At 36.0% G+C, this 72,089-nt stretch overlaps 4 protein-coding genes across 5 annotated transcripts; 2 read left to right on the forward strand and 2 right to left on the reverse strand.

Moving 5' to 3' along the window:
• Positions 1-14,823: 14,823 nt before the first annotated feature.
• On the reverse strand, positions 14,824-18,148 carry LOC144452525 (uncharacterized). The gene is made up of 3 exons (XM_078143627.1): positions 18,039-18,148; positions 16,502-17,161; positions 14,824-15,143 (listed from the first exon to the last, which is right to left on the reverse strand). The coding sequence occupies exons 1-3, from the start codon at positions 18,146-18,148 to the stop codon at positions 14,954-14,956; spliced, it is 960 nt and encodes a 319-aa protein (XP_077999753.1). The 3' UTR covers positions 14,824-14,953.
• Positions 18,149-18,596: 448 nt separating this feature from the next.
• LOC144451970 (geranylgeranyl pyrophosphate synthase-like) lies at positions 18,597-36,386 on the forward strand. 2 transcript variants are annotated; one of them, XM_078142911.1, is made up of 9 exons: positions 18,597-18,912; positions 21,434-21,502; positions 23,180-23,265; positions 26,011-26,174; positions 27,091-27,192; positions 28,432-28,492; positions 30,753-30,999; positions 31,770-31,819; positions 33,179-36,386. In XM_078142911.1, the coding sequence occupies exons 1-9, from the start codon at positions 18,856-18,858 to the stop codon at positions 33,261-33,263; spliced, it is 921 nt and encodes a 306-aa protein (XP_077999037.1). In that variant the 5' UTR covers positions 18,597-18,855; the 3' UTR covers positions 33,264-36,386. The 2 variants fall into 2 exon arrangements, with proteins under 2 accessions (XP_077999037.1, XP_077999036.1); XM_078142910.1 differs by lacking the exon at positions 18,597-18,912 and adding an exon at positions 21,109-21,276.
• Positions 36,387-37,678: 1,292 nt separating this feature from the next.
• LOC144452526 (neuroligin-4, Y-linked-like) lies at positions 37,679-43,376 on the forward strand. Its single transcript, XM_078143628.1, has 8 exons — positions 37,679-37,871; positions 38,838-39,023; positions 39,362-39,555; positions 40,335-40,485; positions 40,961-41,130; positions 41,750-41,879; positions 42,304-42,487; positions 43,199-43,376. Exons 1-8 carry the CDS (start codon positions 37,679-37,681, stop codon positions 43,374-43,376), a joined length of 1,386 nt encoding a protein of 461 aa, XP_077999754.1.
• A 1,533-nt stretch (positions 43,377-44,909) lies between these two features.
• Positions 44,910-57,606, reverse strand: LOC144452004 (caspase-6-like). The gene is made up of 6 exons (XM_078142976.1): positions 57,481-57,606; positions 55,526-55,625; positions 53,523-53,764; positions 50,513-50,688; positions 49,585-49,741; positions 44,910-48,362 (listed from the first exon to the last, which is right to left on the reverse strand). Exons 1-6 carry the CDS (start codon positions 57,518-57,520, stop codon positions 48,121-48,123), a joined length of 957 nt encoding a protein of 318 aa, XP_077999102.1. The 5' UTR covers positions 57,521-57,606; the 3' UTR covers positions 44,910-48,120.
• Between the last annotated feature and the right edge of the window lie 14,483 nt (positions 57,607-72,089).

Consider the following 72,089-nt stretch of genomic DNA (forward strand, 5'->3'; position numbering starts at 1 on the left):
GAAATTGTTCATATTTATAGTATATATGTCAGAAAATGAAATATGATATAAGTATACTATTAACTTCCTTTTTCTAGAGAAATGTATGTGGTGATCTGTTTTTCCCATCCAGTAAGGAAGTAGAGAACATAGCAGTTCCACTTAGACAGATGGTTATCCCTATCACATTTACACATATCAATGTGTATAAACAAACTCTAATTGCTGCCCTCAAAGGTAAGACATGGCTATCTCAATCACATTTACACATATCAATATGTCTGTAAACTCATTGCTGCCCTCAAAGGTGAACCTGTACCAACATAAGTATATAAAGAATCTTTCAATTATTTGACATTTTGACAACTCCTGTCAACCTGAACAGGTGAAAGTTACTCACAAGTAATTAGAACGCTTGGTCTTGTAGCAATAACCTTTCAATTTGTTGTGAATTTTGAATGATTTAGATATTTTCAAAGTGATTATACCTATATCTGATGATTCAACCAACCTAATGTTTTACCCCATAGTATCATGCTCCTTTTCGCTGAATAAAGCAGTGAACTGTCACTGAACATTACATTTTACCCCACGTTCCTTTTGGCTCCATAAAGCAGTGAACTTTCAGATGTGATATAAACTGAACTATATATACCTTCATAGATACTGACAAGTTATTTATTTTTACCAACAGAACACCTGAATATTGTACTGTTTGATGTGGCCCATAGATATCACGCAGGTCTCACCAAGGCAGATATTTCTCAGTACATGCCAAGTCACAATATCGGTAAGGATGAAATGTCCGTTAAATTTACATAATTATGTCTTCTTTATTCTGTATCCAATGCTAAATAGAAATACATGATGACAAGTCCTGTCATTCATATCTTATTAGTAGTTTTACCTCTCTCCCATCTATGTAAACATGTACAGCTATGTCTTTGACTGTAATAGCCCATAGCAAAAATACCCCATAAAGACACAAGATCAACTTGATGTTTCTCTGATATTACAAGTAACTGCAGGTGATGTAAAATGTAAAATCATGAAATAACTCTCCAGAACCCATAGTTTATGAAAATGTGACAGTCTCTATTTCCTGGAGTGGTATTCCCCTTTAACGCCAGGGTACGATGGTCCAGATTTGGTAGGAATTTATTGCCTGCATTGGAGTTTTTTTACTACTTGGCCTTTTCAAAAAACCTAAATGTACAATGCAAAAACTCTTAAATGTTATCAGATCTCATGATACACATCATTCTAGTCAAATGAGCTTTTCATCTGCTATTCAATTATGATTTCTCAATGGTAGTGTAAAGTAAAAGTAAAATCACAAAATAAAAGAAGGATGTACCCATTTTCAAGACCAATTTTAGCAAATAGTAATGCAGTTTTTAGAGTCATATTTTTTTAACGATTGTAGGTGGAGTCAGAACAAATCAATCAACAACAAACTCTAGTACACCAGCCTGTGGACATGGTACAGCATCTAAAATGGTAATGGTGAAGAAAGAAGGAGCAAACAAAGGAAGATTCTTCTATGCATGTAGTGCACCAAGAGGACAACAGTGTAAGGTATGTACTAAATATGCAGTCATTGCAATTATATCAAGGTATATTTTGTAGGTGAATGTTATATCCTCAAATATATGGTCTGTCAGTTTTGATATGTAATACAATAAGGTTATTAGTACTAGTATGTAAAGTATGCCATGACAGGGTGCCCTCACACATCGATCAAACCCTCTCACACAGAGGGAGAGAGGAGGCTGGTGAGGCACGGCACTACACAAAGTATCCTGCCTTCCGAGGCTATAGTAGAACCTGATATCACCTCTTTGTTTGTACCACCATGAGTAGCATGTCTGCATTGAATTGTGATGAGTCCAAGGACAAGACTGATGAACAAAGATTGAAGAATTTGAATAATATAAAATGAACATTTCTACTCACAAAGTCAACAAATTTCTTGGAAGCAAAATCAAATTTTCGCTGACATCTCATCAGCATCACCAGGGGTATTATATACTATAGGCTGTTGTCAGAAGCGTACCCATACCACTGACAAGGCTGACGAGATGTCAGTGAAAATTCGGGATTCACTTCCAAAAATTATTTTGACTCTTTGAGAAGTAATTTCATTTGATACTGTGAACCCACAGTCTATGAAAATTCAATCTTGAATTAGAGTAATGTATGTTTGCTTGGCAGTTCTTTCAGTGGGCAGATGAAGATAGATCTGGTAAATCTAGTGGTGGTAATACAAGGACAGCTGTACAACCAGTGTTATCAGATGCTCAAAGTATTCATAGTTACTTCAAGAGTCACAACATAGCCTTATACTGTGAATGTACCTTACTTAGGAAGACTTCAGAAAGTCAAGGTTATCAACAGAATCTACCAGTAAGTCAATGTCATTATTTGAAATTACAAGGCTTGGCATCCTTGCTACATTGTTCAGGGAAAATACTGCTATGGAATACTAAACTTAGTGACAATTTGTAGACAGACTTTACCATACAGTCTTTATATAGGGTTTCAATGCAGGGCCACCAATGACAATGTAGTTTAAAATGTAGGAAGTTTCTCCTAAATATGTTCATCAGATCGGTAAAATATAGCAATACTTAGTTCTTGTACCATATGACTAAGGGTTCTGTGGCCAAATTAAAAAAAAAATTGTGTTTCCATTAACCTGACTGACCCTTCTTTAAGCCTCTGACCTTAAACATTTAAAAAAAATATTTCAAACAAAAAAAATAATAAATTCTTTGTCTTCTTGACCTTCATGTACATCTGTTTTCTTTCCCCAGTGATGTCTGTATATATTTCATCAAACTATCACAGATGTGGTATTCTGACCAACATTTTCTTTGTTTTTGGGTTGAAGCAACATTTTTCAAAAATACAAACGATTAAAAAGATAAAATCAAATAAAATCCCGACCTCCCTATCCTATTTTCTGAAGCCATGTTATCGGAACACACAATTTTTTTTTCTGTCTAATTAATTACAAGTAATATTTCACTTGTTTAGGTCATGGTACAAGAATGAATTATTGGTATGAAGTTACTGTTTAATGACATTATGGAGTTTGTGAAGTTGAGATGATAATTACAGAACTTATAAATTTTCTATAATTATCTTTATTACTACAGACCTGGATAAAGAAGTATAGAAAGCAACAAACTGAGAATGTCAAGAAGAAATTATACCTTAAACTATCTAGGAAAGAACACTCCTCTAAGTATTCAAAAGGTAAGTTATATACATCTCTCATCTCTCCTTTAGGTGATGTATGGATGATTTCCAAAGACATTCACTTCAATCTAGTGATCCTTACAACCATGTTTTCCTTTCCAAATAATGTATGGGTGATCTTCAAAGACATTTATTTCAATCCAGTAACCCATACAACTGTGCTTTTCTCTTTCAGATGATATATGGGTGATTTCCAAAGACATTCATTTCAATCCAACACGTACATTTGTAGCCAAGAGTGTGTATCATGGACCATCATCCATGGCCCAGATAGAGATTGAACCTTTGTCTGGATACTCTCCATCTAATTGGTCAGATTCACAAAGTAAGACTTTCAGTTCTTAGTTCAATCATGGTTTACTAACGTCATTAGTTAAAGGTCTATCTATGATTAGGATTAAACCTTGAGTGAGAAAATCATTTGTTTTGCATTTTCATATTAAACTCTAGTCTAAGTGCCACTGAACATTGTTTAACTTTGGATATATGGCACTATATAAGTTTGTTAGATAGATAGATAGATAGATAGATAGATAGATAGATAGATAGTAGATAGATAGATAGATAGATAGATAGATAGATAGATAGATAGATAGATAGATAGATAGATAGATAGATAGATAGATAGATAGATAGATAGATAGATAGATAGATAGATAGAAAAAAATTGTTTCTGAAGAAAAGTTTGATTCTGTGTACTGGGTTATCTGTATGACTGCATTGATAAGAAAGTGGGATTCAAACATTTAGACTATTAAAGCAAACCATGCTATCCAAATCTCATGTAAAAGATATTTGTGATTTGTCTGTTTAAAAATGCAGTCACTGTGGAAATAAATTTTTGAGACAGCTATGTTTAGTATTACCCTGTAGAATGATCGATTGATCAGTAAGTTAAAAAAATTAAAGTTATAAAAAAGTAAGTGTATGAGTACATATTGGTGATGCCTTCAATTCATAATCATACTATAACAGTCTGAATGACTTAGAAATGACAATTAAAATCAGAAGGAAACGTTAAACTATTTGTTTCATTAACCAAAATTTCAGCAATAAACAATAGCTTTCACTTAGACATGCATACGTTTTGTCACTATCATACAATCAGTAACATTGTGATTTTTTCCTTATCGTGTCATAGAGGTTCTTATTTTTACCGATACTCCAGATTGACGACATATAAGGCCATAGTCAAGTCATTGAGAAACAGTATTATATACAACTACCCTTTCATACTGACTCTTTACATTATGATTTCAGTGTCGGTGCATGCCATACTTGTATGTAATGCTAGCAGTGAACTGTCCTGTATAAATAACATCCAGGACTATCTTAATCCAAGACTTACTCCTATTGTACAAGACTTACTACACAGGTAAATTCTAATAATGAAACATCTACACACCAATATAGAATATACTAGTCTTAATCTAGTAGTATTTGGAACTTGGTCTTAGTTGCTTATTTTAATGCCACTGGTTCCTTTAGTTTTTTATTATAAATGCTATTACTATATTCGATATAAAATAAATCGATTGTTATGATCCAATTTTTGGCTACTGTTCCAATGATCAATTATTAGAGGAATTATGATATCAAAAATATATACTACCAAACCAGAGTGACTATAGAGTTAAAATTAGGTTAATGTTTTTTTACATCTCACACAAGGTTTCTTGTGGTAAATTACATCAAACAAAATACTGATACAATGATACAGTTTATCTTACTGAACACAAATCAACATCAGTGTCAGATGAAACAAGGAACATTGAAACACAGAATTGTTTATTTGTGTTCATAGTAAAGATAAAATGTAACATTTCATTTGTGTGTGCTATCAGTGCCTGTATTTTGTTTGTGTAATTTGTATCAAAAAACATGTGAGATGTCAAAAAAATTGTGTCATCTAATTGAAACTCTGTAGTCTTTCTGGTTTGGTAGTCTATGTGAAGCCTAGCCATACTGTTAATTCTTTCTATTTAAACTTTTCGTCCATATCAGTATCTTTAATTACCATTGGAGGATTTGTTGTTCTGTAGGTACCTGTTTACAGTGTAATTTGAATCAACAGTTTATCAAGTTTGCATTAAAGTCCAATAGTAATAATAAATACATTTACATTTCATCCCGAAAACATCATAATGTAGTTGTTTTTGACTTGATGTTACAGTCCAGAAGATGGTCTACCAGCTAATGTCAGCAGTACGCAGGCTAACTTTAGAAGCCCTATGTCTATTCAGAATAATTCCAGACATATCCAGTTACCATGGCAGCTGGTTGTAAGTATTCAAGATATGTATGGCACATGTGGTTATGGCAAGTGATAGCAAACCATACTGAACTGTGACCTATTTAGTTTTGAGTGTAGAAATTATAATTTACATACCCTTATTAAGGAGTAAAATGTAGGTGAGAAAAACAGTTGTTGCGCAGAGTTATAGAAAAATGTTGGTCCATAGGAAAGGGCTGATCTCATCTAATGTAAGAGTGGTCCTTAGGTAAAGACTGATACAATCTTATTCTTAGATACTAGTATAACACTAATGTGAGAAAATCGAACCCAAATATATCAAGCTTTATGTGGGATGGGTTGTTTGTATCTGCTTCACATAATGTATAAACTTGTTGTAAATAAGAGAGTTCTTCCTTAGAATTTCATTCAAAATTTTGGTCACACCTTGTGGCGGAATAGTTGATATAAATGTATTTCACAAGTCATATATTTATGATTTCAGAGTAATCTAGCAGAAGATTTGAACAACAAACATAAACTGAATGTAGACCAAGCATCAGCTCTCAGAAAAGTTGCCAAGATGGTTGGTGGACATGAGGAGAAGATTGCGTCAGTTACATTGATACATGGTGGGTGAACTAGATAGCAATATTTAAAGCTGCACTGGCTGCATCTGGAACATTTTTTTTGAATGTTTAGTTTAGGTACAAAAAATTTACTCATAATATCATACATTCTGAAAAGTATTCCATCAACTCTTGGTAAACATATTTTACATCTGTAGACACAATAAATCAAATCAAATTGTGTTGTGTTGGTGAAAGGTATCATTAGTTGTTTTTACAAGTTCAAAAGGTATGATGACACTTTTTTAGTAACACATTGATTATTGAAATTATGTAGTTATTTTTTGACAAGATTATTGAAATCGTGTAATTAGGTATTTTTTGACAAGATTATTGAAATTATGTAGTTAATTCCTGACAAGATTATTGAAATCATGTAAATGGGTATTTTTTGACAAGATTATTGAACATGTGTAATTAGTTAATAGTAGTAAGTATTTTTAATACATATTCTTTGTTTCTATTTATTCATGTGTAGGTGTATTTGGTGCTGGAAAAAGTTTCCTACTAGAAGTAACCGTAATATTTCTGGTACAACTGTTCAATATGATCACCGAGGACACTGTGGCCAAGTCTAACAAATGGAAAATCTTGATTTCTTCCACCACAAATGTTGCAGTGGATAGGATTTTATTAGGGTAAGTTCTTGTCCAAGGTTTTCTGTGCAATTAATTAATTAATACTGTACCTGTAAATGAGAATTGTCATGAAAGCTTACTGAAATATGTTGGCAAAGTAGGTTATAATGATACCTACTGAATACTCAATTGTGCTCAAGCTCTACATGACAGTAGAATTGCACTAACTCAACTTGACTCATGAAGTGACTCCAGAAAGTATCAGTAATTGTCTTCTTAACTACCAAATGAATTCTCTGTATGCCTAGCTATATATGACGGGGAGGGGGAATTGATACAATGTAACTGAGCATACAGGTTTCTAATGCCATCACTATAAAGCGATCTAAAGCATGCATTAACATAATAAGATCAATCAGTGTTTTACTGCAAACTAATTTTTGTATTAACCTTAGTGAAAATACTCAGCTGTGTATCATATAAATTTCTTGTCTTCCCTAGTCTACTGGATCTTGGTTTTGAAGACTTTGTCAGAGTGGGTAGTATGAAGAAAATAGCAAAACCAGTGTTACCATACAGGTATGTAGTATTCACTTTACTCTTAGTCCTAGCTCAAATGAAAGATTTTCAAGTTTTTGAAAACATTAACAAGATTAGCACCATTATCATCCTGTTTTACTAGTTTGTCAACTTATAACTCATTTTAATGCATTAGTATGTTTCAATTTTATAATAGATTATTGCTATTCTTATTTTTTTATTTAATTTTGTTTAAACATTTTTTTTATATTTCTATTTTTTTTCTCTTAAACTTTAAATTTCTTTCATTTTACTTATTTCGTGTGTGTTTTGTAACCTTTAATAATTCCTCTTGGAATTATTATGTGTTCAAATAAATTACTATAGTGACATCTTGTTGATGTAAATTGAACTTCAATCAATTTACAGTGAAACTAATACTTTTATTGGTTCGTTTATTTTGTTTTTTCTAAAAAGTGTTCATGCTACTGGTTCTGACAATCAGGAGCTCAGAGAGTTACAGGAGATGCTAAAAGGTGATCTCACTCCCTCTGAAAAGCAACATGTGAGAAAGACAATAGAGAAACAAAGACTAGGGAAGAATAAGGCCAAGCTATCAAGTGTCCAAGTTGTTGGTGTTACATGTGCTGCATGTGATTTCCCGTGTATGCAGAAACTCAAATTTCCAGTAAGTAAATAAAGCATAGTTATATGAGGATCAACCCCATATAATATACCATATATATGTGTGTGTGTGTGTGTGTGTGTGTGTGTGTGTGTGTGTGTGTGTGTATGTGTGTGTGTGTATGATGTGTGTGTATGTGTGTGTATGTGTGTGTATACTGTATAGAGATTTGCTCTATTTACTCTATTTTTAAATGCTTGTAATTTGTTCATGTGTGTATAATTGTTAGCTTGTCTTTTGAGTTCTGTTACTGTTTTTGTGTGTATTTTTATCCTTTTTTTATCTGTCAGTTTTAGCTTTGGGATGTTTTGAGCATTGTTGCATTCTTTTTCGTTCCCGAAATATAGTTTAAAAAAATACATATATATATATACCTGATGAACATATCAGGTTTATAATATATTGTTTATTGATCATACCCTCATTTGCTTATCATTTGCATGCAGGCATGCATAATGTTTTCAGTATTATTGCAGTGCAAATACCACTAGTATGGGTGCACACTGGTACAAGTAATCTCTGGTACACATATATTATAATTAATAATGATGTTTCCACATAAAATTACAAATCTTGAATCACATGAGTGTACTTGATGTATATTTCAATATTTTCATGTTCTTTAACAGGTTGTTTTATTGGATGAATGTAGTCAGATGACAGAGCCGACATCCCTCTTACCCATAGCAAGATTTGAATGTGAGAAGTTAGTGTTAGTTGGTGATCCAAAACAGTTGAATCCAACAATACAAGGATCTGAACCTCAGCATCAAACTGGATTGGAACAGACTTTATTTGATAGACTTATTCAAATGGTTAGTATGCAAACACTGCTGAGACGATTGGTTCAAGTGGTGTAGTAAAGCTCCTTACTTTCAGTATTTCCCATAATTCCCCAATTTTCATCACTGTATTTTAGAGAGGTTGTGTGAAACAGGATTGGTGAAAATGATTTTTCTGGGTCCCTAAGCATAGAGAAATACAGCCTTGCCTTTGTTCACCTTTGAAGTGGCCATATGGATGAAGATTGGGTATTTATTTTGGATTTTTACTGATAAAGCAATTTTATTTATGGTTTCCTACTTGAAAAATTAATGTGAAACAACATTGACAAAGTCTGTGTTTGTAAATCAAAAAGTTAATAAATGTGTGAAGTCTTTGTTATTGTACGTACAATAACAAACTTTTTACACATATTTTCGCTTTTTGCAATGTATTGCGTTACAAACACAGACTTAGTCAATGTTGGTTCACATTGATTTTTCAAGTAGGAAGCCATGATAAAAATATTGTATGAATTAAAAATCCTCAATAAATACCCAATCCTCATCCGGCTACTTTAAGTGATTATGAGCAAGCAACTGTTTACATAAGTTAACACAGATATTTTCTCTGTTGATATGTGGATGTATATATCCTTTCTGTCACAGTCTGTGTTATGGACATATCTTTTATATACATGCAGGGTCACCAACCAACATTGTTGAGAACTCAATACAGATGTCATCCCAATATCAGTAGTATAGCTAACAATCTGTTTTATGGAAACCAACTAATGAATGGTGTCTCAGTTCATGAGAGAGAACCACTTGCTGTAAGTAGTGTCATTTCTATTCAATGTTTTTGTATGACTTTAATACCATAAAATGCATAACAATGGTACCATTTTGTGATTTTGGATGCTGCTTTTGGTAGCAAAACTTTACTGAATTGATCGACGGTTATCTTTTAGCTCCTCAGTAAAAAAGACATCAACTATAGAACTTGTATGTGATTTCAATAAATGCTGTACTTGCTTTAAAGGTTTTGAAAGTTTTAAATAAACATTTTATTGTCAATCACCGACACTTTGTTTAAAAGAATGACATAAAGGTTTTAATATGCCACAAGAGGGCACTGTTCACTACAAACATCTAGGTGGTTACAGCTGACCATGGACTGTTAACAATCATCATTTTTTGTAAACAGAATGGATTCCCTACATTGTGTTTCTACACTGTGTCAAATGGTAAAGAAGTATGTGGAAATGATGGTAGTTACTACAATGACCAGGAAGCTGAATTTGTTGTATTCCTGATAGAGACTTTAGTGTTCAACGGTGTACAACCACACAGAATTGGTGTGATAACACTCTACAAGGCACAACTGTCAAGAATCAGTCTACATTTACAAGCCAGCAAGTAAGTGAAACCTCAGTACCCCTAACATGTAAAATAGTAAAACACAATGAATCTATAATAACTATTTGATAATTCATAACCATTTTGAACCATGTCGCCATATCTCACATGCTTTATAATCTCATTGGGTGGAAAGTCACCTTGATATATCCCTACATGATCAGCACTGATAGACTGGGTAACAAAGTGCACCCTAAAGCCAAATTGTGCCATTAGAAAAGCCCTCTATGTTACTTCATATTGTGACATTAGACAAGACCACTTAAGTTACTAATATCTATTCATCCACAGTGAAACACATGATTTCTGACCCATAACAATGGCTATTATTTTTATCTTCCTAATTGTTTTCCTATACCAGTGTTTGTTATTTGAATGTATATTCCTTCATTTCAGTGTTTGTAGTAACAGTGAACTGAGATCTATACAGATATCAACAGTTGATGCCTTCCAGGGTGGTGAGAAAGGAATTATTATATTATCCTGTGTTAGAACAGATTACATGGGATTTATTGACTGTGACAAGTGAGTCTAAATATTTATAATAACAATACATATCAGTAGTTGTTGTAGGAATCTTTTTATAACTGGTATTTGCTATAAATAAAAGAGTACAACATGAAAATGCTACAATACTCAATTATTTTTGTCTTCACTTCCAGTCCCAAAATGGCTTACAAATAGAGCTCCTTGTGGTCAAACCATGAAATCTTTTGACTCTCTCATAACCAGAATATGGTGTAATGTTAAAAATGCAAAGAAAATGTCATTTCTTTGTCAGTCTATAGATTTACTAAATACTTTAAAAATCATTTTATCCTGTGTAGGAGAACTAATGTAGCTCTGACAAGATCCAAGAATCATTTGTTTATAGTTGGTAACATGAAGATGTTGTACCAGAACAGTCTATGGGGTAAAGTCATCAGTCATTGCCAAGGTAATACCTTCTCACAAATTTACTTTGTTGATAATGTATCGAAATATGGCATGTTTCTGTGTAAAGATTTATGTACAGTTTAGCCAGGGGTACTGTTCAAATGCTGTTATCTTACTGAATAAGAGGTCCAAAATAGCTGAATATTATAATTTGAAATTTGGCAATCTTTTCATTGTCCTGGCAAAAATTGATAACATTCTAAGCCAGTTTAAAAGTTCAGCATAATGTAATTTTCAGAAGTTCACCAAGTACCTTAAAGGCCAGGGTTTCAATCCCAGGTTCTCACATTATCAGTGGAGTCGTACGTACTCAGTTGTTCTATAGCTCTACCAGACAATGTGGTTTTTCAGTAGCAAGTGTTTGCACAAGTGGACCAATGACTGGATCATGTAGGCTGTACCTTGATTAAACTAAAAGCAGTGTTATCTACAGTTATAATTCTCAGTACCTGAAACAGAATATTACCACCAAGGCACATCATAAAAATAATGAACCATCAATGTCTTGGTCGACACCATAACTTCCATTCCATACGCTTCACATGCATTACTATAGGGATGTGTGAGAATAAGTCAACTTTTTTGTTCTATTTTGACCCTCTAGCATGAGGTAAAATACTGCAGGTACCGAGAATTAGAAAAAGTTAACTTTGGGCAAGGATTTGAAATAGTTGTTTGTGTGTATATTTTATAGTCTTCTTGTCTTTATACAGGATGTATTTTTTGGTGTTGTTTTGCTATTATTTGGGGCAAAATAAAGATCCAAATTAAAAAATCAATAATCTGTGAAGCCCTCATGCAACACTTCTTTCAGTGACAGTAAATTTATTTATTTCCATTCTTTAGAATATCATGATGGTATCCAGTCATCACAAGCTTTCATCAAGCAATGGAGGGATAAAGTCAACACTGAAAGTCAGGGCCTTACTTGTAAACAAAGTCAACCTAAAGGAAGAAGACCAACAAAGCAACACACAGTAGAACGTGATGATGATAGTCCACCGATGTCCTTAGAAGATAGTGACATGGAAGGTAAGATCACTTTCAAATTGTGTTTTGAGTTATGTACACATCACATACTCTTCCATAGTCTAGTGTGTATTTCCACTAGCCTTGACCAACTGATAACAAAGTAACAGCTGATATGAGCAGGGGTTTATGATGACATTATCACAACACTACCTACCAGAAGAACAAGTACATGGACAGTGTGTGTGTGGTAAAGCTTGATGATCAATGTTTATACATAACTCATAGTCACAAATTTAACTTCATTTTGCTCTAACAAACACAAATAGCTGACCAAAGTTGTCACCAGGTATCCATCATGGTTTTCATACAAACACTGACAACACCATGGTGGATACTTGGCTAAAGCTTTGGTGAGCTATACTCTACAAGTATTTCTCGGTACAAAATGTAGTTAAATTTATTAATATACCTGGTTGGCGGAATGTTTACACAGACGAGCTTCATCACTGTCATAAGTAGAAGCTTTAGTTGTGCTATCTGTATGTAGTTCATTATCTTCTGTTTTAACTTTCTATTTACCTAACATGTGCCAAGTGGACTACTTACTCCTGTTTTCTTTCAGATTTTGAGACAGATAACAACCAGAGTGTACATACAGCTGCTGTGACTGCACAAGATGAGGTGCAAGGTGATGACAGACATATAGACACCAATTCTTCACTGAATGGTAGGACCTCTACACTTTTGAAGAACTCACAAACTATATGTGATGTCTCGTCTTATTCTGGGAATTCTCCTCGCAATGTATCCACATCAAATCTGGCTAACCTTTCTGAGATGGCAACAAGTCAGATGGCTGGTGCATCATGTATACCAATGGATCACTGTGACAGACACCAACAAAGAGATGACCACACAGGTGAATTAACACACAAGTCTGTTCTTCCAAGCATGACAACTCCTCCTACACAAAACATGGATGCAAAGAATGTACAGGGCAGTCCATCCTACTCACCTTTAGATGACACAGGGTCAGTGGTCAGTGAAGATGACCTGCCAGACTTTGACATTAATGGTTCACAAATCTAATGAATTTATTTTTTGTACTCTGAATGAAAAATTGTTTTCGAGTTAGAGTGCCATCACTGCCCAGAATTATGATTTCTTTTGTTTTCATCTGATCACACTCGGTTCATTTCATGTATAGTGACAATAATTATAACACACAAGATTTATAACAGTTACCATTTTATTGAACATACTTTGTAAATTATTCCATACAATAATCTTGTTAATATACCCTGTCATTTGATAGATCTGTCTTGTTTATAATAATTGTACATATTGCATTTCAAAATGTAAAACATTAAATTATTTGCATTAAAAATTCAATCATTGATAAAATCACATTTACTGTTACTGGTACAATTCTTTGTTGGATATGATGGGAAGAACTACCAGATACTGTATTTTAGTCCTTAAACCAGAAGTAACGATATCCTACACATTAGTTTTGGGGGCTTGTTGAATTATATATTTTAATTTGAAATCGAAAGTAACCATCATTTTGTAGTTAAGCATTACAAGAGGGTGCCCCAGATTCGGCAGAGCAAGAGTCAATTTTCAGTGAATAAAATAAGTGTGAAGTACCCTGTGAATTCTTACAAAGACCATTACAGTAGTGGTCAAGGCCTGGTTTGAGTTGAATACTGGTAGTCGCTAAGAAAATATTACAGTGAGAACAACACGGAAATGAGTGCTAACTTTATGCTAAATACTAAACCTCACGTCTGACTGAACAATGGCTTGTGAACAGCACTTCTAGTGGCCAAACCACAACACTTTTTACATTTCCTTAACTGGTTTCCTGTAACCTGAATATGGTGTATAAACCACCATATATCGTTGCACATTCATAACACCCCTTGCCCCCAAATGGTATACCCTGTCAAAGCTGCCATGTTGGATATAAAATTTCCTTTTGTATGTCAAAAATACAATTTCATCCCAACAAACAATTGTGTATCTTAGATCTGGAGAAAACAGAAGGAGAAAACTCCAGCACATCACAATTTGCTTCACAACATTTGTCATGGTACATGAATCGGACACACTGTGATTAATTGGATCCAGCAAAATATTATATTGTAATATTGTGCACATTTCACAGACCACAGGGTCTATTCAATAATTAAATAATGTAATATATAGGAATAATAAATTCAGAAATTTGTTGAATGGTCGCCATTGAGCTGCACCCTAGTTTTAAACCAAGAGGAGCCCGGTCCTGCCCAGAGAAAACCAGCATTGTTCGACAGGGTCAAACTGAGCATGACACCCTTCTTACATACCGACCTGGTTAAATCAAACGCAGCTGACGCTTGGCACGTTCAAACCCAGACTACAGAGGTAAGAGGCATACATACGAGCAGCTAATTACTCGGCCACCGACAACCCAAATACTGTATTATGTATGTTTCACTTTGATTACTGGGGCTCAGTAAACACTGCATTGTGTATTCACGATATCAGACAAAACACATTGACATTTCACCTGGAGTCAATTTTATACATTATTGTCTGTCTTCAAAATGCCCTTCCCAAATTTGAGACATGAATAAAATACCAACTTATTTTTTTGAGAGTGATCATTTAATGTAAGCTTCAAATTCTGAATCAGAGATGTGTTACATATCTAAACTCCAAACCATGCCATGAATAATATAATATGTGTTTTATTATCATATATATATTTACTGGTACATATGATAATATAATGATTTTGTGTGCAAGGAAAATTTGACAAAAAGTAATATTGTGTAGAGGACTCCCAACATGAGATTGGTGTGCTATCAGACATCTTTATTGTGCATAGACACTTGTAGATATGTGTAGCTTAACAAGAATTAGGTGTTTCGCTTTGTCTTCTAACTGGTGGTTGAAATTGATTGCAACACCTTGCTGCCAGATTGTGCCTCTTAAATCTGATGATATACAGCTGGATATGGTGCCAGAACTGGATGTTGTGCTTCATGTAGTCTCCTTGGTGGTTGTTTGACATCAATTTCAATGCCCTTTACTCGTAACCTGGCAAGACTAGCTTCACTGACATCACGACAATCTTCTACTCCTAGTCTACGAAGTTTTGGACAACAATCACCAAGTAATCTGTACGTATACAAGATATATGCTATTATTACATATATACCAGAGGTTACTGAATAGTGATCAGTGTGTGTATATACTTGTGGTATTTTCATTGCAATGCAATACCGAAAACATTATTGCATACCTGCATGCAAATGATATGCAAATTAGGGCATGATTGTTGGTTCTCCATGAAAGAGTGTGATTGCACAGTGGCAATTTTATGGAAATTTGTTGTTTTGGATAAACATATGTAATAATAGCAGAACTCCACGACAGCTTAGGTACTCAGGGGTTTTGCACGAGCGCTTGCAGTGTTTCCTGCTGCACTTTCACCCAGGTACAGCTGCAGAAAACACTACCAGTAATCATACAAATACCCCAAGTATGCCACACTTGCACTTGCACGTCATGAGGTTCTGCTACATTATCATTTTCCCAGTATTTCTTGCAATGTAATCAAGTAGTGGCACAATCAACCTCATTCAGTGTTCATTTAATACCATTTTGACTACAGGGTGATTTACATTTTGTATATCAGCAAGGCATCACTATTGATCACCCACTTGTGTAATCTACCACATACTACAATAATATTTTGCTTTAGTCTGTGTCTATCTTTGCTGATAGCTTGCTTTCCATGGTAGTAATAGATACATATCTAACTATTCATAGTTGGCCTGCAGATCTTATTGTAGTCTGTAAGGTACACCAAGATGGGACGCCCTCACACATTGGTCAAGGGAGAGGGGAGGGTGGAATGACACGACCTATCTTACAGTCTAATCTTATTGTAATGGGACTATTTACTCAGTTGGTAATAAACTGTAAATTTGTGTGACATTAAAGGGGGACTGAACACTCACGGATATAGAGGTATTTTCATAAACTTTGGTCTGGAAAGTCATTTCATGATTTTATATCACATAAATTTTGCAGGATACAAGAAACCAAACTCTTTCATTCCAATATTGTTCTAACAGTAGCTGTTGCATCGTGGGTCTTAGCATGCATGAATACATATTAGATGAACAATGTATATTCATGACTTTATCTGAAGGTAATAAGCACTTAGGAGCCATGACTATTCATTGTTTATATCTGATACATATTCATGTCTGCTATGTGCTGAGACCATGAAACAACAATGTACCACTACCAGAACAATAGAGGTGCAATAAAGTGGAATTTATGAGATGTGAAATCATAAAATGATATTCCAGAAACCAAAAGTGATGAAAATATCTTTATTTCCTACATGGTTTGATATATGCGTCAGTAAGCATGACAACATCAATAAGTTGAAAATCCGAAATTTGAATGAATCATTCCAATTACAGCAACTGAGGTCTTCAAGGAGCAATTGGTAAAGTACATACCTTATAACAGAATTAGTAATTCTCCAGCACCCTTGTATATTTAGACACTCAAGTTTAGGACAGCTCCTGGCCAGCATATCAATTACCACATCAGTGATTCCATAGATTTTGGCCAGAGACAAAAACTTTAACCCTGGGTTTGTCATAATCAATGTGATAACAGTCTCATCATCCAACTCCCAACAGCTGGTCAGATCCACATGTTGTAAGTTCCTACAGTTCAACGCTAGTACTGCCATACTCGGTGCCTGCACCCAGTGACACTCACTTAGAGTTATACTCGTCAACTCACAACAGTTCACAGCAATGCAATGTACACTCTGACTAGTTAGTCCAGAAGATGAACCCAGATCAACACTACGTAGGTGTTTGTTACGTGCAATGACAGGCATCAAAATCTCGTCTTTTAGCCAACCTTTACAGTTATGTAATGACAATACACGCAATGATTCTGTCCGTTCCACGGCAGTCAGAAAGGCCTCCTTTGTCACTTTTGAGCCTATACTAGAGAAATCCAACACTGAACAGCTGGCCATGTACTGGTGTATAAGTTCCTGGAAATGTTTACTCACTCTTTGAAGATTAAATAATTGCTTCATAGGTAGAAACAGAAGGATTCGACTTATAAGGATATCATCCCATGGCAAATCTAGCAAGTTTCTATTTAAAAAAAAAAAAAATTGAAAATTAGGACAAACTTACATTTGTACATTAAATATTAAAGTGGAACAAGCTGAGTTTATAAGCTTTTTACTCAAGTGAAAATATTTACAAAAATTCATTTAAATCATTCTTAGACTGGTATAATGTTACTGTAATGCCAATGCATGCCTTCTATGACATTACAATCTGTGTTCTGGGATTGCTAGAACTGTTGATTGCATAGTGAGTTCCTGCACAGTTTTTGATACGTATAATAAATTACGTCATCGGATTGTTTATAAGTAATATCCTAATACCAGGATTGAGGTCAAGTGATTCAGTAAGTAGAATAGTTTGGGTACCTATTAATATCATTTTTAAGCAGAAAAAAATTGCACCCCAAAAACAGATAAACTCAACTGGTGCCCCATTTGAAACCGTACACAACTATACAGTGTATCCACACAGTACCAGCCTCAGTGATGCATGATCTACATTATATAGGCAGAATTTGGGACAAATGCTTACATACAATATTGACTTACAATATACTAAAACTACGAGGAGGCAGTCACACTCAGAAAGACAAAATCGTCAAAACAAATGACACATACGAAGAAAATAAATGTAAATACAGGAATTGACAAGTAATTCTACATCAGATTTTAATCATATTGAGTGTGGACCAAATAAAATGATTGGCATCCAAGTCTTAAATACTGTACTGTACACTACCTCAATGATGGTACAATTACAGGCAAGGATTTTAACAATTTCTGTCTGTGTTATAATAATTTAATATATCAAATTTCAACATTGCAAATGTCATCACAAATCTCAGTGCACGTCATCGACAAGACAGTGATCAACAACTCGTGTACACCTGAACACTTACATACGTTCCTCGCTCTCATCAAACTCGTCTTCTCCGAAATTCATCTCGGTAAGTTGGTACGCGACGTCCTGGACCTCGTCTGATAGTAATTCGCCACATCGTGACGACATGCTGATTGACTTGATAAGGTCGCATGCAGTGCAGTTGGCCTTTTCCGACAAGTATGTCAAGCGTCTGGCTGGTATTAATATATTCTGAACATAGAAGTGCGCCATCACTGTCCTCAAGGTAAAATCCCCCCCGCAGACTAAACCAATATTGGTGGGTATGAAAGTTAGTGATGCTATTTAGATGACGACTCGGAGTCTTTATTTTTCATTAGATTAGCATTAAAATATAATTATTTTCTATTAGAATCTCAAAAAAATCAAATAGATTAATTGAAATCCGTAAAACTTCAAGTAATAAAAATATGAATACAGTCCCTCCAATGTGCAATTCATATTTTTCGAGTGGTATTTCCCTTGAGGTAACAAGTTACAAGCCAATGAGGGAATAATGGCAGCGCCCATGTAAATCAGCACGGTGTTTTTGTTTTTGTTTATCGCATTTATTCATATTGACAAGAAGCTTCCGGTGTTATAACCGAGGCAGGATCGTACATGTAGACGGAATCTGTGAATGATCTCATTGTTTCAACATTTAACAAACAATCAACTACTTCGGTGTCGGGATTTTCAGACGTGGACTTGAATGAATGACTCACACTCAGTGACTGAAAACAAGATCATTGACAAAAATAGATAGTCGTTGTCAGTAAGCACACATAGATAGAAGATCGGCCTGTCGTCTTGTTCAGTACTCTGATCTGAAAACCATGCAAAAGGAAACCAAAAGTGCTCAATCTCAAGGAAGGGATGAAGCTCAAGAAAAGGTATGTAAATTGTAAACGATTAATTATAATCCACACTCCGTATACAGCGCCTCCTTGCGTTGCGATCATTACCCCCCCCCCCCTTCACTAAAGGGAGCGGTGTTATTATTGTTGTCTTGTTAATTATATGCATATTTTTATCATTATGATATTCATATTCTAAAGTAGTAATTAATCTTCAGTAAAATATTACATGGATCCTTGCAGATCAAAATGTTTTCCAGCATACAGATAAAATACTCTAATAAGCTAACGTATGTAAAATATGTGTTTAATAACTCAATGTGTTGTTAGGACTACACTACTTATAGTTGTAACGTTTGTATTTTTTTCTATTGACATTATGTAATAAAAATAACCTGTGTAACAATGTACATTATATATTGAAAAGTTGACCAAATGAATCATGCTACGGTCATTGTAGTTCAAGATATACTAGTATACATGTATAATATAAGGTATTGTATTGTCATATATACAATGTACATATCATGTATGTATGAATGCATGCATGTACACATATACATATGTATATGTAGACATAAATAAAAACAGAACTCCTGCACACATGTACAGATGTATATGTAACCAAATGAAAATAGAACTCAAAAGTTCTGACTAGCTTTCACCCTGTTAACTGAGGGCATCATCAGATATCTACACACACACACACACACACACACACACACACACACACACACACACTGTCACACACACAAACACAACTTAGATCACTGAAGATAACTGCTGATATGCAGAGCTATATATTGTGCTTCATGATGTATGTTTACATTGTGTAATAAAGCATAAAAAGAAGTGTAGTAGCATTGACTGAGTAACAGAAGACAAAGAATACATTCAGTACAGTGCTATATATACATACTGCATACTGAGGATGGGGAGAACCATTTGATTTCTGGGGGGGGGGGGGAATTTGTCGGCAGTTGAAGGAGAAAAAAAAATAATTTGATCCCATAATGGCATGAGAAACAAAATATGTTCCAACAGACAGAAGTAAAAAAAAAATCGTTGCAACATGCTACAAAATTGGTAACTGAGAAAAAATTGTATTGCTTCTGTATATGGAAAAAATAATTTGATGTAGGACTGATAATAGAAAAAAAATTGCACAGGGAAAAAAATTTTGCTGCCATACCCACTCCCCCCCCCCAAATGAAATGGTCCTTCCCTTAGTAGTCTTAAAAATGTAAAGAGGAGCATATGGAATAAATTATATGTAGACCAAAACTGTCAATTAATTCAGCTGCAACAATGGAATGGACATAACAATATTTTTTTTTTTTAGAAATGGACATATTTCAATCAAAACATTCATGCAGTGTGTTTAGTTCAAAATCAACAATCAAAACCATGTGTGGTATGTCTACTTGTATCATTAGCACAACAGAATTAAGTACAGTTGTGCTATAGGCATGCTCTGGGCATGGTAAAATGTGTGTCTCTGTCTGTGCGTGTGTGTGTGTGTGTCTGTATGTGTATGTGTGTGTGTGTGTGTGTGTGTGTGTGTGTGTACATTTTGTATGTGTGTGTAAACAACTTCAAGTCAAAAACCGCCAGACCAATTGCCTCGAGATTTGGTGGGAACATTAGTTTTGGTGTGTAGGTTAAAACATTTTCAAATGCTGATTTGTGGTTTGCAAGTTATGTCCAAAAGAGTGACTGAATTATATCCAATCTTTCAGTGGTAAAGTGGAAGCTGAGATGTACAACATGTACAAGTGATACATACTGGGTAATGTTACATATAATCATACTGGTTTTCATTATTGTCAGTGCAGTGCAGTGAGGGGTGTGTCATAGGCTCATCATTGTTGTCAGCTGCCATGCAGTGCAGTGAGGGGTGTGTTATATATGCCCATCCATGGTCCTGTTCCTTGACACTCCAATTTACCGATATAATTAAAAAAAATTATAGCTAGGCACATACAGAGAATTCAGCTGATAGTTAACAAGACACTTGGTCACTTTGAAAACAGTTTTGTTGTTTATGTATGATAGGTGTTGTTGTTGTTGTTTTGCTATGATGTCATCATCTTAGCTCTAGGTACATGTATGATGTGTATTGTTGTTGGGTCTATGATGTCACCGTCCTGGTATGTCCTTCAACAAAGACTCTATTCTGAGGTGACCCCATTGCTTAAGGTCATCTTGTATCACATAACGTTAGCACTGTTATCAAACACCACTCATGTCTGCAACACAGTGGTCCGACACTTTGATAATTCCTAATTGCTTAACATCATGGGTGAGACCAAACCACAGCGGCCGACATCACTGCCATTCGACAAGTTAAAGAAAAACTATTTTGTACCGTTCTTCTCAGACCACGATAAAATGCAAAAGGTTTGACTCAGATTATCAAGTGAGATTTTCTTTTATGTAGTGTCGGTATGTCATACATTATGTACAGTTGGATTGCTTTGCTCATACTAACCTTATACACAGGAAGGATATAATATAGTCAGTAAGCCTGATTACTATTTTTATCTCACGATCACAGATTTTGCTGGAGCCTTATCACTACATCCTTCAAGTTCCTGGCAAACAAATACGGATGAAACTCACAAAGGTACGTCACATTTAAAATCTCAAAAAATTAACCCCTCAAAAAATCAAAAAAAAAAATTCTTTATAAATATGAATTTGTGATATTTTCGTTACATCATTAACTATGATACCAGAATCCAGAATGCTACTCATCAAATATATTGTAATTAGACTTTTTCATTCAGATACAAAATTTTAAATTTTAAGTCAATTTACAGATAAAAAATAGGATGATATTTTATGTATGTAATTTTCTCTTTGAGTATTTTCTGTTGAATTTTTTGAAAATAAGATACTAAACATAAATATAAATATATTGTGTACATTAGATTCTTTGCAATTTCTTAATTATTCGGCTCTGTGGTGTCTTACATGTCTTAGCTCAAAACATGTATTTCCATGCAAATAGAAGATTCTGTGTTACAGTATTTTGTTCCAATTTGGTGTGTTTAAGAATGTAAAAATAAGGTTTGAGTTGCTAGGTGTCATGTTTGTTTTCAGCATGTTAGAATGTGTGCAGTGAAGTAGGTAGAACTGGTGAGACATGTTACTAATGTGTAAAACTTGACATAGAAATGTCTTCACTACTGTACAGCCATACCTTAGATACTTTATGTCAATACATTACATTCACTGTTTTACCAGCTGTCCTGTACTGTTATAAAGTGGTTTGTGTTGTGTATACAATGTTGAATAGTACTTCTATTAGAACTCACAATGATATAGTGTGATGAACTGACACTTTTATAGCTTAGTCTCAAACTTCTATAAATACAGCACTGTTTAGTAAATTTATAACTATACATGTACTGTTATTTGTCAACCGGTTAGTATTATTCCACACAGGATAGGGATGGTGTGGTTTGGATCATGGTGATAGTTGGGATGGGGGGGGGGGGGGGGGGGTAGTTGGGATTGGGGAGGTAGTTGGGACTGGGATGGTGGCTGGGATTGGGGTGGTGTGTGGTGGTTTGGATCGTGGTGATAGTTGGGATGGGGAGGTAGTTGGGATTGGGGAGGTAGTTGGGACTGGGATGGTGGCTGGGATTGGGGTGGTGTGTGGTGGTTTGGATCGTGGTGATAGTTGGGATTGGGGTGGTGGCTGGGATTGGGGTGGTGGCTGGGGTTGGGGTGGTAGTTGGGGTTGTGATAGTAGATGGGATGGGGTGGTGACTGGGATTGGGATGGTAGTTGGCATTTGGATTGTTATTGTAGTTGGGATGGGGTGGTAGTTGGGATGCGAGTAGTGGTTGGGATTGGGGTGGTGGTTGGGGTTGTGGTGGTGGTGGTGGTGGTGGTGGTTGGGATTGGGGTGGTAGTTGGGATTGGGGTTGTGGTGGTGGTGGTTGGGATTGGGGTGGTAGTTGGGATGCGAGTAGTGGTTGGGATTGGGGTGGTGGTTGGGATTGGGGTTGTGGTGGTGGTGGTGGTGGTTGGGATTGGGGTGGTAGTTGGCATTGGGATTGTGATTATAGTTGGGATGGGTTGGTGACTGGAATTGGGGTGCTGGCTGGGATTGGGGTCTGGCTGTTTGTCCGTCCATCTGTCTATCCATCCATCTGTCTGTCAGTCCATCCTCCATCTGGATATGAATGACTTGCAATAAAATACTGTTTAGCAAACTCATATTACTTGGATAGGATGTTCATTTACTTCCATGACAATTGTCACAGACTGATAGTTTGTTGTCCTTTTACAGGCTTTTAATCATTGGTTGAATATTCCAGAAGAAAAACTTCATGTTGTTGGCGAAGTTGTTCAAATGTTACATAATGCAAGTTTACTGTAAGTTTTATGTTCAACAATTTTTGCTAATTTTTATGTAAAGTGCACCATGCTAATGTATTTACTACCTTGGCTCTGAGAATCTTTGCCTTGGGTATGCAGGTTTTTCACTATCACAATAATGTGCATGTGTCATTGCTACAACTTTTTTTTCTCTCTCAAGGTTAGATACGAGATATTGTGTTTTAATAAAATTAAAAAACAAATCTCATTGATGTGTGTTTCACACTTTTAATTTATGTGGCAGTGAATTGTGTTTGGAATGTAAAGACCCTTTGGTATATGGCGTAAATTGCATGGCCCATAGGAATATGTAGCCATATAGTACATGGCATTCAATGCAAGGCTTACAGGATTATGTAGCCGTACAGTTCAAGAAATTCAATGCAATGCCTACAGGATTATGTAGCCGTACAGTTCATGAAATTCAATGCAATGACCACCGGATTATGTGGCCATGAGTTTATGGCATTCAATGCAAGACCACAGAATTATGTAGCCATATAGTACATAACATTCAATGCAAAATCACCTAGGTGCTAAAATGACATTCCCGGTAGTGAGTATAATACTCAGAGGCAGTGAGAAACATGGTCAACTCATGTAAGTGGCATATAGCTAAGGCAGGTATTAAAAAAAAGACTTACAGAGCACACCATTCCATCTGCATACACTATAACATGTACAGGTAAGTACCCCATGTTTGAGACTATTGCCTGACCAGGTTTGCAATATGCCATATGCTACAATGCAGGCCACACAATCTCAATACAACCTACGAAATGTCACTCCATACTAAACATATGTCATTGTATGCAGCATTTCACTGACATACACCATAACATGTTGTGCAATGTTATAACTTTTAATGACTCTCACAGACACTAGATATCAAACATGACATAAAACACTACCAGTACAGGCTGTCTTTGTCGTTATGACATGGAGTGATATATTGCACACTGGCAGTCATTCCAGTACAGTCCACTTCAGGACGTGACTAGACAAGACTGTAACTGAAGATGTAGACAACTTGTTAGATGGCAGGTCTATTTCATCACTTCTAGACAGCCTTATCACTCTGTCACCCACAGACATGTATATGGTCACCTTTCTGTATAGATAAATTGACCACTGACTCTATATTACATGTTATTCCCATGACGTTATAAAGGGCACAGTGTTGTATTTTATGGTTACATGGTTACTTCTATTTCATACTGAAATATCTCAGCTTTACATGTGTTATTTCAACAACTTACACATGTTGAATCATGCATTTATGTGTTGTCAATGGCCAAGCGGTTAGCTTGTGTTCCTTTTACCACTGCAGTCTGGGTTGTCAATGGCCAAGTGGTTAGTTTGTGCGTCTCTTACCACTGCAGTCTGGGTTCAAACTGCCAAGAATCAGCTGGGTTTGATTAAAGAAATTCACCAATCTGTATGTAAAAAGGTGATGCTCAGTTTGACCCTACCGAACAATGCAGGTTTATCCCAGGTACTCCGGTTTCCTCTTGTTTTAACACTTGAGCACCAGGGCGATGCTCCATGGTGACCTTATTTGAATTTCTGAATTTAATTTTGATTAATAAAGTATATATTATGATTAAATTATGTTTATCAATTAGTATAGAACTCTCATTATGTATGACAACATACCTGTAATATCAAACAGCATATGACATTAATGACCTGTGACCTATGACCTTGTACCAACCCTCTCTGTACATACATGTACTGAACCTTTAAGTATTGTGTCAACTTTGGTTTGCTACAAAGTAAGTTTTCAAGCGATGATGCATAAGTACATAATTTGTTTGTTTGTAACTCAATAAATTGCAAAAAGCTAAAAAAAAATATTTACAATAGCAAATGTTTTACACCTTTATTAAGCTATTGATTGCAGTTTAAAGTAGCCATATGGGTGAGGATTGGGTATTTATTTTGGATTTTTAATTTATAAAATAATTTTATCATGGCTTCCTACTTGAACAATTAATGTGAAACAACGTTGACAAAATCTGTGTTTGTAACTCAATACATTGCAAACAGCTGAAAAATGTGTAAAATGTTTCACTTTAAGAAACATATCCAAATCAGAGATTTTAAAAAATGCGATTCCCGCAAAAAATTGTAAAATGAAAAAATTATGAATATCTATTTTTTAAGAGTATTTTAATCAGAACCACTTAACCTTTTCTGTATTTGGAGTACAAGTACTAATAGTATTCTAATTTATGCAAGTTGAAAAAAATGTTAAAACTGACACAGAAACCAAACAAAAATGTGTACACATAGAGTCCAAAAAAAATTTGAAACCAATGCTAAATTTTTGCTGACATCTCGTCAGGAGTTTACCACAATGGGGTATTTGTCATGTGTCTCTGAAGAAACACATGAAACAAGCTGGAAACAGCTAGGATTTTGATGCCAACATCAAGATTTAGTTTAGATTAATTGTGTCCTCCACTGGTGGATACTTCTGGCTTCCTTCTAAGACAGCCCACTAGTACACCCCTGATGATGCCGATGAGACTTCAGTAAAAATTTGGTATTCACTTCCGAGAAATTTTTTTGACTGTGAATAGAAATTTTCATTTGATACTATGAACCATAAACGTTCATTCTCTTTTGAAACAGAAATGTCAAATGGTGGCCTTCTAGACACTCTGAGTGCAATGAACTTTAGTACTGCAGACAGCTGTATTCATCTTAATACCTCAATTATTTCATTTCATTCCACAGGATTGATGATATAGAAGACAACTCTAAACTCCGTAGAGGAATTCCAGTTGCCCATAATATTTATGGTGTAGCACATACTATCAATTGTTCAAACTATGTATATTTCTTGGGCCTAGAAAAACTTCTATCGTTGAACCATCCAGATGTCACAAAAATTTACGCTGGTAGGTAACATTTTGAATATCATGCATCCTAATTTGCATATTTGAATATTTTAATTGTTGCCATGGCAATTAGAATATGCAATATCAAGTTGTTATAAGTGAAACCCAAAGCTTCGGTAGCTGTAAAGTTTCACTATTTAGCATTAATTTTTGACTTGTTGACGAATATATTAAGGCTTTAATGGAAATAGTTTCATCTGATTGGCTGAAATCAGGGCTCAAACCTCTAATAGCCAATTACCTTCAATGAAAAGGTGATGAATATTCATTGTTCAACCATTGCATAAACATTTCTGCAGACTCCCATGATGCAATGTGGCCCACAGACCAGATCCCTAAATGAGGGACAACTTGATGTTTCTTGATCTCTGACATTGCGTGTAATATGAGTGATGTAAATACTTACAGAAACCTGATGTAGTATCGTATTTATACTTATTGAAGAAATAACATGTTGAGTAAACCATCTCAACATAGCAATGGCAGGTTTATGCATGTGCATTTTCTTAAGTTTAATTTTCTGGCACATCTAAAAATAACCCCATTCAACCATTCATTTAGTTTGCCTAACTGTGATGTTGCAGATATTTCTGAGTCACCATAGTGTTGAATTAACATGTTTCAGTAAAATAAACAATATATATATACTTCAGATTTAATTAAAAATATACTCGAAAACACTCAGATCTGACCTGTGTCCCTTTAACAATGAAAATGGAATACATTCATCACCTCCTGTATAATTTATCATATATGTGGAGTAAAATACTTGGTACAGTCAAAGAAGTGTTTAAACATCCGTTTATACTTATAAGTGCTATCAAAGTTGTAAATGCATAATGTCTACTGTGCAATAGTATATTTTGTTTTGAACCAGGGTGATATATTGGATTATTTCCTATTATTGATATTTCAGACCAGTTAATGTTACTGCACCAAGGGCAGGGCATGGATATTTGGTGGAGAGATGCTTATGTGTGTCCCACAGAAGATGAATACAAGGAAATGGTCATTAAAAGTAAGTACATCAATTGACAGATAGGACAGGGAAGTTACCATGGTAACAACTCATGGGAATTATCATGACCAACTTACACTGGAATACTATGATGTGAAGTGTCCATGACTTGTGAAGCCTAAGTAAATGAATTTAGTTTTTTATCCTACATTGAACTATTGATCTCTGCCCTAAGTAGAGGAAATAACTATAATTAATAAGGTGAGCTGATAAAGAATACACACCAGGAGTTTATACTGTCCTGTCAAAAATGCCATATTGAATTTCACTGATGAATTGATAGGCTGGTCATTGAACTGCAGGTCAAAGGTGAACTATTGCATATACATTGCACACCATGTTCAAATCAAATGTTAGTAGTAATTGGAGATGATAATGAGAGAGAGTTTATACAAGTCAGCCATCTTGGAATTTCTATCTTTGAAATATGTGGTAATTGTAACTGGGTATTAAGTTGTACACACAAGAGTGATGACAGCATTTGAATTCCTATGCCTCCCATGTGTGAAATAGGGTAATTTGCATAGCACAGTTATAGAAATGAGATAACACACAAGTATGAGAGAGAGAGAGAGAGAGAGAGAGAGAGAGAGAGAGAGAGAGAGAGAGAGAGAGAGAGAGAGAGAGAGAGAGAGAGAGAGAGAGAGAGACAGACAGACAGAGACAGAGAGAGAGAGGAGACAGAGAGAGAGATAGATAGACAGACAGACAGACAGACAGACAGACAGACAGACAGACAGACAGACAGACAGACAGACAGGATGGGGGAGGGAGGAGAGAGAGGGAGAGAGAGAGGAGAGAGAGAGAGAGAGAGAGAGAGAGGAGACAGAGAGAGAGATAGATAGATAGACAGACAGACAGACAGACAGACAGACAGACAGACAGACAGGATGGGGGAGGGAGGAGAGAGAGGAGAGAGAGAGAGCGAGAGAGAGAGAGAGAGAGAGAGAGAGAGAGAGAGAGAGAGAGAGAGAGAGAGAGAGAGAGAGAGAGAGAGAGAGAGAGAGAGATGTACACATCACTTTATGACATGCAATTTGACAAAATGTGCATATTGCAGACACTGTAGTTGGTAAATTTCACAAATTTTCTATTTTAATCTTGGATACATTAAACAGGAAATTTATACATGCATCATTTATTTCATCCATTAATCGCACACAGAAGTAAAGTTTTTGAGGGGCTGTGTGTTCTATGAAGACTTGGTATATTTATCAATGTTTTGATGTTATTTTGCAGAGACAGGTGGTCTGTTTGGGTTGGCTATCAGACTAATGCAACTCTTCAGTGAAAATAAAAGGTACGTAAGTTTGATTGACACCATAGAAAAGATATGATTCAGTCTAGAACCCAAATGAGTTGTGAAATGGTCGAATGATGTATAGTGCAGTGCTTATACACAGATTCAAACCGTTGTCAGTTATTGACATCATGATAATGAAATATTCAAACATATTGTATTTTTCAAAGATTTGTCACGACTCATGTTGTATGACTTGTGAAATCATGCCTTCGGTATACTAAGATAGTCGCAAACTGAGACTATTGATCTTCGATGTGGTAGATTATGCAAGTGGGTGATAGCACCCTGTGATCAAGATAGTGTAAACATTGGAATTACTAAAACAGTACACTGCAAGTTCATGTAACTCTGTCAATAAAACTCTGCGGACGCCTCCTTACTGCGACTATAATTAAACCAGCGTCCATTCAATAGCTTATCACTGGTGTATCAACATGTTGTAGACAATAGTTTTAGTTTGTGTTTATCTTAGAAAACTGAAGGCTCAATATAAATGTGTGATACAGAAATTGGTGAATGAGACATATTACAAAAGTCATGATCATAGAATTTCAGAGAGAAGTAATATTGAATGAAACACAGAAAAGGGTTTCACATACTGACATCAAACAGTGTTAATGAAGGTTTGGAATATGTTCTCTTTAAGACTGTAAGAGTCGTTGTGTCGTTCTGCCCCCCTCACTGGCCTCCTCTCTCCCATGGGAGGGGTTGACCGATGTGTGAGGGCGCCCCGTCATGGTATACCTTGCAGACTATGTTTCTATTTCACAAAGATGAAGGTTCAGATAAATCTAGATCATCTCACATCTCGAGTTTCAGATTCATTGTAATACGAGAATATTGCCTAGTATGTTATTTCTATGGTTTCCATGGTAATTACCATTTATATTTTTAGTACTACCGTCCTTTACGTCTTCTACTTTTAACAAGTGATTAGTTTTTTTTAATCAAAAATATAAAAGATGAAGTAATGCAACATATTGATACATTACTGAACTTGTCCTGGTGCATTGATGTAGATTTAGCTATAGTAGTCACAACATTGCAAAGTTGAATAACAGTTTACTTTGATAATGCCGCTAAACAGGCACACAATATTCATTGTTGCAAATAAACCCTGTCTATTGGTAGATATCATCATGGCTAGATGTACACGGTACAGAGTGATGATGTATCAGAAAACAAACCTCGGTAACTGTAAGAGGTGCCAAATGTGAAATTTGTTATGATTGAAGTTATCAGTAATGACGTGCACAATTGCGGCACATGTTTGATCTGACCCTACTAAATTGTAAACAAAGACACAGACCTACTTTGGTAATGTATCAATATGTTGTAGTAGTTTATCATTCATACTTTGATTAGAAGCACTGTAACATGAAGCCAAAACTGTCAAATTACAGAGTTCTATAATGAAGGTGTTTGTCAAGAGTTGAAACTGACCCTGGAATGTAGATAAAGGAATGCTACAACAACCACCTACTCTGTAATGTTTTGCCATTTACTTTCAGGCATTTGTTTAATGTGGCCATATGGATGAGGATTGGGTATTTATTTTGGATTTTTAATTTATAAAACAATTTTATCATGGCTTCCTACTTGAAAAAATAATATGAAACTGCATATGCCAAGTCCTTGTTTGTAACGCAAATGTTAATAAATGTGTAAAATGTTTGTTATTGTACGTACAATAAACATTTTACACATTTTTTTTTTAGCTTTTTCCAATGTATTGAGTTACAAACACAGACTTGGCATATGTTGTTTCACATTGATTTCTCAAGTAGGAAGCCATGATAAAATTGTTTTATAAATTGAAAATAAAAAATAAATACCCAATCCTCATCCATATGGCAACTCTACGATTCTTTGTTTCACCTAGTATATTTCCACCATTTGGCAGATTGGTGGGTCTCATTCATAGACATTACCATCTACCTTTCACATTTGACCAGTTACGTTTACAATAGGGAACTTGCAAACCCGCCATGTTGAATGTTGCATCATGGGAAATGTGATAATAAATACTCATCAATTAGCATTATAAACAATGTTGATACATTGTTTGTAACCACAAATAATCAATTCATAGTTACCCTGACCATTGGGGAGGTTTATTCTATCAGTAGCTCAAGATTAGGTATTACGATAACCAGATAATCCCATAGTCCTTTGCATCTGAGCATGCTCAGTCTGGATTGCAAGTTCCCTATTAGCTACATCCCTGACTCACTGACTCTATCTATTTTATTTTCAGTGATTTCAAAAATTTATGGGATACTCTTGGTTTGTATTTCCAAATCCGTGATGACTATGCAAATTTGAAGTCCCAGGAATACCAAGAGAATAAAAGTTTTGCCGAGGATTTGACAGAGGGAAAGTTTTCATTCCCTATAATCCATGGAATTAAAAGTCAACCAGATAATAATCAAGTTATGAGTATTTTGAAACAGCGCACAACAGACAACGACATCAAAAAGTATTGCATAGATTTCTTAGACAAGGTAAGTTATTCAGTTTTATGATGCAGTCATTGGAAAGTGTTTGTGTATGTATGTATGTATATATGTGTGTGTATATGTGTGTATGTATGTACGTGTGTGTGTATATATATTTGTGTGTATGTGTACATGTGTGTGTACATGTATATGTATTTATGTGTACATGTGTGTATGTATGTATGTGAATATATGCGTGTATGTGTGTGTATATATATGTGTGTGTGTGAAGTGTTGTATACATGTGTGTATATGTGTGTATGTCATAACTATATCTAAAGGTAATAAGCACTTAGGAGTCATGAATATTCAGTGTACATCTAATACATATGCATGATGTGTGCTATGTCCCATAAAGCAACCGTAGACCGGTGGAAGAACAATAGAGGTGAAATACAGTTTCAATTTGGTGTTTCCATTTCAATCACGCAAAACTTTATGTGATGTGAAATCATGAAATAACTCTCCAGAACCCAAAGTTTATGAAAATACATGCATTTCCTGGAGTGACATACCTTTTAATGCAAGAACCTGAGATTGAATCTTTGGCCTTTAAGCCAGTCTACTCTATATTTAGTGTATAATTATAGAAACTGTTTTAAACACAAGGGGAGATTTGTAGAATTGAAGAATTATCAGGATAGAAGTTGAACCAGACAAACATTACACAAACAACGAAGTGAACTCAGATAACCTCCCCAAAACACTATAAACCATTAACTTGGTATTTTTCATCAAAGTATCGTAATCTCTGTCTCATTTCTTTCTCTGTCTAGGTTGGATCCTTTGAGTACACTAAGAAAACTTTAGATGATCTAGAACAACAGTAAGTAACTTGTAATAAAGTTGTATGACTCATTGAAGGTCAAATGTCACACAAACCCCCTCATTGCCCTGTCACTGACCTTTGAACTTATCAAAAGTAACAATGCAAGTCATATGGGTGTTGACCTGAGTTGACTGTTTAAATCATGGATAGAATAGAAATTGAGTTCAAGAACCAACATGAGTAATGTGTGTGTAAATAGATAGTTGTTGGATACATTCCGGATAGACTGTTTTCAAATGGTAGCTTATTGGCTTCTGTGATCAAACTATAGAAATCAGAATAAATCTTGATGTCTTCTCATAACATGAATTGATAAAAATCACACATCCTGGTATGTGTATACTGCTTGATACCACTAACAGTAACATTGTTCGCTATAATTTTCATCATTGTCAACCACTCTAATATGATACAGGGGTAACTCCCCATTTCTTTCCTGATATAATCACACACACACACACAGACAGACACACATAGACAGACACACAGACAAACACACACACACACACACACACACACACACACACACACACACACACACACACACACACGCACACACACGCACACACACACACAAACATACATTCGTCTCTTCTGTTATAAATGAAACCCATGCAGATTACTTTATCTTTCATATCCATTACAGGATATTTAATAATGACATGAATCATTCTCATTCTCATAATATCATAACCTGTGATCCTTATATGACTTTGGTAATCAAGCCTTCGTTTACTAAGATAGATGCAAACTAAATCTATTGCTCTTCAATGTGGTAGATTACACAAGTTGGTGATAGTGGTTCCTCTGTTGTGTGATTCTAATCACCCTGTGATCAAGATAGTTTAAACATTGAAAGTCCCAAAACAGTACACTGCAAGTTCATGCAACTCAGTCAATAAAACCCTGTGATGCCTCCCTACTGAGACTATAATTAAACCAAAGTCCATTCAAAAGCTTATCACTGTTGTATCAACATGTTGTGACAATAGTTTTAGTTTGTGTCTATCTCAGTAAACTGAAGGCTCAATTACCAGCATAATTTAAGCATGGAAGGAGGGCAAGAGTTGTCCCAATAATATGAACTCAGGACACAGGGGCAATGTGTTCTCTCCAAGATCTATGGGAACATTCCTTGCATGTAATCACATAGTTTTCTGTAACAGAATTAACATGACTGACAGTTTGCAGTTGAAAGTTTCCCGGTTTCTATTACATGTCATGTGTATTGGTTACATTTTTAATTCTCATAAGATATTATCATTTCATCTTAGTAACTTAATATTATTTATCACGTAATTTTGATCAATCTGCCCCTTGCGATAAAACTAATTATGTTCTTTCCTTGTGTTACAGGTGTCGTGATTTAATCAAAGAAATGGGCGGGAATCCTTATCTTATAGCATTTATTGATGAACTAAAACACATTTATGCAAAGTAAGATGTTGCCATTGCTTCACAAAATGTGCAATAAATGGAAAATTTTCCAGATAGCCGGAAATAGTTGTAGAGATAATGAAATAATGTTCATGACATTTTATTTGAGATGACAGATTTTTAGGATAAACTAAGAATTTTTTTTGTATTACATTTTGATATTATGCTCATAGTAAGTATATACTGTAATCAGCATTTTGATTTGAAGACATTTGATAAATTTTGGAATTCAAAGATATTATTACATTGTATCAAACCAGAGTTGTAGATTTTTCAACTCTTGTGATCTTCTTTTAAAAGATGCTACTGAGTTGCTCATTGGCTGTTAGTCATCCTTTGGAAAATGTAACACAGTTGCTTATTGGCTGTTAGTCTTCCTTTACCTCTGGAAGATGCAACAGAGTTTCCTATTGGCCATTTGTCTTCCACTAAAGGATACAACAGAGTTGCTTATTGGTTGACTCTTCCCATTTAAGATACACAACAGAGCTGCTTATTGGGTGTTAGTCTTCCCTTGGAAGATACCAGAGAATTGCTTATTGGTTGTAAAGGGAAGGTGATATATTTATTTATTATCCATCATAAGAACTGAATGTACAACTATCACAATATTTATAATTCCTTCATTTTTTGTCTAGATCCTTGAATAAAAAAGATAAGTAAAATTAAACTTCCACTGACAAAATCAGGTTCTGTGAAAGAAATTTTGGGAGACCTCAACATACTTCTCTCAGAAAGACGATTTGCTTTTCACATTGAAAAGATCCTCCAATGTAAAAAATATATTGACTTCATTTTTGACTTTCATGGTGAATCAAAGTCCAATGATTTCTTTTTAAAAATTCAAAATTTACGTTCTTATACCCCCTCCCATTAAAGTTACGATCACTTTACAAGCCAATGACAATTTCTGACCACCATATTGAATTTTCATTCATTTGCATAACACCAGAGTTAACTTGAAGAAAAATGACTTTCATAAGTGATTTAAATTCTGCTCAGAAACAAAGTTTTGTTGAGCAACCCAACTTTTTCTCTTGGTTTTTGTGAGCGTCGTGAGACGCCATGTTTGTGTGTGAATGGGACGACTATTTCAATTTAAATTGAAGGAATTATATTTGTATGGTAGCCCAGTATAAGTTTTTAAGAACTGATGGACCTGATGTAAACAAATTATAATGAGAATGGTATCTGATGGAAAGCAAGTTAAGTATAGGGAAAAATAGTGTGGTGCCCTTTAACCTCTTCTGAGGTCAAAGGTCGTAGCAGGTGTAAGGGTCATAGTAAAATTATAACTTCAGAAGTTAGTGCTGATTTACTGAAATTTTGTGAGAGTTGTTTTTATCTTTTGTTGAGTTCTGTAAAGTTGGTCTATACTAAAAGCGAGGCTGTATATTTTGAAAAAATTATTGTCTGAGATTTTACCGTCTCAATATTTTGTTCTTTTTTCCAACATTTGATGATATTGTAGCCAAAGTAGTAGTGTTGAACTATATATAGACCTGCTTGCAGACGGTGTACGGGACACGATACTGACAATGTCCCTCAACACCAGGAGACAATGGAGAGAGACAATGTAAGAATCGTGTCCTGACTTCCTGTGTCAGCAAACAAGACTAAACTATATACTGAAGGCACACAATGCAGAAAATGATGGATTTCCTAGGTTGTCTGATAGTTTCATCCAAAGGTTCATCAAGTTGACTAAAATTATTAGTTTTATCTGCCAGGTGTATATCAAACAACACAATAAAGCTACACTAGCTGTAACTTGAGTAATATTTTTTTGATCGGACAACCAATACTGTTTTAATGAAAATTGTTAAAATACCAGTAGTTAGACATTTTTCAAATTAAAGTGGCCATATGGATGAGGATTGGGTATTTATTTGGATTTTAATGTGTAAACAGTTTTGTCATGCTTCCCACTTGAAAAATCAATGTAAAACAACATAAACTAAGGCTATCTCTGTAACTCAATACATTGCTGAAAGTTAAACAAAATGTGTAAAAAGTTTGTACAGTAACAAACATTTTACCTAACCATTGAGTTACAGAGAAGGACTTAATTGACGTACCTTGGTTCACATTGATTTTTCAAGTAGGAAGCCATGATAACATTGTTTTATAAATTAAAAATCCAAAATAAATACCCAATCCTAACCCATATTGCTACGTTAATTTGATAGAGGTTGATTTTATCCGTACTACACTGGTTGACATTGTCATTGTGTCAGGGTGCTGATTGTTTGGTGTGGACATACAAATCCATTGGATTTATTATTGTGTCATATTATGTTTACAAATGTTGATTACACAAATACAACCTGTAAAAAAACTCCAATGCGTTTACTTGCTTGTTGTGGCAAGCAGGAATGAGACAAGGTTTGTGCAAAGACATGCAATACAATTAGTGTTGGTACCTTATCAAAGCGTAAACACCACAGAAACCCAGAGCACATGGTTCTACTTGCTGATAGAACACTACACTCTATAACATTGAGTATGACTGTTACTGTTACATTATAACTTCCACAGATGTAAAGAAACTTAGAAAAGCATTGCCTGAACCATTTCGTGTAGGTGTCTACGCCTGACCTACACCAAATGTACTCCCCTGTCGTACATCTTTGCATCAGTTTTTGTTACCTAATTTTGTCTTTGCATGAAGTCTTTCCTTGGCTCATTTTCATTCAAGCAAAAGCACTGGTGTTTTTTCATTGGTTGTATGTTACCAAGCGGTGATTCACTACTGTTCAGGATGTCATAACATCTAACAAAACAGTTTTAAAAAAAAACATTTCAGTTGCAGCTAGTGCAGCTTTAAAACTATTGTCTGAAATGTCAAGTTGTTCGTTTTGCATGGTTTCTATGAAATTACAGCAAAGATGTAAACTTAGAAGTATTTTTAGATCAGGAAAACATAAAGTTCTAAGACTAATACGCTTTATCCAGTGCCGTGTAGCATATCAATGACATATACCACCAGAGGGCGCTATTCAGCTACCTACAACAGCCATGATATATGGTGTCATTGGTGCAATTATCAGCCTACAAATAAATGTTCAACCAAGTTGGACTTTTACAAGACGGTTTCAGTATAAATGAGAAATAATGAAATAAAGATTCTTGAAACATTTATGTGTGTTTCTGGGTTTTTTTCCTGTATTTTTGCCTGTATGTTTCCCATCGTAACACCTTAGGCTTAAAAATGATTTATGATTTGGTCAGTCGATAGGTTAAAGTTTTTAAAAAAGTAACAATACTTTTTAATTGTACAACTCCAGTAGGTCGCTTAAGGACAACTCCAGTATGTCACTAAGGAATGACCATGTCTATATCTGTCTCTAGCCATGGATCTGTAAGGTACACCGTACGGGGCGCCCTCACACATCGGCCAATCCCTCTCACAGAGAGAAGGCCGATGAGAGCGCAATGACATGATGTATCTTGCAGTCATCTCCGGCCCTAGATCTTAGTATCCACACTCCAATTATGTAACCAAAGTGGTACAACTGTCATAGTAGTTTCCAGTTAAATTTTTTACTGAAAATCACATCGTGTTAGGCCTAATATAATTTACACACCAAAGATAGGAGCACCTTGTCTTGAAAGTTCAAACATCTGCTCCCAAGTTCCAGACCAAACTTTATTGTAGTTTATGTAAAAAAAAGATGTTTAGAGTCGGGGCTTAAACTAGGGTCGGTCGGGTTATCTGAAACATACTATTTTTTTATTTGGCCTAAGCATATAGAATCACATGAATGATTCAGTCGATGAATGCATTCCGATGAATACATACAGCATAACTAGCCCACAATCTTTATAATGCGTGTTTACTAATGGCCAAAACATAACCACTCCCTTAGGATAACCTTTCTGTGGATAATCTGTTTCTAGACATGTTTTCACGTCTCAATGGGAGTGGTGGGGGAAGGGGTGATTTACTTTTGTATTCTGGTGATAATGATGGCTAATTTACCACCTTTCCCTTTTGGCGTTCTAGACATGTTATTCCTTAAACCGGGCCATGCGCCCTTTGACGTTCTATATAGACATTGTGTTCCTGAAAATGGGTCATCATGTGTTATCTATACCATCACAGTAAATAGGACATGACTAGCTATATCACACTATATCACCACATTTGACAAAACTATGGGAAAACACAGCTGATAATATACAAACAGCCGAGTAGTCAGTACATACTCTATCATATATATATTCACGTTGCGTGCAAATAGGGAACATTTTGGCAGTATGACAGCTAAGATGTATATATTATTAGCATGTATTGTTTTCCTACCTGTTAGCTGTGTGGCATATTCCACTACCTATGTCAATTACACTTACGTAGAGACTAGCACAACTTACGGCCAAGTACGTGGGTATCGAGTTCTCCACGATAATGGCCGAGAGATGGATGTATTTCTTGGGCTTCCATTCGCTGCTCCTCCCCTTGGCGACTTGAGATTTGCCAATCCTAAATACCCTGAGCCTTGGGGTGACGTGTATGATGCGACTGAGTATAAACCTGTGTGTACCCAAGACTCGTCATTGTTACCAATCGATGAAGACTGTCTGTATCTAAACGTCTTTGCTCCTTATGTGAGTAAACAATGATATACGGATTTGTATCTAGAAATCTTTGCTCCTTATATTACCTTTCATCTAACGATATTTAGACGTTATTCCCAAACATAACAGGATTTGTAGCAAAAGATGGTGAATATGTCGAAAGCACAGCCAATAATGTTAGCAGACAGGATAGTTTTCATTATTACCATGAACAAGCCAAGTTGCGCAAAACAAAAAATATGGAATTTATACCCTGGTCGCCCTAGCTTCGTCACAACAATGAGAAGTTCCCACGACAATGCGTGTCTACCATACATCACTGTTTATGCTAAATATGAGTCAAACGTTCAAAATTGCAATTACTTTCCCCAATTTTTCTTTCCATATTACTGGCACTGGTATAATCATATTATTCTCAAATATTTTTCTTCATTCAGCCAGAAAATACTCATGACTCATGGCTTTTGTCACAAAACCCTTAGGTCACGAGTATTTTCCATGGATGAAGGGAATAACATCTAATGTATTTCAGAATGCCAGCAGAACGGAGCCATATCCTGTCTTGTTTTACATCCATGGTGGTTGTTTTTTTTATGGTTCAGGAAATAGTCACGACGGCAGTTTTTTTCCACAGCAAGATGTGATATTTGTTGGTGTTAATTATAGACTTCAGGCATTTGGTAAGCTACTGTTCACTTAGTATGGTTATATTCAATATTAAAGGTAATATTCAACAAATGACACACAATTGATAAAGTGTTTTAACTGACGACAATGATCAGTACTGGTCAACAGTAAAAATCCCATCCCACCCATGGCACCCCAGCCCATATCCCTATCCCAGCCCATGGCACCCCATCCCTTCAACAAGTGATTTGCCTTTTCATCATTGTTATTCTCTCCTAGAGAGCGTGCCCAAATTATAATCATGTGTTCTTTTGTTTAAATTACAACTTGTTAACACATTCCATTTTATACATTTTTCTCAAACCATCTTTAGGGTTTTTAAGCACAGGTGATGAGGTTGCCCCTGGTAACTGGGGATTATTAGATAACGTGATTGCATTGGAGTGGGTTCGTGACAACATTGCATCTTTTGGTGGAGACCCAACTCGAGTAACTGTATTTGGTCATAGTGCAGGAGGTGTGATGGCATCGATGCATATGTATTCGCCGCTATCATCAGGTTTGTGATTTACATATTTACATATTCATATACAACATGTGACGACAATATGTAAATTAACATTTTAAAATTACTAATTAATAAAAGCACTTGCACAAGACAACTATTACTCAAATTCCATAGAAAATGAAACGACCATTGTTTTATATATAAAAATATACACAAACCCAACATATTTTACAAAATAGTTAATATGGCCACCGACTATTGTCACACTCAGTGTTATTTCTATGGGAATTTGTCGATTTCGTGCAAGACCATGAACCCAAAAATGACATTTCTTCAAATTTATCACAAATCTGTTGATATATCATAGAAAATCTCTTGTCCCATTTCAGGTTTAATTGCCGGCTCCTTGCCTCAAAGTGGTAATGCTATGACACCTTGGGCCTTGTACAGATCTCCTGATGACCCTACAGATGTTACGAGACAACTAGCTGAGCAGATGAACTGTTCTACAGCATCATCATCAGAAATAGTTGACTGTCTTCGAACAAAGCCTTGGCAAGACATTGTAGACCAATCAGTAAATGTAAGGAACCTACTAACATAACATTTTCTTGAGATAGATCAATCAATCAATTAATCAATCAATCAATCAATCAATCAATCAATCAATCAACTAGTCAGTCAGTCAGTCAGTCAGTCAGTCAGTCAGTCAGTCAGTCAGTCAGTCAGTCAGTCAGTCAGTCAGTCAGTCAGTCAGTCAGTCAGTCAGTCAGTCAGTCAGTCAGTCAGTCAGTCAGTCAGTCAGTCAGTCAGTCAGTCAGTCAGTCAGTCAGTCAGTCAGTCAGTCAGTCAGTCAGTCAGTCAGTCAGTCAGTCAGTCAGTCAGTCAGTCAGTCAGTCAGTCAGTCAGTCAGTCAGTCAGTCAGTCAGTCAGTCAGTCAGTCAGTCAGTCAGTCAGTCAGTCAGTCAGTCAGTCAGTCAGTCAGTCAGTCTGTCTGTCTGTCTGTCTGTCTGTCTGTCTGTCTGTCTGTCTGTCTGTCTGTCTGTCTGTCTGTCTGTCTGTCTGTCTGTCTGTCTGTCTGTCTGTCTGTCTGTCTGTCTGTCTGTCTGTCAGTCAGTCTGTCAGTCAGTCAATCAATCAACGGACAGACCAAACACCACTGCTTCAATCTATAAGATTACGTATTTTTAATATAGCAACGCTACTATCTTTTCGTGAAGTAAAAAATCCTGAAATGTATCTTCAAATTAGTGAATCAATTTAATGACTCATATTTCGTGAGTCTGTCTTTTATAAAGTTTTACACAGTAGGCAACTTTCACCATTACTAATAAGCCTTAAGAGGCTTGCACACTTTTATAGGCACCAGAACGGTACTACTGCTCATGGACACCTGTTGTGGATGGATATTTCCTTCTTGATGATCCTAGAAATTCACTTGAAAAGGGAGAATTTGTTAAAGTACCCTTAATGGTTGGTACTGTGAAAGATGAACGAAGCAGCTCTACTGGTTGTAAGTAATAACTATTGCGTTGTATAGCTCTCCTGTCCGCAACAGCTGAGCAGAACTATTAGGGGTTAGGTGGCCATCTTCCGAGTCTGTCAATCTTCTCCAATATCTGAAACCGGTGGTCGGATTGCTTTCATATTTGGCATGCATATGCCTTTTGGAGAGGTTATTTAATAGATTTGTTCATAAATTGAGACAAGTTAATTTCATTTTTCAAGCAGATTGTTTTGTTAAATTTTGTTGTTAAGATTTTAAAAAATGACATGTTTGGCTTTTCCGAAACCGGTGGTCAAGTAAAAACCGTTGTTGATGTGTTTCGGGGTACTCTAATCAGAGTGTGTTCATGTCATATTGATACAAGTCATGCGCTGTAGTTTATTGAGTTTGTAGATGCTATTGTTCAGAAATGATATTTTTGACTTTGTACACTACACAAAGATATGATTTGCAAAATGAACTAAATTATTTTGTTTGTTAGCTTCCCCTACGATGACGAGAGAAGAGTTTGATAGTACCATCCAGGACTTTGTTGAGCCTCGATGGGCTTATACTGGTAATCAAGATGAAATAACTGATGCCCTGATATATGAATACTGTGACCCAACCGACGTTGACAATGAATTTATTCTTCGAAATGAGTGGACTCAGGTTTGAATTAATTTACGTGAACTATCTCTATATTCCTTTCACTTCATTCTTTTAAAGGGGAACACCACTCCAGGAAATATAAAGATTCATAAATTCTGGATTCTGGAGAGACTTTTCATCATGGTACATCATTTTGTGATTTCAGAGAAGCATCAAGTTGATCTTTGTGCCTCGAAAGGGTATCTTTGCTATGGGCCATTGCATCATGGGAGTGAGCAGAAATAATATATTCAAATTGCACATTGAATATTCATGAGTGCCTATACCCTTCAGTGTAAAACATCTCTCATACATATTCATTTTGAAACTTGAATACATTATTTCAGCTGACGCCCATGATGCAATGTCCTATAGCTAAGATACTGTATAAAGACAACTGAAATCGCAAAGTAATTAAAAGTGATGTAAAATCATGAAATGATTCTCCAGAACCCATAGTTTATGAATATGACTTCATTTCCTGGAGAGGTACGTGTTCCCCTTTAAAATAATTAATTCGAGGCTTCATGTAAGTACATTTTGCATAAAGTCATGCACAATAACTCCATGCCACTTAAGGTCTTATATCAGGAAGTGTACATCTTAAATTATTTCTTACTATAATTTTACCCCAAACTAGCTAGATACAGACTATGTATATGTTGCAGCAGCAGAACTGGAAGCCACCGGTCATTCCTCCATGGAAGAGAATACATACTATTATTCCTGGCATTATAGATCGGAACTTCATCCACAACCAATATGGACAGGTATGTATCGCTAGAAGTGATATCATATTAGTCTAGTTTACCCAGATTCTCAATGCTGGGGCTCTTCTACGAGACCAATATGGGCAGGTATGTATCGCAGGAAGTGATATTATGTTAGTCTAGGTTACCCAGACTCACAGCTGGGAGCTCTTCTACAAGACCACCCAGATCTTGCTGGGGAGGTCTTATAGGCAGCGCCCCCAACGGCGAGAGTCTGGGTAATCGAGACTAATACCATATGGGTACGTGAACAGTTCCGAGAAAAAAAACTTCAGAGATAATTTACGTAAATGTTTGGAGACTGTTTCTGAGTATTTGAATAAATATAAAGTTGATATTTATTTTAAAATTATTGTAAGAGAAGACATTTTTTATTTTAATGTTCAACTCATGGCGACGGGAACAATTACACATCTCTTTGTAGGTGTACAACATATCTATGAATTGTACCTGGAATTTGGTGTTCCATACTATGGTTTAGGACGTGAGTGTCCTTGGAATTGTTACTATAGTGATAGATTGTGGACCTATCAGGAAGACTGGACAGATAAAGACAGAGAAATAAGTGACCTCTTTATAACCTTAATATCCAACCTTGCAAAATATGGGTAAATATACGATATAATTATCATATTTATATGACGTGTACAGACATAAAATATGAGTTGAAAATCCATATTCTTATCGGAGTTGTTTTAAGATTCCAAAATACAGATTATCTACCAACAAATGAATACATTTTTCAGTGTTTCAGGAACTTGACAAACATGACTTGATCTTTTCTTGTCATACCATTCTGGGTTGTTCAAAGTTGTTTGATTTTCATGACAAACAAAAGTCTACTTTATTGTGTCATTGGCTATAATGTAGTAGGGTATTCCATACCTTACGTTGCTTTTTTAAAGTGGCCATATGGATGAGAATTGGATATTCATTTTGGATTTTTAATTCATAATTTAAAACAATTTTATCATGGTTTCCTACTTGAAAAATAAATGTGAATCAACATTGACAAAGTCCCTGTTTGTTATTCAAAAAATTGCTAAAGATCGATAAATGTGTAAAAAGTTTGTTATTTTATGTACATTTTTTTAGCTTTTTGCGATGTATTGAGTTTCAAACAAAGACTTGGCCTATGTTGTTTCATGTTGATTTTTCTAGTAGGACGCAATGATAAAGTTGTTTTATAACTTAAAAATCCAAAATAAATACCCAATCCTCATCCATATGGCCACTTTAATAGGTTTAAGTCTTGTTATTTCTTGAATGATTCTCATTGTAAAGTCAAAAAAATACTATTAAAATATGTGTCTCAACAGAAATCCAACACCAAGTCCAGTACATGGTTTGACGTGGGAGCCATTTGATGACGTCAATGAAGCTTATCTCCAGATTAATGACGTCAGCGTGGTCGACTATCACTACAGAGCCAGAGAGATGTTATTTTGGCAAGACTATTTTCAGAATGTAGCATATCGACAAAGTCCTGCAGTTTAACATGTGTGGCTAGATTACAAACAAAATCCAAATAAACTTTATATGATTAGTTAAAACACATGATCATTTCAAGTGAAGTGAAATGTTAACTATAAAATGTCAAGAATCTTTCATCTGTGACGTCATTACTCGTGTCAATCATTAAATAAAATTGTAAATAATCTTCTCAGATATCTTGGCTTTTATCTTATTCACGGATATCAAGACAGTTACAGTCTGTTAGTAGGATTTCTTGAGTTAAATTTGAAGACAATTCCTGGACCTATAGTTAGCCAAGTGTAGATAAAGCTGAATTCTTTACAATTCTTTGGTCTTATAATGCTCAAATCAGACACTTGGCCCACACATGCATGCACACATACACAGACAGATAGACAGACAGGCAGGCATGCAGACAGACAGACACAAGCGCGCACACACACACACACACACACACACACACACACACACACACACACACACAAGCCTGTTTATGGCACTGTCGAGATACATCATTAGCCCTTGTAATCTCCACTTGTTGTGACTACATTTTCAAACAGTTAATGTAGCCACTTTTCAAATTGTCATTATCAGTTTCAACAATGTAATCAAGACAAGATGAGAAGACGAAGACTAGGAGGTACGACCAGCTAAGGATGTATCTCAACAGCACAGTAAACAAGCTACACATGTGCACGCAGACACATATATCGGAAATGATAGGGTTAAATAGGGAATGGTTTTTGGTTAGTTTCGGCTCCTGAACTTTTACTAGTATTTTGAATTTCCAGGGACACATTCAAGTTTCAAATTAACAAATGAAAATAAACAATTGAGATCCGACATCTTTAATTTATGTAAGAACAGATGATCAGTTACTTTTGTTTCATGTGTACAAGGTGCCGAAAGTATGTGAATAAGAGAATTTGCAATGTACTCAAATGTGTTTCAGAATAAGTGATTGCAAAATACTAGGCCAAGGATAAGCTTATGCATGTATGTTCCTCTGTTGTGCGATTCTGTGATAAAGATAGTGTAAACATTGGAATAGTCTCGCTGCTGGACTCCTGACTATCGCCCCTTTGTAAGGCACACAAAGTGCGTCCCGAGTGGCGAAGCTGTGAAAAGTAAGTGACTTCACTAATCATGGCTTCGCCACTCAGGGTGCACTTCGTGTGCCTTACAAAGGGGCGATAGTCACGAGTCTGGCAGCGAGACTAACATTGGCTGAAACAGTACACTGCAAGTTCATGGAACTCTGTCAATACAACTCTGCAACCTACTGAGACTATAATTAAACCACAGTCCATTCAATAGCATATCACTGTTGTATCAACATGTTGCGGACAATAGTTTTAGTTTGTGTCAATCTTAGTAAACCGAAGGCTCAATTACCAAAGTAATAAACAGTAACCGACAATGAAATCAGTTTATCAACCTAACAAATTTGTGTGACTGGCCAATGAATGTGTTCCTAAACATACAGTGGTGATGTGGACAATAACAAACAACCATATAAACCTTTTCAGCAAAAGTAACATTTATTTCTACACTACTGAATTACACATTGCACTTTTAAAGTTTGAATTCATGCAAACAACCTTAACACACAAATAAAAAAAATATCATTCAAGCACTAAGTGTCCTTAAAAACTGTGGCTGAGACTCGACTTTCTCCATTTCAACTATATGCACACTACATCTTCTAATGTTGTTTTTCATGAAGTCTTGCACCATGCACAAGCCAAGGTATACAGACTCAAACTCAAAATATGTGATTTACTTTCTATGGGTATATACTTAATAACACAGAAACACTTACTTTACTGGGAACTACACCCCTAATGTCTACTTGTGGTACTGTTTATCTTGGACTGATTTACATCCTGCATTGTACAAGCCCTGTACTCTGAATACAAAGATTTACATTCTGCATTGTACAAGCCCTGTACTCTGAATACAATGATTTACATTCTGCATTGTACAAGCCCTGTACTCTGAATACAAAGATTTACATTCTGCATTGTACAAGCCCTGTACTCTGAACACAAAGATTTACATTCTGCATTGTACAAGCCCTGTACTCTGAATACAAAGATTTACATTCTGCATTATACAAGCCCTGTACTCTGAATACAAAGATTTACACTCTGCATTGTACAAGCCATGTACTCTGAATACAAAGATCAATCTCAGAATTCCAAATAATAATAAGTTGGAGGAAGTAACATAATGTCCAAATATGGTATATTTGTCAGCTCAGGACACTACTTATGGTACTATTACATCATTCTAACAGTCGGGGGTTACTCATTTGCATAAACAAATTTTTGTTATCATCGAGTCAGACTTACTTGTCTGTGGTTTGACCATAGACCCTCCCACCAACATTGGTGGAGGGAGAGTCTATGGTTTGACCAGACATAGTCTACGGGTTAGAGACCATGTCAGTATCCAGACTACGTGTTAGTAGGAATCAGAAATTGTCTGATAACATGCCAAAATATAAGTGACAAAACTGAAAATTGTGCTTAGAAAGTCTGAAATTCTGCTTATGTACTCTTTACAATACAAGTCAACATAGTTACATGAAACATAATAAAACCAAACAAAACTAAGAATTTCTCAGACTATGCAACTGAAATGTTTACATCTAATATATATACAATAATTTGCATACAAAATACAGCTGCAACTCAATAAATCATCTTCTTTCTATAAAAATTATAATACACGAATTAATGATCTATGTTTGAAAGATTTCGAAGGAATTAAAGTGAGTTGACAGTGATTTAAACCATGAAGGTTTTACAGTCACAAACTTCTATATATCAAAACCTGGGGGGGGGGGGGGGGGGGGGATACCTCCAAAAAACAAAATTTTCTGCTTAATAATATTTCAACGATATTCAAATACTAGTATTGCTCATTAAATAATGATAATACATAACAAACCGGTAAAATCGTCATGGCGAAAAAGTGTGTCTTTTCAAAAATTCAGCCATCTCTATATTCTTGAGTATTTTTCCAAATAAAGTAATACAAAATATCACAATTTCAAGTTACATGTAACAGGTCTCTGTAGCACGGACCTACTGGTACCAAATACTGGCGGGTACTGGGCGCAACCTTACTTTCATTTTTTACCTCTGTGTTTAGGTACTGTGTTTCTGGAAGATAACAATCCAGTAATTGGTACAATTTTCATTATAATAAAATCAAACTTTTTTGTCTAAACTTGCTTATAAATGGATATCAACACTATTTCAGCTCAGAAGTTTTTGTTCACTATTTTTAAAGTAAAGTCTCTTGCATCAATTGTATTGTGAGGTATTTCTATGCGCCAAAACTTATGCTCTATAATTAACAATGATATAAATAATGCCAAATTTGCAGAATAAAGTAAGGCATTGATTTGTAAATTCATAGCTATTGTTTCAAAGAATTTCCTGGGTCGAACACAGTACTCTATAAAGATTGGTGAAGAGTGTCTGTTATCAAGTGAAATCATGGGATGGAAACCACTACTCTATAATGGTTCTGAGGCACCAATGCTTATCGGGTGAGATTATAGGATGGAACCAACAACTCTATAATGGCTCCGAGACATCAATGGTTGTCAAGTAAAATCACAGGGTAATGATGACCCAACCACTCCAGAGTGGCCTTAAAATGACCCTGAACACATTTTTTTTACAAGTAAAAGTAATTTCAACCCATTGTAATTCTGCTTCCCTCCAAAGTTATCATTTTCTCTGACATCTTTCCACCAATGAGATATTAGTTTGAGAAAAATAATAATCATTTACTTCAACGAACAATTCAATCACCTTTCCTGCATGGAGATATTTTTAGGAATATTTCTAAAAACTTGATTTCAAAGTTTACATACATAACCTTACATTTGTTGTCAAGTTTTCAAATTACACATTAGTGTGACACTGGTGCTGTCAAACTGCCTTCCAAACACAATGGAAGTTTACAACCACTGATATCAGACCATTGACAAACAGAACCTGTTACGAACAGGGAAAGTAAACAACTGAATAGGGAACTTGCAAACCCGCCATGTTGAATGTTGCATCATGGGAAATGTGATAATAAGTATTCATCAATTAGCATTATAAACAATGTTGATACATTGTTTGTAACTGCAACTAATCAATTCATAGTTATCCTGACCATTGCTGGAGGTTAATTTTATCAGTAGTTCACGATTAGGTATTACGATAACCACAGATAATCCCATAGTCCTTTACGTCTGAGCATGCTCAGTCTGGATTGCAAGTTCCCTATTGCATTAACACTTGGTACAAATTACACATCCGTTGTGACACTGGTGCTGCCAGAGTTCATTTGAAACGCATTTAAAGCTTAATTTTGCAGCGAGGCAAATCAATGTCCAGATAAGTGAGAATGTCAAAGACAGTATTAGACATCATTCATTAATCTCCATTATTTTTCTTCATTCAGCTTGAAAATGTCCATAACCTAAGGGACCTTGCCACTCTGAGTCAATGATGAGTGGTGGGGCCCCTTAGGTCACTTATATTTTCCTTGCCTGAACAAAGAAAAACTCTGGCAATAATATATCTAAAAGTGAGGCCCCTTAGGTCACTTATATTTTCCTTGCCTGCACAAAGAAAAACGCAGGCAATAATACATCTAAAAGTTTACAGCACACATGACATGACTATGAACATTAATAACTTTCATGTACTTAAGTACAACTACAGGAAGACATTAACATTATGCAAATCCTACTTTAGCGTCGAGCCTTTTTCGTAAAATACAGCTTCTTTGTTAGCATAGATAAATAGCACGGCACTTGCTTCTTGCCAATCATTTCTGGGTTGAGAGCTCTCTCTACCTGCCTTTGGGTAACCATTCTATTGACCAGTGCCATCATTTCACCGATTTCAATTTCTTCACCGTACATTTCTAAAACGTAGGATAGCGCCTGGATAAACCATGAACCATAGTGGGTATCTCGGTGTGAATAATAACCTGAATTAAGAAACATAAAGTACATTAGATTTTTATTTATCTTCTTTCCATTCCTTTTCATCAAAATATAAAAAATTCATAGACAGATCACAATTAAAGCTAGCAATGACATGATCCTATGATGACAAATATGTTTATGAAAGATCTTCTGATCATTTTTATGATACATAATGTTTGCAATGAAAATAATATTCTGTATGTCAGCTTATGCAAAATGCAGAAAGTAGCTTCACATAATTCCATATGAAAGAAATAACTTGACTAAAATTGAGGAATTCCTTCTACTCTTTCTCATTTTATGTAATTAAACCCCTTTGCTAATCCCTAAAAATATCTTCAATCACTGTATGGACCCCACTGGAAACAAGTCTTTGACATTGCAGGGTTATCCAAGAAATTCAACAATTTGTACAACTATTTTAATTGGACATCTGTTCTGTCTTGATCTTGTTGATTTACTGAAATAAATTAATTTAATCTAATTTAATCTAATCTAAGAAGTCATGTCTTATATATCGTTATTTTCTTGCATGCCAATTCCACTGTTTGGAATATTTGTGCCTGGGCTTGTTGCATGATATTACTGCTCTTTCATATTTCAATCACATTGCATATTAATATGATGACAATAAATTCCGCATTAAATCATACTCAGCAAGATGTTTGACTTTCTTGAGGGTGATAATTTGATGTTATTCCCCAATATTTTTTGTCATTCAGCCAAGGAAACTATGAGTGACCCAAGGGGCTTTGTCACTACAAGTCGCGAGACAAGTAGTAACAACCCTTAGGTCATGAGTATTTTCTGGCTGAACGAATAAAAATAATGGAGAATAACATAATTATACCTGCGCCAGTAATATCAAAGAAAAATCAGGGAAAGTAATGGCAATGTTGAACGTTTTGACTAATATTTCGAACACAGCAGAACCAGTGATGTAGACATGCATTGTGATACAGACACGCGCTGTTGTGATGTAGAACAACCAGAGTATATATTTAATATTTTTTGTTCAACTTGGCTCATGCACGGTATAAGTTGGTAAAACCTACCTGCAATCACCAGCCACTCTACAGGATTCCAAAAGAAGAAGTATGGTAAAATATATAAGGAACTGTTACTTTAATCTGATCATCTAACTTTTGTAACCAAGGTTCCTCAATCTTAGTGCGAACACACTAGTCTGTCATTATGAAGAGATATGGTAACATCATTGCATACCTTGTGTTACAGAGTACGCTACAAAGAAGTCAGCCCCTGCTGGTATAGTAGGTTGTGTACCGGCATCAACCACTGTCATTGGCTCATCTGGTACTCCTGCAGCGTCGGGTTCATCAGGGGCATCCACACCTACTTCATGTTGATCACCACGACAAGCCTGTAACACAAATAGAAACCTTCATGTACTGATGTAGGTTGCTATGGAAACACCCCCTGTAAACAACCTGACTTTGAACAATGTACAGGTTTTCTAAAAGCCCAGTGTTTTTGTTAAGGGTGTGAAGTGAGGAAAATCTACTTGATTTACCTATAGACCACGTGGAGGGTCTATGATTTACCCAATGTATTTTACCAAGGTTCCAATTTTAGCATGTCAGAGTATATAATTGTACATGTATTCAAGTTTTACCATACAACCCCTCCCTACCACCACCCCCCACCACCACCACCACACAGTATGAGGTGCTCTATCCAGAATGACAATATCACAAACAAACGACAATAAATGAAGGAGGTAACCAAAATATGTTCCCAATTCATTTACAAGAAACTTGCTGGTTTCCCGTCAAAACTGACTCACTGATGAGAATTGAATGTCTTATACCTGCAAGCTTTGATGATCCGCAGCACAAAATGATGACGTCGTTATTGTCTCGTTCTCATAAGCTCTGCTTAATTTCTCTATTGAATTCTCATGTTATACAAATGGGGGATTGGTGTATTAGGTGCCCTCAATTTCTAAAGTTGCCCAACAAAAAAGACCACCTTCTCCAAATTACCAAAAAAACAAACTTGGAAAATTTATTGTGCGTAACTTCACTTTCCATAAAACGGTATAAACGGTTAGATACACAACAGAAAAATACAATTTCAGGTAAAACTGCAACATGGTTTATCAGCTAGCTAATCATCAAAATGAATATCTCACCTGAATGAAAAATATTTTTGGTTTTCCAGCTAATGTTGGACACCTGTCAGCTCTGAATTGGTCAATCAAATCTTGTAGTTTTATAACTCCATCATGAGCATAGACAATACCATCATCTCCATGTGTTAGGAATACACACACAAATGCATCATTGTTAGTATGGTCTGCTCTGGCAGCTGTAAAGATTTTTGAAAAAAATACATTATTGAATACTTAGCGATGAAAATATCTACTCACAGAATCAAAAACATTCTTAGAAGCAAATCGCAAATTTTCACTAACGTCTCATTAACATCATCAGGGGTGTACTACACGTACAATGGGCTACTGTCACAAGTCTTAGAAGAGATATTTGTTTGGTTTTGCACTGACCAATCACAAGTAGAATGGAACGCGTCGACAGGTGAAGAGTTTCATGTAATTCGTAGATTAAATCAAGTGAAAACTGCTCAGTAAATGTTTTGCTCTATAAATAACAGAATGTAATAAACCTCAAATGTACCTATAGCCTAGAATCCAGTAGTGTCGGAAGAAGAGTGTGCCCTCTAATGATAGCCAAATTTTGTTGTTGTTAGTCAACGTGACAAAAATTAGCATTTCTTGTGAGTCACCACATACTAAGAGATAGAACACCAAATTTTGGTGCATCACTAGAAATTGTGTGCATCAGTGGCACATCAAATTGACTTGGAGGGCACACTGGTGGGGAATTTGCTCTCACTTTTCCCCTACCATGCCTGGCATTTCGCTAGCAACCGTTTTATTAAACATAAGATTCTATTTTAATTTCCCACAGTGGTGATTGAGTATGCTAATTATGTTTACACATCATAAAACTCAACACTCCTGGGTTTGAATCACGTGGTGCCTCACAGTAGGAAAAATTAAAAATGCGATAAGAATTTACACTGTTTTCTGGCCACGATTTCATTAAAGGAAATGCCTGCTAGTGAAATGCTAGGTGTAGTAGGGGTAAAGCTAGTGTACAATTCCCACTAGATTCAAGACTAACCTACCCATACTTTCTTGCTTTTTTATTATGCACAAAGTGAAGAAAAAGATGTTATGTCAGATGCCAGTCAAAGGTTGAGTTTCCCTTTGAATTTGAAGTAACTCCTTGACACCTGCCTGAGGGGTCAGATTTGAATTTGAAGTAATTCGAATACTCCTGATCACCTGCCTGAGGGGTCAGATTTGAATTTGAAGTAATTCTTGACACCTGCCTGAGGGGTCACATTTGAATTTAAGTACAATTCCCTGTAACATGCCTGAGGGGTCAGATTTTACAGTTAAATTAAATGTAGCAGTAAATTACCAAGTGGTCAAAAGTTTCTGATTTCAATCTAAGTTTTCTTTTTTTGTTACAGCATTCTCTATCTACTTATTTATTTATTTATTTAGTATTCATTTATTTAACTTTTACATTCGTCAGGCCTTCCACACAGGTGACAAACACCTATAAAGTGAACGCAATACTGCTTATGAATTTGCTAGCTATACCTAACTCTACTGCCTGAGGGCATCTCTTATTTAACATTATCTCTGACATAACATACTGGACAACAAGGTTCATAGAGGGCTGAATTTTCTATTCTACATAAACTGCAGTCACAAAAACACAAAATCTTCAAAGAACCCGTACCTGTATAAAAATTAAAGTTCCGAATCTATGTTGGACAATTTTGTTGTAGACTTGTCATTTTTTTTTTCATATGAATTTCTGGACTAAGACAAAATCACTTGACATAAAATCAATACAAACACACTAAATCATGAGTACCTATTGTCATACAGTACTCACTGTAGTTACAATGGATTATCACTCATTATGCAGGTGTTGCACAACAATGCTTTTCTAAAGGATAGCAAGTATTGTTGATGAAATCTGCATTGTTCCCAAGTCATTTTACTGGTGTTCTAAATATAGTTAAGGCAGGAGGTATAATGTACCTGAGTTCCAACTGTTATATACCAGGGTTTCCTACCAATGTTTTATTAAGGGTCGTATTTACATAAAATAATACAAAAACTACGTATATCAGCCATTTTACCAGGGTTTCTTATCAGTGTTTTGTTATGGTCATATTTAGGTAAAATAATACAAAAATTATGTACATCAGCCATTTTACCAGGGTTTCTTATCAGTGTTTTGATATGGGTCATATCTAAATAAAACATTCATAAGTACATACTCCAGTCACTTTATCAGGGTGTGTCTTATCAGTGTTTAGTTAAGGGTGGTATTTACAGTAAAATTATCATACATTATGTCCCCCCCCCCCCCCCCCCCTCATTTTATCAGGATTTCCTATCAATGTTATTGTTCTCCCAGTATTTTATCAGGGTTCACTACCAGTACTTGTTAAGGGTAGTATTCCATTGTCATTTATATCATACCATATTGCATGCAAATTTACCAGCATAAAGTAACAAACGTATACAAAAATATCTACACATGTCATTGAAGCCATTATGTATGCTGAAAAGCTTTGAATTTGATACTGATGACATGTTACAATAGTGTTATGGTCAAGAACAATAATTTAGAATTTGACAGAAATCTAGGCGTATGCTTCTGTTCATTTTTGTCTGAAATATTACTACAGTACCCCCCCCCCCCCCCTCATGAATGAGTGTAAGTGTGGTGTACTCAGGGTATTTGCAATGCTTGCAGCATTCTCTGCGCCCGTACTTTCAAGAGCCTAGTGAGTGAAAGTGCCACAAAAACCACTGCAAGCTTGAGTGTAAATATCTCTGACTAACCACACTGGCACTCACGCGATGTTCTGTCATAATTACATATATATATACAAAACTGCAAATTTCCATAAATATCATACTGTGTGATTGCATGATTTAGTGGACAAGGATAAAAGTGTGCTCATTTGCATGTCATTTGCATACAGGTATGCAAAAGTATTTTCAGTATTGTACTACTGTGCAAATACCACTACATATGCATATAATCACCAGTACATGTAATAATAGCAAATATCCAACCTTGACTTACCTTCAATTATCTTTTCTCTAATCCTAATGACTCCTAAATCTTGGTTTAGACTGACATCAAAGCCTAATTCTCCAAATCTCTCTTGTAGGTTATCCGCATCAATTTGGGTACCAGCACGGCGGTTCATTCCAACACTCCAGTGGAAATATTCGTGATTAAATATGAGCGCTAAACCTCTCCGAGGATGATCCATTTTGTATTGTACATCAATCTCATCATTCATGTATGGTCTTGACCGTGTGCTGAAGTAGTGTACAAAAACAACTTCAAACTTCATATGAAAATATATTATTTTATCGTAGTATCCAATCTGATTACATAAGTTGATGATTAGCTGAGGAAGAGATCTAAAAATTCCATACAGATAGATGAACAGAATCAATTACTGTACACCTGGAAATTTTCACTGTAGACATATTTTTGCTAATTTCACTGGACAACAAATACCCATGAATAAATAGTGACTAAAATGCCTTCTTGTACATAAACACAATGTACCAGTCTGGTAATTAGTGAAAATTAGTCTTTGAAAACTACATGTAGCTGAAGACTGTAAAATCGCAAAATTTCCTAGTGGTGAAAATACCTAGGTTTACAGTATCGTACCCTTTACAACAATTATCATATCCCTTTACAACAATTATTGTACCCCTATACACCAATTATCATATCCCTTTACAACAATTATCGTACCCTATACACCAATTATCATATCCCTTTACAACAATTATTGTACCCCTATACACCAATTATCGTACCACTTTACAACAATTATCGTACCCGTGTACAACAATTATCATACCCCTATCCTATACACCAATTATCGTACCCCTATACACCAATAATCGTACCCCTGTACACCAATTATGGTACCCCTATACACCAATTATCGTACCCCTATACACCAATTATCGTACTCTATATGGTACCTCTAGCCCTATACACCAATCATCAGACCCCTATACACCAATTATTGTACCCCTAAACAGGTAATTGCCTTTGTGGCTAAAATACACAAGAATGGGGCTCCAGGGATGTCAATGTACAGAGAAGGCCAAACTTCACAATGATGTCGATATTATTGCACGCCTTGTATTGCAATACTAGTATCAAATAAAACCCACTAAATACTTTTCAACTTCTATAAATCATTCAATTGTGAAGAGGGCTACATAGGTATGATTCACAAACAAACAAACAAACAAATACAATTTACTCCGTTTGATTGGCTAATCTCATGATCTACACTATTTTGTATGCATGTGAAAGTGAAAGTAACAACACTCCAACATGATAGTTTTATATACAAATACGCCATACTGTTTATCTAGTCACCCCCACAATCAGACATTTTGGTTTAACCCCTATTGTTTACAGTTTAATGAGTCAAACCAACATGAAGATATGGGGTTTACAGGTCATAACGATCATAAAATTTTGTCAGTTATACTTACTTACATGTTTTATGAGTTCCTGACCTTGAAATACTAAACAATGACTTACGAATAAATGACTGCTGTCATTGATTTGAACTGAACAGTTACAACAAATAGAGCCTTCGGTTTTCTAAGATACAGGCAAACTGAATCTATTTTTCTTCAGTGTGGTATTTTACACAAGTGGGTGATAGCGGTTCCTCTGTTGTGTAATTCAAATTTATGGAACTCGAACTCCCTACTGAGACTGTAATAAAACCAATGTACATTCAACAGCTAATGACTGTTGTATCAACATGTTGCAACAAAAGTTTGTTTGTATCTATCTTAGAAAACTGAAGGTTCAACTACCAGAATAATGCTGTAAACCTGGAAATCTTCACTAAAGACTTATTTTCGTTGGAAAACAAACATGCAAAAACAAGTAGTGACTAAAATGTTTTCTTCTACATGAGCACAATGTACGAGTCTGGTAATTAGTGAAAATTAGTCTTTGAGAACTAGCTGAAAACTGTAAAAATGCAAACTTTTGTAGAAGTGAAAATATCAAGGTTTACAGTATCTTACCCTTTGGACGCCCTGCCATAGAAAAATCCTCTTGATGTGCCCTTGGCATCAACAGATGTACCATCATCACCCTGGCCTGAGTCCATCTTAGCGTCCATTTCTGTTAAACATGACAAAATTGACAATGGAATATCCCTAGCAGCATTCATGATTTATGAGTATCGATTAAATGCAATACCAATCAGCAATAGTCATAATGTCAGAGAAGTTACTCCAAACTGAATTTTGCAAAATGTATTAAATTTAGCAAAAGAGTAAACAAACAACAAAAACTGGAGAGAGAGAGAGAGAGAGAGAGAGAGAGAGAGAGAGAGAGAGAGAGAGAGAGAGAGAGAGAGAGAAAAGAATGACTGAATATGGGAACAAAATCACATGATTTTAAAAATTGAAAAATCAGAAGGCCATAGTTGAATAATGCAAGTCTCATGAGGTTACTTAAAACATACATACATATGACATGCATGAGTTTAAGATTCCCAACAGTAAAATGAACTCTGAGTCATCATTTTTAGATTTGAGGTCACATTCTGACCATGGAGGAAGGAAGTTACTATATAAATGATTTGACCCTCATTCTACATAGACTGCATAACTGTAATTCTCAGCCGTCTGAAGTAGATGTAAACACAAATTACAAGGAGAACACATAAATTACAAGAAGGCTGTGCTATGGCTACCCCTGTTACTTAGTGTTATTCTCTCTGAACCTAATCTAGTTCCAATACAATCCATGTTGCGATTTATACTACATTTATCTTCCAACATCACATCTTACCCTAGCCGTTAAACGTGGCTAAACCCATGATTGGCAAAGCATAAATGGCACATGTCAGTAGTAATCCATCACAAATTGATGGAATCTGTCCTAATTACGACAGTTGTTCATTTAATAGTCACTTGGTACAGTGGTTGACCTTTCTAGGACTGATAAGCAAATGTCCAACCGAACCCCTGCAACTACAGTATGTTGAAAATAAAACCAAGTGGGGACGTGATAACATCATCATGTTTATATGAACGCTGTCAAGAGTAGCACAGATTTCTGTGTTAGGTTTACGACATTGACTAGTGTGGCGATAAACAGTGTAAATCATCACACGGATCATATTGGAACTATAAACTACTCTGTACTTGAGATGCTGAACTGCAATTTCAATGTTCTCCCTGAACCCCCTAACATTTTGGCAATTTTTATGTCAGTAATTAATATTTCATCTATCCTAAGTTGTTATGATAATAATCATAATCTCAGACCATAAACAAATATTTGACAGTGGTCTGATCAATAATTTCTTGTGTTACTTGGCAACCGGCCTATATATGCAAGACTACTATATTGTCATACACATATACTAGTAATATGCAAATATATCACACACAGGCATTTGAATAAGTGTGCTGAATAAAAGAATCTTATTTTATACAATCACCAATTTTATATTTATTATTACTCCATTTATCATTATGTGCTGAACATAGCCATAACCACAGGGGCGCGTATTATTGCTTAGATTGTTGTTTTCTTAAGGAAAATTTCTTACAAATCCTGTTGCTACAAATGTATCAATCTCTATACTACTAGTAGATATAACACACTTTTACTCACAGGTACTAGGTAGGCAATTATTGTCAAAAAACGAAGTTCTATTCAGCTTGTAGACAATGAAAATAACAATCTAAGAAATACTACACTCCCCTATGCCCATAACGTGTGTAAAGACAGGTAACAATGAAAACATGTTATTTGAAATAGAAATGCAAGATTCACCTTCTGTAACATTGACTCATGTTCACTAGAGACTAGTAGAGAGTATTGGAACGATGAATGAATCATCGGGTGATACTGGTCAGTGCACGGTCTCTCTCTAAGTAAATATGTCGCTGGTTGATTCCCAACACTTGGCGAAAACCTTACGCAAAGACAAACGATACGCTAGACGTAGCCTATAACTCACCTGAATTTTGTTCCGCAGATTTCTTGCCGTCTTCTGACATCGAAAGCTCGATAAATTCGTGTTTCTATTTATAACTTGGGGAAATACTTCTCCGCTGTGATCACGGTCAATAACCCGGAAGTAATTTCCTGTCAACAGACGACTTTGAAAATGACTGTTGATGGCGCTATGCACAAGGTCTGGCAGGCGCTAAGTTCACCACTAGAGGACGACCCATAGGGTCGCCGAGCGAAACTTCACTCGTGTTCTCTGCTTCTCAAGTGGTGAAGTTAGCAACAGCGAAACCTCATGAGCGCATCTTTTTTACAATGTAAATGCGTGAATGGTGAATTGGTGAATACTGTGTTATTGGCAAATGATCGTTTTTTTCGAACGTGAATAGTGAATGTTTATCAATTAAACGCGTGAATAATGAATTACATAATTTTGCGTCGATGAAAATTGTGTCACTTGTGAGCTAAATAACTTCTATTCCAGGATGATAATACTCTATTGTAGGATGATCATAATACTATTACTACTAAATAATGACGTTGTTAGGTATTTGCGAATATTGACAAGATACCGTCACCGGTGATTGCATCGCAAGGTAAGCCTTGACATCTACATTGTCTAGTCGCGAATTCTGACCAAGTTCTCTTTGTATAAATTGTATGACCAGTGTGGTATGATGTTTACTTCCTCAGATTTCAACCTTTAAATACCGAGTTTTCAATTGGTTCACACGAATGTTGTCGAGAAGTCAGAGTGCAACTATTCTACGGGTTTTTAAAACCCAAGAAACTTGTTTGCTGGCCACTTGGTTAGGAGGCAAGAGTCAGAAAGACAGCTTCTATTACTTGCTGTTCTCAAATAGTTTTATCAATACATCATCCTTACCTCCACATAGTTCAAAATAATCCAGACAGCAGTCACCACTAAGACACAACTCTGAAGACATCTACAATATAAGTTGTAATTATACCAATTACATTGTCCACCACAATATCCTTTCCCTGTTGATTACAATAATCCGTGAATGTTAAATAAAATTGGCAAAATAAGTAAAAATAACACTTTAGTAAATGTATGCTTAACTAGAGATGATAAACGAAATTAATTAAAGACTGCAGTTCATCAGTTTTTCATTTCAGTGAAGATTTAGGCAAACCCATACGAAATTTGAATGTGATATAAGCATATGTATAGGAAGAGACAGGAAGCGGCTGAGATAATTATGCATGTGTAGTATAGTAGTATCCTGTAATAAACATTTAACCCCTTTTGACTTGAACCAGTATAACAGTTATTATGAAACTGTAACTGAATCATTAACCATTTATATATCAAAATCTAAAATAGCAAGATCCCTTGGGACGAGATTAAAAGTTCAACAGGAAAAACCCTATTTTTTTAGTTAGCCCTCTGGCTCCCCCCCCCCCCTCAAACTAAATTGGCCAAAGTTGACCAATTGTTTCAGATCATACAATCAATTTCAAATCAGTACGTAGTAGTATGTAGTGCTATGAATACAAATCCAGTATGTAGTGAGGAAAAAATATATCATTGTTTTGTTGACACTTTACTTTAAATTAGTGCCATGTATTTACTATGAAAACATTTTTCCATTTCTCGATTTTGGAACATTTTTTTAGAAATATTTGTATTTAGGTGTACAAAACAGACCCATTAAAAGATCATTTTGTATGAGAACTAAAATGGCCCAACCCCCACGTGCACCCCACCCCAAAAGTAAAAGACTTTAGTTTTTTTATCATACGTTTAACAATCACCCCAGTACAGGGAATATTTGCCCCTGTGTCTCCTGTCTATGCCAAAACACACAATACTACACCACTCTAGCTCTGTACAATATCTTATCCACAACTCTCTCTGCTTGTATGTTTGGAGGTTCCTTACTTTATAAAAATAACTTAATTATGTCTTTCAATAAAATATGTTGACTAATTCCTAAAATACCTATCTCCTTCTATAAATCACTATGGGTATTCAGAAACTCGTCAGTGGCAATTCTATTTTTCGCAAATGTCAAAAATAGTTTTGTAAAACCCTGTACACAGGTGAGAGTTGTCTGACTCCCGGGAGATGATGTCTGACAGGACAAATCAGAAAGAGTTATGGGTTAAATATTGCACAGCATCCAAGATTATAATTTTTAAAAAAATGTTTTACCATATGTGTCTTCTACAATAATTCCAAAGCCCTTCTCAGTACTGGAACCATCACATACAAAACGCATCCACACAATAGGTTGAGTCGATAAGAAATCATCTGGTGCTGTAAACCTGGAATGTGCTCATATAACACTGTTCTTCTGGGTTGGACTCTCTCCATGGCCAGCGAAGAAGATAGTCTGGTGATGTCACAGTTATGCAGATAATTTCATTGCAATCACCTATGAGAGAGAGAGAGAGAGAGAGAGAGAGAGAGAGAGAGAGAGAGAGAGAGAGAGAGACAGAGACAGAGAGAGACAGAGAGAGAGAGACAGACAAACAAACAGACAGACAGACAGACAGACAGAGACAGACAGACAGACAGAGACATACATACATACATACATACATACATACATACACAGACAGAGACAGACAGACAGACAGAGACTGACAGACAGACAGACAGAGGCAGACAGACATACATACATACATACATACATACATACATACATACATACATAGACACAGACAGACAGACAGACAGACAGACATATACACACACACATACACACACACACACACACACACACACACACACACACACACACACACACACACACACACACACACAGATGGGAGTACACATATGCAGTGTGAGACAGATTCTCGTGCCCGGCTGATATCGATCAATATACAAGCAAACTTATACCAGCTATGGCCAGTACTTGACATCAAGTAAAAGGTAAAATAATACTATTTTACCTTTAACATGTTTTACCTTCTCTGGTTGCACGGCATACATTATAGGATCGGGCAATGGTCGCGGGATCGGATCTTACATTTCATACATTTTTTTTTTACTTTCTATGGTTCCACGAAAAACATTCTACAATTGGGCGATGGTCCGAGAACTTGTACATTCTATGGTTACACAAAATACAGTCTATGGTTGCACGGAAAAACATTCTACGATCCGGCGATATGGTCGGGGAACTTGCGCATTCTATGGTTGCACGATATACGGTCTATGGTTGCACGGAAAAACATTCTACGATCCGGCGATATGGTCGGGGAACTTGCGCATTCTATGGTTGCACGATATACGGTCTATGGTTGCACGGAAAAACATTCTACGATCCGGCGATATGGTCGGGGAACTTGCGCATTCTATGGTTGCACGATATACGGTCTATGGTTGCACGGAAAAACATTCTACGATCCGGCGATATGGTCGGGGAACTTGCGCATTCTATGGTTGCACGATATACGGTCTATGGTTGCACGGAAAAACATTCTACGATCCGGCGATATGGTCGGGGAACTTGCGCATTCTATGGTTGCATGATATACGGTCTATGGTTGCACGGAAAAACATTCTACGATCTGGCGATGGGCGGGGAACTTGCGCATTCTATGGTTACACAAAAATCATTCTAGGGTCGAGCAATTGTCTTGGGAGCTTCCACGAAACACATTCTATGGTTACACGATCCACGAAAAACATTCTACAATTGGGCGATGGTCCGAGAACTTGTACATTCTATGGTTACACAAAATACAGTCTATGGTTGCACCGAAAAACATTCTACGATCCGGCGATATGGTCGGGGAACTTGCGCATTCTATGGTTGCACGATCTATGGTTGCACGGAAAAACATTCTACGATCTGGCGATGGGCGGGGAACTTGCGCATTATATGGTTACACAAAAATCATTCTCGGGTCGAGCCGGGTCCAAGGAGCTTGCACAAAAAACATTCTGGGATCGAGCAATTGTCTTGGGAGCTTCCACGAAACACATTCTATGGTTACACGAAATACATTCTAGGACCGAACCGTTTTGATCCTGCAAACTACAGAGGAATTACATTGCTACCAACTTTGCAAAAACTCATTGAACTGTGTATTTCTCATCGCCTACAACTGTGGCTCCAGGAAGAGAAAATATCACGCCCCACAAGCGGGTTATGAACCAGGTCAGAGTAATATTATTACAGCATTCTGTATTCTAGAGACGATACTTCATCACATTGAAAGGTGTAGCTAACAAAGTATTTATGTGTAGCCTAGACATTCAATTCAATTCTCTATTTACTTGGAGCAATGTCTGCTCATCAGTTACAGAACTAGAAAAACAAACAAAACAAAACAAAAAGTCACAAAGGAAGCGCGGTGGAGAATTTACTGATACAAATGACGTTGATATATGAACAGAACGTAGGATGCCTGCCTGTTTTAAATATCTACATAAATTTCAAAGCTGCTTTATATTTTCCATGGATAGTAGTTGTACAAGCTTGAAGACGAATGTTTTTTTCTTCAATAATATGGCTTAATAAAACGAACTCGTAACTCTCTATATGGAATTCGTCCTCGACATCATTATTACAGTGTGGACAATTTCTTGTACACCTTAAAGTACTATGATAACGCCCAGTTTCTATGGTTTATAAATTGTGGGATGAGAGACGATATTTGGAAATCAATTTCTTATACAAACTTGGTATCGGCTCACCCAAACAATATTGCAAACGGAATGAATCATTCAAGTATTTATAAAATACACATGCCCTTAATCAAAAATCCTTTGCTTATAACCACAAGATACTCTTTATCCAGACACTGATTAGACCAAATACTGCCGAAACCTAAAGACAGTAACTCCTGCTTAATATGAAATAACCAATTTCTCGTTAAAACCTCGTTACCATTTTTTACTCTATGGTACAGATATTCATAACAACCTTTCACACAAAAGTAATCTTTTCTAATTTATGCCAAAAAAATTGAACGTTGAGGGTGCGGTCTAATCTCATTTCCCAAAAGGGCAGACGTAGACAGGCTAAGCCCGGACCGGTGACGACATTACAGTCTAGCTCAGCAGATGACATTTCAATAAGCACCAACTCGTTCTACATGTCAGAAAATAAATGCTTCACATTGTATACAACTACTGTTTAACATGGAGACTAAAACTTTCAACCTCAGAATGTAGTTTTTGGAGAAACAACAACCTCAGACCACTACGATTTTTTTAGTGGTCTGAGCAACAACTTAGAGAATGCGATCGCTCTAGCCTGGAATCCATGCGGGTTGGATTTTTTTACATTCGACTTTCCAATCACTTGACTTGATATGACAATACTGTAGTTCAAACTCACGTATACGTAGTTGGAAATAAGTACAAAATAGCTAGTAATAATCAATATATGCTGAATCAACTAATTTGACTCATGACCTAACTCTTGATTCGATTCGACTCGACTCAACTTAACTTGACCCGGCTTAACTTACGTGACCTTACTTACCTGACCTTGACTTGAATTTACTTGTGCTTGACCTACCTTTACTTGAACCTACTTGCGCTTGCCCTACCTTTAGTTGAGTCTTGACTTGACCTAACCTGACAATTTAGAGGGTGGGCAAGGGGTATTTTCGCACTTCGTAATCGGGCCATTTTATTTTTCGTTATTTGGAAAACGTTGCAATATTATCTAAAAGTCCGTAAAATCATAATTCAGTAGTCGGCGTACTGCGAATTCAACTGTTTATTTTGATACAACTGTGCCGTAATTGTACGAAGGAATCAATACGAGCACCACTTTCAAACGCGAGCTGTCACATGTTCGTATACTCAGGACTTTGCAAACATAGCAGTCACAGTATCAGAATACAATGTGTATTCTTCTCTTTTTTTTGGGGGGGGGGGGGGGTCCCAGGCCCGCGAAGGTCAAAATTTGTCGATGGAAAGGAAATGAATGAATGTTCCTGCCGAACTGGGAAATTTAGAATATTAAAAGTATATGAAAGATCATTCGTTTAATTGTCGGCCAATGTCACGGGATATTCATCAGCTCAACGCGAACCGAATACTGGATGGATGTATGATAAACAACGCGGTATACCGGTACAGCGCATACTTTTGGCCCCCGTTATTTTATCTCCGTACTTTGTAATTCTACACTTATTTTTTCTTAAAATCGTTCTTGGGACACCCTTGCCCACCCTCAATTTAGAATGGAGTTGCACAGAGTACAAATAACGAACACTGAATGCATGCACTTATGAAAACAATATTCAATAACTGTGCTATAAACTTCAGCAACTATTCCGAAGATCTCAAAGTTGATGGAATCACGTGCACGGTGTACTATTTTCATACGAGTACCGAGTAACGCTGTACCTCAAATAATGTTGGAAGGAATCAATTTCAGATGAAACCATTTGACAATCACACACACACACACACACACACACACACCACAAAATATATATAACATCGACCTATTGCAGTCTAACGCGGAGTATTCAACTTAAAATATCGATAAAACTTGTTTTACTCACGATTGGTAGTTTATACTTGATCGAATGTTGTCCAGTGGCACAGTGATAATCTCCTAGCAGATGAGAGATAAAGCAAACTGTTAATGTAAGTGATCTCTCGCCAATTATAAGATTAGGAATGTTTTAATTTAGATAAGCTGATAAGAATTTTATTTAGTCAATAAAGAAAAGAGAGCCTCGGACTGCTAGTGGCCTGAGATATAGCTGAGAGCAAAGTAACCAGGGAAAGAAAGAGATAGTTTTAAAGCTCAATGAGTGAATTGATCAATATCATACACAAAATAAGTTATATTGCACCACAAAAATTGGTCATTCAATCGATCAATCAGTCAACCAAATAATAAATAAATAAATCAATCAATCAATCAATCAATCAATCAATCAATCAATCAATCAGCCGATCGATCAATCAGTTACATGCTCGTTGCCCCCTGTGGTCTAACTTGGCATCTATTTCAAACGTAACTCATCACATTACCAATGTGTATGTATGGTTTATGCATACATAATTCATATTAATACCTCAGTGGTTCTTTTACAATGTAAAGTAGTTTGAGTCTACATGGCTGTTAGTAAATTTCAGGATAGTCAAAGACCAACATAGACTGTATGTAAGATACATCGTGACGTTTCGCCCTCACCGGCCGTGGTAGGGGTTGGCCGATGTTTGAGGGCGCCCCGTCACGGCGTACCTTACAGACTAAGACCAACACGAGCACAACTATACAGTTATGGAATGAAATAAAATAAACACTCGTCATTGCATAAATAAACAAATTATGTTTATTTAAATCTCAAATAAGATGACAACAACACTACAATCGACATCATTTGTACGAACTTCAATAAAGTAAAGTGTGCAAAATGCTCGATCAATTATGTTACGAATCGAATCTCACGCAACATAAGCACACAGACAGCAGCAACTAAAGACACCAAGATATTCTTGTTTTTGAGCTTGAGAATTATTTATCGGCACCAAATTATCACATACAACACAATAATGTTATAAAATGATACAGTTCAACTTAATCTATCTTATACTTACTAGTGTTCTTTGGACTCTGCGCTGGTCTTAAACGGCGGCTGAACAGATGGTTTATGTCGGAATGACGAAGTGACGTGTACAGAAATTGTCCGATACGTCTTTACGAATGTTAGAGTTCGCTATTCTCAAACTGCACTGTTTTTCACACAAAAGCCTTTACCTTTGACGGCTATACATCCAACATGGAAACTTCTCGTTGCCAGTAGGTAGTAGTTATCTCACACTTACTTCAAAGGTGGATGTGGATATTTTATACAGGTGAACAACGCATGTTGAGTTCTGACGAAGAGCATACACGTGGGTAGCTGAACTCCGACGCACCATTACACGTCGACCCACCGTTGTCCTAGCGAAGTCTGACCCCACCTTCTCCAAGACGTTATTCTCTCTAATTAGTTTCTCATTGTCCCAACATTAACATACTCTCTCGACCAATCAAAAGATCTAACGTCTCTCGAGTCATTATAATAATAGCGCATCCAGGTGGACGTCTACACAGTTGTATGTTAATGAATTCAGAGTACAAAATAAACTACTTCAAATACATTTGTGCTAATACATTAGTGCTCGTACATCTCTGACATGGCGCGAATTGTGCAAGACCGATAGTGGCGCACTCCAAGACCCACTATAACCTGGGGCGCATTCGATTTGCCCAAACATATGCATGATATGGTTGTGATTAATCTGACGTCATTTCTCGAAATGAAGTTGTAAACAAAACGCTCAATCACGATCATGATTACTTACATGTAAACATTTTTTTAAAGTTTCCGATAAATTAAATGATTTTACATCGTCAAGATGATTACAATGATAACAAATTATCAATCAGACCGAACACAATTTATTTACATAATGTTTTCAGTTATTTCTAACTTGCCGTCAGCCACAGGCCGAAGGCGAGGGCATCATCAAAATTTTGGTAAAGAGTGTCAGCCCGAGGGCAGGCACTAAATGGTGATATTGCCCGAGCGCATGTGTTATTAATTTTATTACACCGTCCCTCGTAAAGCTCACCTTTCTGTGTACGGACTTCAGCGTAAAATGTAGTCAAGGCCTCGTCTAATGTTGCGGCGGTGAAAGTTTCCATTGCGCGTTCTCCATATCCAAATTTGGAACCGATATAATCTTTAAAAACAGAGACGGAATGATTGGTAGCAATTTTTGTGTTCTTACTGTCCAATTCTAATAAAATGTCATCGAGTTCTGTACCGAAAAGGTTTGCGTGGCTTACTTCGGCAGTCGCCATGTCTGAGCTCAAAAGTAGTGAACGACAATTTGTTATGCGCAGAAGCAGTGCGCAGTAGTTCAAACAACTTCAGCGGGCAATAGTCCAGGGCATTAGTCTCTGCACGAGCGTCACCTTGTGGGCAATAGCCCAGTTAAAATCGGTCACGTGATACGAGTCTGACCAATCACAGCCTTCGGAAGAACGCCGAGGTGTAATAATGGTATTTATCAAACGCAAAATCATGATTGTGATTGATAAATCATGATCATGTTTGTGCAAATCGAACACGCCCCAGCAGTGTACTTAAGCTCACACATGGAAGCAGATTGAACAGCGCCCCACACGGCCAACTTGTCAATTGACTTGACCGGATGGCGCAAATTGCGCAAGGCCGATGGTGGCGCACTGCAAGACCCACTGACCAGCAGTGTTAGGGTGAAGTGTACAGAAGATCACACACGGACGCAGATTGAACAGCGCCCCTCACGGCCATATGGTTGACTGCTGTCGTTTTGTCTATTTGAGCACATATAACGATTCGAATTTTGTGTCTAACTTGGTATATACTTCAATCATGATTGTGATTGATAAATCATGATCATGTTTGTGCAAATCGAACACGCCCCAGCAGTGTACTTTAGCTCACACATGGAAGCAGATTGAACAGCGCCCCACACGGCCACACGGTTGACTGCTGTCGTTTTCCGTCTATTCGCGATTATATGCAACTATTCGAATCTTGTGTGTCTAACTTGACATATACTTCAAACGTAACTCATCACATTACCAATGTGTATGTATGGTTTATGCATGCATAATTCATACTAATGCCCTCAGTGGTTCTTTTACAATGTAAAGTAGTTGAGTCAACATGGTTGTCATAAATTTGTCAAAGACCAACACTAAGCATGCTAAGAGCACAACTATGCACAAATGGGAATAAAATAAATAGATAAATGATGTTTATTTAAATTCAAATTACTAGTAAGATGTCAACAACGCTAAAATCGACATAATTGGCATGAACATCAATGAGTAAAGTGTAAAATGCTCGATCAAAACATACCACATCTTGAAATTGGCAATTGACGTGACCGGATGGCGCAAATTGTGCAAGGCCGATGGTGGCGCACTGCAAGACCCACTGACCAGCAGTGTAAGGGTGAAGTGTACAGTAGATCACATGTACACGGACGCAGATTGAACAGCGCCCCTCACGGCCATATGGTTGACTGCTGTCGTTTTGTCTATTTGCGAGCATATAACGATTCGAATTTTGTGTGTCTAGCTTGGTATATACTTCAAACATAACTCATCGCATATGTTCTGTTGTATTCCAACAATTATTGTGTGTAGGAACGAAATTTTAAAGACTTTGCCCTTTCGGAAGGCATTCAGTTTAAATCTGGGTATTTCAAAACTCAAATTCAACTTTAGTAGTACGTTATTTGTATTGCTATTACTGAGATAATTCGCCAATGCCATGTACTATTTTTCTCACTTACATAATCTTGACTCATATAGATGAGGATTTGGTAGTTATTTTTGATTTTTAATTTATTGAACAATTTTATCATAGCTTCCTATTTGAAAAATCAATGTCAAACAACATAGACCCAGTCTGTGTTTGCAACCCAATACATTGCAAAAAGCTAAACAATGTGTAAAAAGTTTGTTATTGTACGTACAATAACAAACATTGTACAAATTCATTATGCTTATGCAATTTATTGAGTTAGAAACAAGGACATGGCATATGTTGTTTCACATTGATTTTTCAAGTAGGAAGCCACGATAAAATTGTTTTAATACATAAAAATCCAAAATAAATACCAAATCTTCATCTATATGACCACTTTAATACAAAATATGTTTAGATTATTTCAGAACTATCGCAGCTGATATGAGGTTGAAATGAAAAGCTATGAAATGAAACAAAATACAAATATCATAATCATTTCTCAAGTTGAAAACATTCATATATGACTGTAGTAAAATAATACATGACCTTGCTAGATCTGGAGTTGTGTATATGAAGAACCAGTATATTTAGTTTATATGTAGACATTTGGATGCAGTATTATGCTGTATATATAATCTTGGTTACCCAAACTCTCACCACTGGGGGCGCTTCTATAAGACCACCATGACGAGAGTCTGGGGGAAGCCATGTTCCAACTATCCTGCACCAGAAATCACACATACATTTCTTCCAAGTCAAAAAAAATGGTCTCATGTGGGTGGTTTCATAGGCAGAGCCCCCCAGTGGCAAGATTCTAGGTAACCAAGACTATTGCATATGTAAAAGGTACACGCCATATTGTACTTAGTGAAGTACTCTTAACCACTACTCACAATTGACTGAACTCAAACCTGGTATTAAGATATAACTCATAAATGATCCGATGATGTAATTTATTATACATATTAAAAAATATTGAGGAACACTCTACTATGCAATCAACTACTCTAACAATGCTAGAAGACAATCGTAATGTTATAGAAGACATGCATCATGGAATGTGGTTTTGTTTAAGTATTATAACTTCAGTAAAAAACTCAGCTTGTGCCACTTTAATTGTTTGGTGCTTGTATTTTAATTATGCAAATACAAGCAAACGTTCTTGCACAGCAGTCAGACTGAATGTTCTAAGCTAACACATCTAATATTGCACTTTTGGTACGATTGCAAACAACACAAATAAGCGAAGTGAACAAATCTACTGTATACACTGCAGCTGTAAACTGAAGCACACAACCATTTATTTTAAAATCAGAGAGTCTTTATACGATATTAGCAATTACATTCAATTCTTGTTTTTCACAACAGACAAAGATATGAGTTATGTCTTTGACAATATGCAATGTGTGATACCAACACATGTATTCAAATAAGTTTGGTTGTACTGCATTGTTGAGTATTCTATAAATAGATAATTCTCTATTCTCCCTAAACAATTTAATTATATCAAACTTGCCATTGGTCTCATCGTCTGACATACTATTTTAATTATACAGTATGTAAACACATAGACATGATCAATCTTTGATAGTTCTTTATGTATATAAACACGTGTCTCCCAAGAAGTCCACTGAGGGCCATCCCTCATGGGGTCAGTGTTAATGCAGGAGGAAACCGTTGACCAGAGTGTCCAGGAAAAACCTGCGTTGTTCGGTAGAGTCAAACTGAATGATGCTCTTCTTACTTACAGTGTGGTAAATTTAATTAAACTTTGAATGGGTTCAAACCCTGATGACCACTGACCCACTGACCGGAGAGGACAAGAAGCAAGTACTTTAACTACTCGGCTATTGACAACTGTACTTATATAACAATGATGCACACTTTGAATAATATACATTGATATAACGCCTCTATTTACAAAAAGGTAAACATTTCAAAACTCTTCTCGAAATGGAGTCTAACAGACTGTCTATATGTTGCCTGCATGTTTACAAGTTGGGATAGATATAAGCTGTACTGTACGACAAAGAAACCTACATTTTTCTGTATTTCCGTAAACTATTCATGACCTCTTTGTATCCGACAAAGTGTTTTTGTTTGATGATCCCTAGCTTTGAAATAGGATATCTATTGCACAAAAATATACCACTTTAATCATAACTGTGTAGAGTAATTACGTAGTTTACTACAGTTTGCCAAATAGTACGAACGCTTTGCTGGGCACACATACATTTTTTATCAGCTAGACAACATTAGAAGTAATTGGATATGAGATCCTTATGATATCCAAGCTGACCAATCATCCCCACTGAGTGACACAATAATAGCATACACACAGCCAGGTACTAAGATAAACCATGGGTTACCTCCATGGAGAAACACATATGTAGATGATGAGTAAAGTTGCCTGTGTCTTCATCAAAATTTAATTCGCTCTATGCATGTCTTACTACCTGACTGTCTGTATGCTATTATTGTGTCACTCAGTGGGGATGATTGGTCAGCATTGATACACATCTCATATCCAATTACTTCTAATGTTGTCTAGCTCATAAAAAATAATTTTGTATGTCTCAGCAAAGTGTTCATACTATTTGGCCAACTCATAGCCCCTACTTTGGTGGAGAGTCTATGGGGTCAATGGCCAACTCATAGCCCCTACTTTGGTGGAGAGTCTATGGGGTCAATGGCCAACTCATAGCCCCTACTTTGGTGGAGAGTCTATGGGGTCTATGGCCAACTCATAGCCTCTACATTGGTGGAGAGTCTATGGGGTCTATGGCCAACTCATAGCCCCTACTTTGGTGGAGAGTCTATGGGGTCTATGGCCAACTCATAGCCTCTACTTTGGTGGAGAGTCTATGGGGTCTATGGCCAACTCATAGCCCCTACTTTGGTGGAGAGTCTATGGGGTCTATGGCCAACTCATAGCCTCTACTTTGGTGGAGAGTCTATGGGGTCTATGGCCAACTGTTGTAAGTGCTTGAAAGATGTGACCATTACTTATAATACTTTTTGCACTAGATTAAAAATTATACAACTGGACTATAAAAAATCAGTAAACAACAAAATACATTTGAGTAAACAACTAATCAATGAAGAATATTAGACAATATAACAAATTAACAGCAAGAAAAAACTTACAAATAATGAAAATAGAATTTCTTATAGCCAAGTGCATATACCCATCAACCTTATATCATATCATATCATATCATATCATATCATATCATATCATATCATATCATATCATATCATATCAAATTACAGCTAGAAAAGGCTAATAGCCTATGAGCTGATCAATGTCAAATTGTCCAAAAAACAATCAATCACCAAAGTATACATTTAATAACAAAGTGTGTGTGGATTAGTTCATGCTCCAAGTGTTCATCTCAAAATCCAAGATTGTTACAGAGTTCTAGATAGTAATTACTTGTAGAGTTCAGATTGATAATAATAAAATATATATATCCAACTTTGAACTGTGAGTTGGTAAACTAGATACTGTAAATACTGATTAGTGGTCAAAAACATTGGGAGTCTCTTATATACTTATAGTCATTCCAATATGTATCTAGACTGTTTTTGAAAGTATTTATAGGCTTGATAAGAGTGTATACTAATCATTAACTCATTTTATTTAACTCATTTTATTTTCACCAAAAAGAATGACAGAACTTAGACTGGGAAAATGTACATGACAAAAAATATAATTTAGTATTGCATGGTCACCCTCCCTGGTGAGGGCCATGGAAATAGTTCAGTGGAACTAGTCTTAATCCAATGGCCCAGACACACAACATATAAACTACAAAACAGAAAATAAAAATAAAACAAAAACATCTGAAAACAAGTTTTCTGTAAGCAATAGCTAACTTAATATTGAAAATCCCTACTAATCTCATAAAGTGCACTATATACAAATATATTTAAGTGCTTAAGGAACGAGTGAAACAGTCCTGATCAATAAATGCAATCCGAAGTTTTAAATCAATATTCTTTATCATAGGATATCAAGGCAAGATATATAGTAGGTCACCACCTGATATATCTAACTGTATATCATATGTATATGTGTGTGTGTGTGTGTGTGTGTGTGTGTGTGTGTGTGTGTGTGTGTGTGTGTGTGTGTGTGTGTGTGTGTGTGTGTGTGTGCGTGACTACATTCTAGTGCTAGGAAGAAGAACACAGCTATACCAGCTGTTTGCCTCACAGCCCTGTTACAGGGTATATTTTTCCACCGCCTTGGTACATAGTTGTGAAAAATATACCTGTTACAAGGATGTGGAATACTGCCCCTGTGCCATGACTGTTTTGCACATCCCAGTACCATAGATGTGTACTGCATACCTAGCACACAGT

Source organism: Glandiceps talaboti, chromosome 22, assembly GCF_964340395.1.
Source record: "Glandiceps talaboti chromosome 22, keGlaTala1.1, whole genome shotgun sequence".
Classification (NCBI taxonomy): domain Eukaryota; kingdom Metazoa; phylum Hemichordata; class Enteropneusta; family Spengelidae; genus Glandiceps; species Glandiceps talaboti.

Bases quoted from the DNA above. Each gene is read 5' to 3' on its own strand.
- LOC144452525 (XM_078143627.1), bottom strand. From the start codon at position 18,148: ATGTCGTCACGATGTGGCGAATTACTATCAGACGAGGTCCAGGACGTC. The intron at 17,162-18,038 runs GTAAGTGTTCAG...TTTTTTAAATAG, and splicing joins GATGAGAGCGAGGAACGTAT to AAACTTGCTAGATTTGCCAT. The intron at 15,144-16,501 runs GTATGTACTTTA...GTATACGTACAG, and splicing joins ATTACTAATTCTGTTATAAG to ATTACTTGGTGATTGTTGTC.
- LOC144451970 (XM_078142910.1), top strand. From the start codon at position 21,175: ATGGGTGAGACCAAACCACAGCGGCCGACATCACTGCCATTCGACAAG. The intron at 27,193-28,431 runs GTAAGTACATCA...GTTATTTTGCAG, and splicing joins CAAGGAAATGGTCATTAAAA to AGACAGGTGGTCTGTTTGGG. The intron at 31,820-33,178 runs GTAAGTAACTTG...CTTGTGTTACAG, and splicing joins TTAGATGATCTAGAACAACA to GTGTCGTGATTTAATCAAAG.
- LOC144452526 (XM_078143628.1), top strand. From the start codon at position 37,679: ATGGATGTATTTCTTGGGCTTCCATTCGCTGCTCCTCCCCTTGGCGAC. The intron at 41,131-41,749 runs GTTTGAATTAAT...ACCCCAAACTAG, and splicing joins TTCGAAATGAGTGGACTCAG to CTAGATACAGACTATGTATA. The intron at 42,488-43,198 runs GTAAATATACGA...GTGTCTCAACAG, and splicing joins TCCAACCTTGCAAAATATGG to AAATCCAACACCAAGTCCAG.
- LOC144452004 (XM_078142976.1), bottom strand. From the start codon at position 57,520: ATGTCAGAAGACGGCAAGAAATCTGCGGAACAAAATTCAG. The intron at 55,626-57,480 runs GTGAGTTATAGG...CATGTTTAACAG, and splicing joins ATCTGCGGAACAAAATTCAG to AAATGGACGCTAAGATGGAC. The intron at 48,363-49,584 runs GTATGCAATGAT...TTCTTAATTCAG, and splicing joins AGCGTACTCTGTAACACAAG to GTTATTATTCACACCGAGAT.